We start from the raw sequence: 72,089 nt of genomic DNA, 5'->3' as shown, positions 1-72,089 counted from the left end.
TACCTAGTAAAATCAATAGAAAACCCGTGGACTAGGAGAAGATCTTCACTAGCTATATAACAGACAAGGGCCTCATAGCTAAAATATGCTTGGAACTGAAAAAAATTAAATCCTCCAAAAACACATCCTCAAAGAAAAACCATCCCATTAATAATTGGGCTAAAGACTTAAAGAGAGACTTCTCTGAAGAAGAAGAAATAGGAATGGCCAATAGCCACATGAAGAAATGCTCAGCTTCTCTGGCCATAAAAGAAATGCAAATCAAAACAACATTGAGATTCTACCTCAACCCAATTAGAATGGCTATAATCAAAAAATCTAATAACAACAGATGATGGAGGGGATGTGACCAAAGGGGAATTCTACTGCACTGTTAGTGGGAGTGTAAACTTGTTCAACCACTCTGGAACACAGTATGGAGGTTCCTCAAAAGACTCCACATAGAGCTACCCTATGACACAGCAATCCCACTTTTGGGCATTTACCCAAATGATCACAAACAAGGCCATACTAAAGCTGCCAGCACAACTATGTTTATCGCAGCATTATTCACCAAAGCTAAGATATGGAACCAACCCAGATACCCCTCAGTAGATGAATGGATCAAGAAAATGTGATATATATATATATATATATATATATATAATATATATAATATATATAATGGAATTCTATGCCTCCATCAGAAATAATGACACTACCCCATTTGTTAGGAAATGGAAAGACTTAGAAAAATAATAATATTAAATGAAGTAAGCAAGAGCCAAAGAAATATAGGTCCCATGGTTTCCCTTATTTGCAATAATTAGTATATGTCTAGGATAATCTTAGCAGATGAGCAGAAAAGCTCAAAAGCTATGTATATATGACCATATAAGATGATGCTAAGTGAAATGAACCCCAATCTATGGACACAAGATTCTTTGTTATTGATGTTTTTATGTAATATGTGAATTTTTTCTTAGTTTCTTTTGTATGTTCTTCTTCCTATGGTAGCCACTGTATTTGGTTTTGGTATCTTGCATCTGATATATACATCTATCTAATTTGGGGAGGGGAAGGGGAATAACAAAATGCTGAAACAAGGACACAGGATGATATTCACAATACACTTTGTTGAAAATGAACCTTACAACTTTGAGGTGGGGGAAGTGGGGGAGGTAGGAGAGGGAAGGGATAATAGGAGAAAAACAAAGGAGCAGATAACAATGTCTTACTAATACAAGTGTAATCTCTCTGTACAGCATCTTTACAAGAAAATAAATTTTTAAAAAATCTCATTGGCTTAAGATAATAATGGTTGATGATTGCTCATGTGTCTTCAGATTAGTCAGTGAGGAGGAAGTCCAATTGGCTGCAGCAATTGAACTCAGATAAAAATGGCCAAGTCTTGTCTCTGTGGTTGGGGCCTGGATCTCTCCAACCTGAGCTCCTTCTGGGTCCCAGCCTCAGAAGACAGTGGCCACTCAGGAGAAATTCTTTTCATGGTGATTGCAACAGTACCAGAATACTGGTGAAACCCTACATGGCTTCAAAAGATCTTGGGTCAGACATTGTTCTTCTGCCCTCATATAATTCTGTCCAAAGTCAAACAACTGGTTAAGCCCAAAGTCAAAAGGCAGAGGCATTCATCCCTCCCATGTCAGGGTCATTGAGACCTTAGGGATGGATGAGGGATGAGAAGTTAGTTGGACCATCGAAGCAATCCATGGCTAGGTTCAGAGAGGAAATCGTGCCAGGTTCCATTCAGAAGCTTGCAAGTGTAAGAACCAGAGAGCCATTTAAAGAGGCAAGCTCACATCAGGTTAGGCAGAGAATAGAGCTAAACGAAATGAGGTGAGGGCAGTGGCTGGGAGACAAAGGAAAGAGCTTAAAACCAATGGAAATAGAATAAAGGGGTGAAAGCAAGTAGAAAATCCAATCTAGCTACAGGGGAAAAGTAGGATGGAGAAATCAAGGTAAGTCTGAGGCATTGAGGCATGGTGCAAAGAAGAGGGAAATAGCCCATCTTCTGATCTGTTTTGGACCAATCTGGCTCCAAAAGCAAACGGAATGAACTATTAATTCCAAAACAAGGAATGAATCCATTAACATATTTCACCATACGTACAATCAATGAATCATTAGATTAGCTTCCAATTACAGACGTGGAAACAAATTAAATGGGACTCTTTGAGAAGTTGCCTTAGACCCAAATTGTATAAAGCTTTCACTCTAAATGTTTTTTTCCTTGAAACATTTGTTTTCCTATCCTCTCTGGAAAATATTGTAAGTGGTCTTTCTAGTCCCAGAAAATTCGTTATATTAAATAATTCCCCACAGAAGACTGAATCACTGCCTCCAAATAACCCCACCCCAGTGTGCACAAGAGTGAACATGAGGAGGACCCAAGCAAGCCCAAAGCCAGGGTAAACAACCCAGTCAGCCAGAGATTAGAAGTTAGACTTTCTTATTGGAGCAGCTGGGTGGGAATTTTATTGGAAACTGTCATCCCCTGCAGAGCTCCCTGAAACCTAGGGAGATGCACATTTAGAAAAGAACGCACTTAGGAAATTCACATTTTGAATTTTTCAATTTATATTTTTAGTATAGAAGAAAATGAAAGTTAATGCCTTAAGGTGAGAATTTACTTGTGACTATGGACATGTTTGTGAGCTGAGACTGAAAGAGAAAAGGTGGTCATTACCTGTGACCCTGGCAATGGGCTTGACCCTAAGTTAGCTGTGTGACCTGGAATGTCAGTAACTTCTCTGAGCCTAGCTTGTTCTCTGGGTGGTTCATGAAGTTTCCTAAGCCCTTATATTCCCAAGGATACATCTTAAACAACACAGTCCTTTTAGAAATTGACTCATTACATTTTTGACCAAATGAGCCTTAGAAGGACAGATTACTGAGAATTTAAGAGGGAAACAACTTATGATAACTGAAACTGAGATTCTGATCATTTTCCTTCCACCTCTTTCCTCAAGGTACAAAGACACACCAACACACACATGACATGCACATGCTGTACATATATATATATATATATTACACACCTATATATATGTGTTCCACAAATAAACTAAATAGGCATGCAACATACCACACCTATCATGAATACACATATCACACTTATATAACACATTCTTCTACACACTTCATATATACAACATGTAAACCCACTGCATATACACTGAATACGCATACAATATCATACATGTCATACATATACACCTCTACACATACATACCGAACAAGGCACATCTACTTACACGCCTGACACACACATGGCATAAACACCACATAAATGCTACATCTTCACAGTCACCAAATATACATTGCATATGCATACACATATTCAGAGAACATGTATCATATGCTCTTTACATATATATGCACTGTATTACTACAGTGACATACACATGTACCTTACATATTCCATGCATATCACATGCATATGCACATACCATATGCACACTGCATAGTCATCCATATACATTTATGGTATCACACACATTGCAGGCACACCACATGCATACTATTCCTATATCCACACATGCCATACACATATATATCACACATCACACATCCACCCCGACCCTACGCACATATACACATACAGATGCACCTGCTGCAGGTACACAATTGTGCAATATTCATTACTTTCCTAACATTATTTTGGGTCTGACATTTTTTTAATTTCAATCCTCTTCCAATCAAGTCCAGAGAACTTCTTTCCATCTAGGTCTCATCCTAATTAATTCCCATTCCAATCATGTAATCCCAACTCTGAAAATAAACTAAACTATCTCATAAACAGACTCAACAAACCTATCCCTAAGTGGGTCAAAGCTTTTCTCCCTTCTATGACTGGGACTTCCTCCTTAGGAAGGTGATGGGGCCAGTCAGTGTGGAGAGAGGATGAGCAGAGGATTGAAGGAAAGAGGTTCAATGGAGCCCTTCTCCTCTTCCCTAATCCTACAAAAAGGGATCAGTTCCTATCTTTTAAGCCTAGGTTGTCTAGTTTCAAGGTCATCTCCTGTTTTCTTTTCTCTTGGTATGCCCTGAATCAAGCATCCCTCATGAAGTGCATCAGCCACCACCAGCGTTGCTTCAGCCTTCTAACAAAACGGCTGGATATTTGTAGTTGATCCGTGTATTAAAGTAAAAAACATTTTCTTCCCTTTACAAATCACACAAAATTAGGCAGCTAATTTTAGCTCCCTTTCTCCACAGAATTATCCATCAAAACTTGGCAGAGCTAGACTCTACATTAGTGAAGACAGAACTCTCTCACATTAACATGCAGTAATAAAACCTCCAGGTGGCTGACCCTTTGGCTTCCCCAGGGTTTCCCAGAGGCTGCAGTTCAGGGCTCAGCACTGAAGAAAGCTTTGGTAAGTTGCAAACAAGTATCTATGTCTCCTGCATCTTGCTCTAGTATTAGATAGGTATTGCTCAGCCACAGATAGTCCACACTGAGCCTCCAATGGACCCTGGCATTGAATCACACACATTCTAGTGCTTGTTTTCTGTGTCCTCTTCTGTTTTACTGCACAGTGGTTAAGGATGTGGTGAGGCTTAAAGGGTTTGGGGCATGTCTGAATTACTATTCAGTACAATGATATGCAATAAGTCCATGTAAGATACTCAGATTTAAGATTAAAACACTACTTTTATTGCTAAAAATAATATTCTTTTACCACTTGAGCCACATGTATAAGCTGATTGTAATACAAATGCAACAGTTCTGGAGTTCTATCCAGCAAAGAATGTCAAGCTTGCCAAAGAACTTGTTGATAGACAGTGAAGCTAGCTCAGACAGAAATGTAAATGAAAGTCTTATCTCCAAGTAACCCCCAAAAATCCAAAAGTAGAGGTGTGACTCAAGCAGTAGAGCCTTGAGTGCAAAAGTGAAGGGTCACCACTAAGGCCCCAGCTAAAGCCCCAGCACTGGAATACAACGAGAAGAGAATGAAAAAAGAGAGGTGAAGAGGAAGGAAGGAAGGAAGGAAAGAAGGAAGGAAGGAAGGAAGGAAGGAAGGAAGGAAGGAAGGAAGGAAGGAAGGAAGGAAGGAAGGAAGGAAGGAAGGAAGGGAAGGAGGGAGGGAGGGAGGGAAGGAAGGAAGGAGGGAAGGAAGGAAGGAAGGAAGGAAGGAAGGAAGGAAGGAAGGAAGGAAGGAAGGAAGGAAGGAAGGAGGGAGTGAGGGAGGGAGTGAGGGAGGGAGGAAGGGAGAAATAGAAAGGGAGGGAGAAATAGGGAGGGAGGGAGAAAGAGAAGGAAGGAGAGAGAGAGGGGTGAAGGCAGAAAGTGTACATAAGTATATCAGCCTCAGTAGAAAATTTCTCCAGATAACCAAGCTCATCTGTGCACTTTAATCCTTGATTAATCCTTGATTTCATCATTATTGCTGTGCTAGTTACAGGGGCCTTCAGTTGATCAGACTGGTTAAGAAATCACTTCAGGGTGACATTGTCCCAAAAGAAATATACTCTACTTGATTTATGTAATGGTAACTTCTTGGTACATCACCTTTATAATAACAATTCAAAACTTTAAAAAAAAATCACTTCAGTTTGTCATCTTCACATTCCTTGGAGAAGTAAAAACCGAAGAAACCCAGAAAAGCAGCAAAATCCTGTATTAAGCCTCTAGAGATCTCCCAGAAATCAGATTTGTAAGTGAACTCTACTTCTGTGGGAAATCTTCATTTAGAAATCATCATAAGTTATCCAATGAGCAGCTTCCTAGGGTTTCTCTCTTATTATGAGAATCATGAATGGACATATGAAGCTTCTCCCCAAGCCCTTTCTATGCATTGTTATCTGGGGATCTTACTCCAAATTGAAAGGACCCACTGTGAAGACCCCGAAAATGCTGGGTTCAAGTGTTCACCATTCTCAGCTGCCCCAAGCCAGTGTATTAGGAATAGCAGAGACTAAGACCAAAGGGTGTACAATTTACTGAAGACTCAAGTCATGTTGATTTTGCTGTTTTATTAAGCCTCCTAGAGAATATTTTCCCTGACAAACTATGTCAAGTTATAAAATAAACAAGAGTCTTAAGGATGGATTGGGGGTGGCATGGAATCCTATAAGAAACTTTGAAGGCAAAGAAGAACTTCTTGGAATTCCTGACTTCAGAGCACTTCCTAATGTGGAACAATCCCTTCAAGGAATTTCTCCCTTCTTATAGGAGTTCACAGTGGGATATTTACATCCTAAGCATCTTGTCTTGTGCTAAACTCGCTGGCTGAGAAGGGTAAATATGATATTTGTCCTCAGTGTATCTTTAAAAATAATAACCTTCAACCTTGAGAAATAGATTAGAAAGACAACTGCTTGGGTATCATTCTTCAGTCAGCCCTGCAACAGGAGCTAAACTGTAACATCTTTTCAAGTGTCCTCCTGGGATCCATATGTGCAGGCTGCTAAAACTGTTAACAGACCCAATTAGGTTTTAATTTATCTTAGTTTCCTCAGGCCTGCCATTAAAAGTCACAGCACAGAGCCATCAAACCTTGCATTACCAGCTTCACAGTTCACAGTTTGGTCAGGTGTTTCACCCAGTGAGTTGAACTATACACAAGCTGCAGAGACCAGGTCCTTCATTGGTGCTAAGAAATGTTTAAATGGGTCAGGACCGTTTACCCTGGACATCTGTTGGATGCATAACTTAAGGATATTTTAAAAATCTCTTAACAAAACAAATAAAGATGTCCACATTTCCAGAGACAGAAACCATTTAGTCGATGTATACAGATCTTTCAAGAAATGTATTATTTTGGTGGGACATGCAAGCCAGTAAAATAACAAGCTAGGAGATTTATAGAGGCTAATTTTATGTTTGAGTCTGTTAGGACAAATTCTGGGTAGATGGGAAATGGGCAACATTTTCCCTCCTAACCCCTTGTATTCTTTTAGTCTATTGCAGCAGCAGTCCTTGTGAGGTTGTTGATTGCTTAGCAAAGCACAGGCTTGATCCATTTATTACAAGTGGGAATCAACACCTTGACTGAGGTCACTTGCTTCTCTCTGGGCGCTTGTCCTGCAGGTGATGAAATCATGTATATATTACAAGGTATTAGATTCATTTGGTTGACTGGGGATCAATTTTTGCTTAACCAACTATGAAGGTTTCAGGATAGTAAGTTTCCTGGTCCGATGCTGCGGTGTTTCAAAACAACAATTAAAATAATTATCTTAACATGAGACTGTTGGATCGTTCTCTAACATATGTTGGAGAAGCGCTGAAGACAGTGCTTAGAACTAAAAATACCCAAACACATGGAAAAGTCATTGTGCTCCAAAGGCACTGTGACTTCTTTATGAATTAGGAATGGTACAGTAAATGTGTGGGATCGCTCAGGCCACCAGTGGGCCTTTTCCTGCCATCGGTGAACTTGCGACCTCATTTCCTTGGAGGGCAGTTAAAGTAAAGTCAGAGGGCACAGGAGCGATTTGCTAGTATCCTTTTGCACTTGTGTGGTCTGAACAGATTTCTGCAAGAGATAGACATAGGAGGAGGGTTGAAGAAGAAGCAGCTGGTTAATTCAACATACACTCAAACATAAAACACGAAAAGGCAAGGACCAGGGTTGCCCTCTGCTTTGTAGGAGGAAATCTTGTTCTGAGTTGCAATTGCGTCCCTGATGTGTACAATGTCTTCCTGTGGAGCCCCTCGACATCTTCATACTAAATGTGCCACTAAGATAAAGAATGGAGCCCTTCTACTGTTGGCTGGAGGTCTGGAGGAGTCCATATTTGCTACTGTGTAGAAGGGAAGGGCAGAGAGGCACTTGGGGTTATTATCACTGACCATATACAGTTAGCTCTGACCACACAGGGTGGGCAGGACTAATGGGTTGGAAAGACTGACCCTGATTTCTTTACGCAAGAGAAAAAGTGACCAGTTGGAGGTCATGGAGTACAGGTAGAGAGGAAAGATGACAAAGATGAAATGGAAGGTGGGGAATCATGAGGAAGAGCATTTGCTCTGTGTAGGTTCGATTTGCCGAGTTCTGACTGGATTCCACATAGCTGATGTAGACATTATGATCAAGGAGATATTACCTTCCCAATAGGGAAAATTAGAACAGAGTTATTGACCCATGCACACCTTTAGAAATGATTCTCAAGATACGGAACTGAAACACAGCTTGTAAAAAATAGCAGAGGAGTGATTAGTAGAATCATCCTCTGAGCTCAGACTCTGCAGAGTCTCTGATTTCAGGATGATTTAACCCCATAAGAGTTAAAAAGGACCATTGTTTTGTAGCCTTTTTCAAATAGCAGATTACAAACCAGTAATATAGTAAGTTCCAGGATCAAGTTATAAGTCACAATGTGGAAGAAACAAGTGATCCAACTTATCAGATAACATTGCCCATCATAAGGGAGAATATTATTTATTGTACTTTTGTTTAGTTAGTCATCTGTGTCCTAGATTTCAGTGAGCCAAGTATTTCTTCATGTGAGTCATAGACAAAAAGAAAGGAAAGGAAGGGAAGGGAAGGGAAGGGAAAGGAAGGGAAGGGAAGGGTCGACAACTACTAATTTGGATTAAAATTTTCCAAGCCCTTGAGGAGAATGTAGAAAACATTGAGAATCTCTTTAAGGGATTTATAAAATGTATCTTCTCCAAGCCTGACTCAAACATCTGTCCAGAGGTGGCACCCTGAATCTTCACTGGTACAGTCTATTCCTGGTCCAAGAAATAAAGCAGGTATAGTCATCTTACCAAGGAATCTGGAACCCAATGAGATTGTGTGAATTCCCCAGAGCTATTTAGCAAGACAATGGAAGAGAACTGTGGCCCTGGCCTACTTATACCTCATTGGGCAGGAAAACACTGACAACATTGATTTATGTCTCCACCTAAACAGACATAGTACCAATAGGAAACATAGAGGTTATCTTATTTAAAAATATTTTCTTCATTGGTTTTGGTTTGTCCAGTATCGTTCTTGTAAAATGGTGAACATAACTGTTAAGGTGCAGATTGGGAGGATCAAGGTTTGAGACAAGCCCAGGCAAAAACAAAAAAGAGAAACCTCATGTCAATAAATGAGTCAAGCATCATGATGTACTCTTTTGACCTTCAATTCTACAGTAGGCACAGTTAGATGGATTGCAGTCTAAGGCTAGTGGAGGGGACCTTCCACAAAACCCTACCTGAAAGATAACTAAAATACTCTGAGTTCAAACCCCAATACCACTAATCAAAGAGAGAAAGAAAAGGAGGAGGAAGGGAAAAAGGAAGGAAGAAAAGAAGGAAGGAAAAAGGAAGAAAGGGAAAGAGAGAGGGCCAGAGAGTTGATGTTAGAGGCTCAAATTCACCCAAGAGGACCAAGCAGTTCCGGGGGTGGTTATGACATTCAGGACATAAGCAGTGGATGGACATCTTGATACACACTCTCAATAGGATTTTCAGAATCTAAATGCCAAACAGCTATACAATTATACTCTGTGTATTAGTAACATGGGAAGCTCTGTGTTGTTTTGATTTGCATTTTATGGCCAGAGATGTTGAATATTTCTTCATGTGCCTATTGGCCACTCTAACTTCTTCAAAGATGTCTCTCTTTAAGTCTTTACCTCACTTACGGAAGGGGTTGTTGTTTCTTTAAGGATTTGTTTAGGGGGGTTAATTTTTTGAGCTCTCAATATATTTTAACTATGAGGCCTTTGTCTGTCAAGATCATCTCCTAATCTGTGAGCTTTCTACTTATCTTGCTAGCTGTGTCCATGCCATACACAGACTACAGTTTAATGCAATCCCATTTATCCAGCCTTTTTTTTAACTTGTTGTGTGTTTTGGATCATTATTTAGAAAGTTTCTACCTGTGCTAAGGAGCCCTAGTGTTTCTCCTATCCCTTCCTGTCACCACATTTAAAATGACCACTATGAAGAAAAATAATAACAGATACTGGTAGAGATATGGTCAAAAGGGAATGCTACTACACTGCTGGTGGAAATGTAAACTTGTTCAACCACTCTGAAAAACAGTATGGAGGTTCCTCAAAAGACTAAACATAGAGATACGCTATGACCCAGCAATCCCACTCCTAGGCATTTCCCCAAATGTCCACAAAGAAGACAGCACTAGAGCTACCAGCACAATCATATTCATTGCAGTATTATTTACTGTATGGAACCAACCCAGATGCCCTCAGTAGATGAATGGATCAAAAAAATGTGGTATATATACACAATGGAATGCTATGCTTCTACCTTAAAGAATGACCTTGACCCATTCATAAAGAAATGGAAAGACTTGGAAAAAATGTTAAGCGAAGTAAGCCAGACCCAAAGAAACATAGGCTTGCACGATTTCCTTCATTTGTAATAACTAGAACATGTCTATGAAATTCTTAGCAGAGGATCACAATAGCTCAATAGGTAGGTGCATATAGCCATATAAAATGAAGCTTATCAAAATGAACTACAAAAATGGAAACAACAGGGTTTTTATAATTTACTATTTGTAGTTCTTTCTTTCTTTCTTTCTTTCTTTCTTCCTTTCTTTTCCTTTGGTTTATTCCCTGTTGTCACTTTTTTTTATTTCTGTCTTGTATATAAGTTTTTATTTCTTTGTCTTGTATATAAGTTGATCTGATTTGCAGAAGGGAGGGGAAACACAGAACAGGCGGGACAAAGTGTGAATCAATCCAACAATGATACACACTAGACACCATGTTGGAAACAAAGTTTGCAACTTGGGAGGAAGAAAATGAGGGAAGGGATAACACAGTTCAGAAAGAAATGTAGCTGGGTGCTGTTGGCTCACACCTATAATCCTAGCTACTCAGGAGACTGAGATCTGAGGATTGCGATTCAAAGCCAGGCTGGGCAGCAAAGTCAGTGGGACTCCTATCTCCAATTAAACACCAGAAAACCAGAAGTTGAGCTGTGCCTCAAGTGGTAGAGCACTTGCCTTGAGCTGAATAGCTCAGGAACAGGGCCCTATGAAAAAAAAAAGAAAAGAAAAGAAAAGAAAGAAATGTACTCATTACCTTATTTATGTAAATGTAACCCCTCTGTACATCACCTTTAAAACAAAAGAAAAAGAACATAGGACCCACATCTTCTTTATGGGTCAACTAGTCCTGATGCCTGATTCATAAGACCTATCACTACAGCCCTAGTACATAAGAAAACAGAGACCTTCAGAACCTTGCTGGGTGAAATATACTTCCCAAGTACATAAATTTATCTAAAACAGGTAAAAATGTATTACTTTGTATGAGTCACACTGGCAAAGAAACTTGCAGTATTTATCAATAGACTGAGTTTGGGAAATTAATATCTATTTAACTCCTATTTTTCTCTTGAGCATTTTAAACAGCTTTGCTCACTAGGCTGCTTAAATTTTCCAAACTTTGTGAAGAAAATACAACTCACTGACTTTCATTCTACTTGAAGTTCTACAACATTTCTGTTCAATAAAAAAATTCAAAACTACATATGCAAATTAAAAATACTATATACATTCAAATAGTTTTAAAAGCAAGAAAAATTAGCATTAATAATGTTTTATTGAATCCAAGATATCTAAGTTATTATCATTTACATAAAATTACTAATGAGACATGTCTCCAAAAAATGTAGTACCTATACACAATGGAAATTTATACAGCCATTAGAAAGAATATATGTCATTTGCAGGTAAATGGATGGATCTAGAATAAATCATGTTAATGAGGTAGGCCAAGCGTGGAGAGACAAACAGTGCATGTTTTCTCTCATATGTAGAAGTTAGATCTAAAATACACTGAGACATGATAAAGTATACAGAACTCTAGGCATTTATACGGAGAGAAACCAAAGGAGGGTATTCTTAGGATAGGAACATAATGATGCAATGCCCCTATACCATAAAAAGAATATTTATTAAAATGAACTCCAGGAAATGGAAACAAGAGGGTTTTTTCTTTAAAAATCATTTAAATAAGGATGTACAATGAGATGTACAAGTCGTAATGTCGAAAAACGAACTTTACAACTTTGGCGGGGGGTGAGGGGAGAATGGAGGGGAATGGGGGGGAGATGGGAAGGGATGGGAAGGGGAAACAAAGGAGTAGGCAACAATGCTTGATAAGAAATGTACTCATTATCTTGCCCATGTAATTGTAACCCCTCTGTATGGTATTTTCACAATAAAAAAAAATCTTTGAAATTCTGAATTCTGAATGTATGTATTAGTAAAACTAACATATGAGTATTATTTTGTTATCATTAGGTAGTTGTATGTGAAGGGATTTCAATTTATGAGTGATCTATGTCATTCCTTCCATCATTCTCCCTGCACCATCTGTTCCAGTAGTGAATATATTTTATAACACATCGCAATTTAGGCTTGTCATATTTCAAAGGCTTACTCATCAAATGTGGCTCATGCTGCTGTATCAGATAGTATAAGTCTAGGATTTAAGGCTAAAGACAGATAAAACACAAAGGGATTTAACTTATCTATAGGACAAACAGAGTAAAAACAATTCTCATCTCACTTTATAGAGAAAACTCTGAAACTTTCTGACAAAGCTGGATCCAACGTTATAGCTGACTCTCTCACCCCCTTAAATACTCATCCATTTGAGTTCCTTGTCATTGCACATTTTTCGGCAAGAAGCTACTGCCTAGGTGCCCACATTATGAATGAGTAGTGCAAGCATCAGACCCTTAAGTTCAAGTTCTGAGTCCTGCTGTTCAATCTTCAGCAAGTAATTATCGTTGCTGTGGTTCATTTTCTCATCTGTAAGACAGACATTGTCCCAGCCTCATGAGGTGTTTTAGGGGATTCACTGAGGTTATGCTACAAAGCAAAGAGAATAATAGTGGCAATCACACACATTATGCATTGAAATAAAAGGTTTAAAGGTTCAGAATTAAAATAAAGGATTAATGTTTCTCACCAAGTATCGTCATTCTCTCTCCTATGAAGAGGGTAAAGTGGTTTCCACGCAGTGAAAGTTAAATGTGGCCCTTGACTTATTTTATCAACAAATGGTGAGTGAAAGTGATAGGTTTCAGCTCCCAAGTGGAAAATGATTCATCGCTAGTTCTGTCACAGCCACCATTCATGTAATAGTTGCTTGATCAGGCTAGGTCCCAGGACACAATCCCCAGCAGATTCACAATGGTCAAAGAACATGAGAAAAACAAAAGTCCTATTGCAAACCATAAAGTATTTCTTACTGAAGCATTATTTAGCTCACTCTATAGGATGTACCATCTTTATTGTCTTTGCTTAAGAGATCAGCCGTATTTACGAATTATTCCCATTCTCTCTGAGGCAGAGATTAATTCTCAGGTGCAGAACAATGACAGCTAGACAACTACTCTCTAAACCTCTGTACTCACCTGATAAGTATCAGTCATGTTTGGTCTCAAATAGTCTATGCCAATAATAGTATTAAGTTTGACACAATATTTCCCACATTGTGATGCAACTTGGGAGGGAAAAAAAAGAGTGCATTGTATCTACAAATACTCAATATTTTCAGTAGACTCAATAAAGATGAACTATTAAAATGTCTTGAACTAGCCGAGTGCCGGTGGCTCATGACTGTAATCCTAGCTACTCAGGAGGCTGAGATCTGAGGATCACAGTTCAAAGCTGGCCCAGGCAGAAAAGTCCATGAGACTCTTTTTTTTTTAATTAAAGTGTATTTTATTGTTAATGTGATGTACAGAGGGGTTATAGTTACATAAGTCAGTTAATGTATACACTTCTTTTTGAACCATGTAACCCCTTCTCTGCTCTCTCCCAGTTTTTCTCTCCCATTCCCACCGGTAATCTCCAATAAACCACTAGAAAACCGGAAGTGGCACTGTGGCTCAAGTGGTAGAGTGCTCGTCTTGAGCTGAAGAGTGGAGGGACAGTGTCCAAGCCCAGAGTTCAAGCCCCATGACTGACAAAAAAAAAAAAATCTTGAACTAAGTATGCTCAAGATAATTAAAGTTGGGAATGTATGAGCCAAATTGGTATGTATTGTACAAACTATGAAATAATCCTGTGCACAGAACTCTGTGTGTATCTTTTACTCTTTCTTCTGCTTTAGAAAAACTGTAACTAGAAATTGCAGAAGTGATCTTATTGGCATGATTTTTCAAAGAAAAGCCAAGTGGAACTCTAAACCATGATCACACATTTACAATAAGTATTTGGCTGTGCATCAAAAGATTAAGAAATGAATGCATGCTTATATGCTTTAAGTTAAATCAAAATGTTAGAGGAATGTATGGACTGTTTTCATGACTGCCCCACAAATAATCGAATATTTGGGTTAATCAACTAAATATTAGTCCTAAATATATGGAATAAGATATGATCTTTCACCTAGATACAGTATATTTCTCATTTTGAAGTTTTTGCATAAGATTATACTTTTGATAAAACACAATTTGGAATAAAGGGATTTGTTGATATAGGATACCTTGAGATGGGAAGAAAGTTCTGGTAAATATAATGGCCCCATGAAAACTGCATCTTGAATTAATCCATTCCGCCCATCCTTGCTCGTACTCTTTGGAAGTAATTCTACCTGGAGTTTAAAAAACGTAATTTTTTAGGAGAACTGGGGATGATAGTTTTTTGCATGTCACCTCAACTACTCAGAAGGTAGAGACAGGAGGATCAATGGCTCAAGACCAACTCAGACAAAAGTAAGCATAGCCCAGTTTGAAAACAAACTAAAAACACAAAAGCACTGTGAGTATGGTTCAAGTGAATTTGCCTAGTAAGCTAAAGGTCTTGAGTTCAATCCTCAGTACTACAAACAAAAAGAGAGGTGAGAGGAGATACATACATTTCTCATCATAGTCCCAAAGTCCCTTTTCCTGCCTATCATGGATCACACAGAATACCACCAACTACTTTCAGCTGTTTTCCAGTGATGAAAAGTTCCAGACATACGGTCACAGAGATTAATATCTGTGCAGACCACTTTTGAAACAGCCCAGAAGGAGTTTGAGAACATGTGGCATTAGACAAATATAAATTCTGAACCTGGCTGCTTCTTCCCTTAGGCCTCTCTCTTCCACACCTGGGCTCTCCAAATGACTCCCGCAGAAAACCCCAGGGATTGAGGACAAAGATGTGGATATTAGCACATTTAGATTTTCGGCCACTGGACAGAGTCTTCAGGAGGGACTGTTAAACTTAATGAATCACAGAAGACGTGGGCTCCAGGGCAGAGCTGATCTTTAAGGGATCTTTGAGTAAAGGTCCTGCCTGCACAGTTTGGAAGCCTGTGTTCTTAGGCTTGTCTCAAGGAATGAGAATAATTGTCTGGTGTCTCCTTTAACTGTTTTAATGTTTATCAAACAGTAAATTGTCCCACTTTATTGTGACATTAACCTGAAGATGATCTTTGAGATAAGGGAAGAAGGAAAGAAAAGCTCAGTGCATAGAATGTTGAAGATTTTCATGGCTTTCTCTCTCTCTCTCTACAAATGACTTACAGAAGTTTCACAGATTTATTCCTCTAAAAACACTGTTTTAAAATGGTTTCAATTGTGGTTAGAAAATATGTGCTTTGTGTTTTGTAGAAGCACAAGCCAGAAACAACTGATAAGTCAGAGGTGGCAGTGCCAGTTCAGATCTTGAAAATTTGATATTTATTACCTAGAGTGAAGAATTCTTTCTATCCAAGGAAAAGACACATGGTTTTCAGGCAGCCCATAAAGATAAACAGACACACACACACACACACACACACACACACACACACACACACACACACACACACCAATCAGCTTGAATTGAGATTGAAAGGGAAATTATTTTATAATAAAAAAAAAATACCTAGTTGTTGTGATTTTTTTAAAACTGTAACAGGCTGGTGTTGCTTTTGAAACATTACAATTGTACTAATGAAAATAGAAAATTTAATAAAGTAAACTCTAAGCTCCCTTAATACAAATATTAGATGGAATTTTTTGCCACAGAAAAGAGCTTTAAAGAAAATATTCCCCTACCATACATGAGCACACACGTGCAGACAGTAATGCACGTGCCGTTTCCCAACCTTTGTCAGGATAACTTAACCATACTCTGCTGTAAAAAGTTGTAGGGTGACCCACTTGTAATTATAGCTGCTTTGTTGAATGGCAACTCCTTCATACAACTACTTAAAGGCAATACAAATATAGTTAAAATTTAAAGGGGAAAACAAGAGTACATTTGAGTTGTTATAGTCTTCAGAGCAGAGAGTTGAGAATTTTCTTCAGCTGGGTTTTTGATTCTCCAGGCTTTTTCTTTTTTGAAAATAAATGAGGTAGAAGTTAAATTCTTTTTAAAAAATGTTTCTATTGTTATTGTAAAGGTGATGTACAGAGGGCTTATATAAGTTATATAAGTTATCTAAGTCCAGTAATGAGTGTATCTCTTTTTGAACAGTGTCACCCTTTCCTTCACTCTCCCAGTTTTTACCTCCTGTCTCTACCCATAAGTTGTATTGTTCATTTTCAACAGTGTCTAGTATCACTACTGCATTTGTTCACCCTTTGTCCCACCTTTTCTGTTCCCCTTACCCTACCCAAAACAGATTAACTTGCCAACAAGACAAAAGGTATGTAAAACAGAAACAAAAACAAATAAAACAAAAAAATCTTGTTTCCATTTCTTGGGATTTACTTTGATAACTATTATTTTGTATGATCATATGCACATAGCTATTGAGCCTTTGTGATCCTCTCCTAAGAATACCCTCATTTTCCCCATGATTGACAAAAAAGTAAAAGAATGCCCTCATTTGGTCTCACTGGCAAATGTCTAGAGACCATTATAATTTATCATGTCCCAGTTTATTCTTTGTCTTTTAACACCCAGTGTGTTTACTTGTAGATTTATAGGCACAGTCTACTTACCACAAATAGGGAAACCATACGACCTATATTTCTTTGGGTCTGGTTCACTTTGCTTAATATAATTGTTTCCAATCTTTCCATTTCCTTATGAATGGTAGAATATCATTCTTTCGGATAGAGGAGTAGAATTCCATTGTGTGTATATACCAAATTTTCTTTATCCATTTGTCCACTGTAGGGTACTTCCCTATGACCCAGGAATTCCACTCCTGAGCATTTATCCAGTAAACCACAAACAAGGCCACACTAAAGCTACCAGCACACCCATGTTCATTGCAGTATTGTTTAACCATAGCCAAGATGTGAAATTCTTTTCTTTTTCTTGTAATTCTTCCCCCAAATGATGAACTTTTTCAGGACAGATTTTTCTACCCACCTTACAATGGCACAAAGACTGCCAGTGACTCAACCAATGACCTTATGCAAGATTGTTCTATTTTCATACAAAAAGGAAACTGTTCATCAATATCAATAATATTAAGCTAATTGGCCAAATTCTCCATTTTGCCAAATTCCTATATTGAGGCAGAGAAAACACTGTCTTGTTTTCAGGCAGCTAACCCTTCTTTTTTTAACTTAGAAAGTCACTTCTAGGTTATATATTTTAAAGAAATCGTTTGGGCCTCCACATGGTTATGTCAGGAGAAATACTAAGAGATTCACAAGTGCTTAAATGCAACTCTACTTGAGAAGCCAGGAATTGTCATGAACCAATAGACAAGGCATCATGATACTTGTAATAGATGCTGAGTAGGATTTCTGATTAAGTCACATCAGGACTCTGGCACATAGCCTAAATATCTCTTGAGTACCATATTTCTGTCTTATGTTTCTTTCTTTCTTTCTTTCTTTGTCAGTCTTGGTGCTTGAACTCTGGGCTTGGGCACTGTCCCTGAGCTCTTCAGCTCAAGGTAAGTGCTCTACCACTTGAGCCATGGAGCCACTTCTTTGAATGCCATGTTTCTTAATGCAGTTTCTGTTGTTTTTTTTTTTATTGTGAAAATACTGTATAGAGGGGTTACAATTACATAGGCAAGATAATGAATACATTTCTTATCAAGCATTGTAGCCTCCTCCTTTGTTTCCCCTTCCCATCCCATTCTCTTCCCACCTCCCCACTGAACCCTCCTCCCCCCCACTACCAAAGTTGTAAAGTCATTTTCGACATAATATCTTGTACGTCTCATTGTCACAATGGTTCCACCTGTATCCCTATTTAAACGATTTGTTTTTCCCCTTCCCCTCCACAAATTATAACAACAGCAAATACAGTGAAAGCAGGGGTTATACCGTGGGGGAGGGACATACAAAGCAACAAAGAAATAATCTTATAAATGTGTTAGAAATAATCACATGAAAGAAAAAAAAACATTTGAATACATATCTTAGGGTTCATTTCCCTAACATCAACTTATCTGACTTTTTCTGCTTGACTCAGACATATACTAGATATTGCAAATAAGGGAAACCATGGGCCATATGTTTCTTTGGGCCTGGCTTACTTCACTTAATATAATTTTTTCAAGCCTTTCCATTTCCTAACAAATGGGGCAATGTCATTCTTTCTGATGGAGGCATAGAATTCCATTGTGTATATATACCACATTTTCTTGATCCATTCATCTACTGAGGGGCATCTGGGTTGGTTCCATATCTTAGCTATGGTAAATAAGGCTGCAATAAACATAGTCGTACTGGTAGCTTTAGTGTGGTCTTGTTTGTGAACATTTGGGTAAATGCCCAAAAGTGGGATTGCTGGGTAACTGGTAATTTAAAATATCAGTGTTGGAGGTACACACCCATTTAACATTTAAACTGCAACATACACATACATATTCTGTTTCTTACCAAATCAACAAGCAGAAAAGACATGTTAATGTGTTTTCCTGAATTTCTACTTTTTCCTTCTTTCTGCATTGTCCCCTTCATGTTTCTTTTCTCTTTTTTTCTTTCTTTTTTTTCTTTTGTCAATCGTGAATCTTTTACTCTGGGCCTGGGAGCTGTCCCTGAGCTCTTCAGCTCAAGGCGAGTGCTCTACCACTTGAACCACAACACCACTTCTGCTTTTCTGGTGCTTAATTGGAGATAAGAGTCTCATGGATTTGCCTGCCCCGGCTGGCTTTGAACTGTGATTCTCAGATCTCAGCCTCCTGAGTAGCAAGGATTACAAGCATTAGCAACTGGCACCTGACTCCTTCATGTTTCTCCTTGTTGTTGTTTCTGTGGTTGCTGAAGAAAATTTCACACATAAAAGGCAATGTTCTTAATTTTTATCTTGGGTCCATTATCCCAGAGGTAATTAAGAGATGCATCATAGTGTGAGGGAAGGAGTGAGGTGACTCTTCTTCCTACAGACTATGCGTTTCTGCTGTACCTACCAGTAATAGCTGTGTGGTGCATTCCTGCAGCATCCATGGTTTCTCAGATCTGCCTATTAGATAAATAAAAGAAAAAAATTAAAATAAGAGAGTATTGCTAAGATCTGTTAAAAAAAAAAAAGCTAAAAAAACTACTACTACAGCATTATTAGACCACACAGTTTGCAGTATGAGTCCTATAGAGAAGATATGGGAATCCTAATATAATTTTTACTCAGGTGAGTCTGTGTAGTATAGATCACTAGTCATAGGCATATGAAATAATGAACATAGTCAACTGGTAAGTATGTCTGGTATTTTATGTCATCTCAAGAAGACCAAAGAACACCTTCCAAGAAAAATACCTGTATTATTATTACCATTTGCAAACTTAGAAAACTGCCAAGTGAATAAAACTAATGTTTAGAAAGATAAATTAACAAGTAGATCCAAAAGCACAATACTACATATATGGAAATACCTCCATACACTTAATGCATACTCATTAACATAGTCATTAATATACTTTAATAATTATAATATTTTTAAAAATAAGCTGCTTCCTCTCCCTTAGGTCCTTAGGTCAATGATGTGAAACAGAGAGGAGACAAAGTATCAAAAGTATCAGTATCAACATTTATAAGCAAATCATTGAAGTACAAAACAGAATAAGCAATAAAGGTTTTGAGATCCACAAGATAATCCCATCTGCAAACAATGAAGTATTTATCCCTAAGAACCATTCCTCCTCTTTTGAGTTTGATTCTAAAATAAGAAGACATACAAATCCTACAAGCCTAACACCCCTAAATATGTAAAGTCAGAAAGATAGGCAAAGTGTTACAAAGAGATCAGGACTATTCATCTTTCTTCCTCTTTACTAAATCAATCATTGGGCTATTATGAAGGGATGGAAAAAAAATCCTTCATGTTTCTCAGGTGTGCTATGAATCTGATGAACTGAAAGATTTCTAAGAAATGTTCTATTATGTCTGACATTGCTCCATGGTAGGTTTTCCAAGGGAAGCCACTGTCTGAACATGAAAATGGCCCTTTTACACTCTATATTAGAGGAAAAGGAAAGCAATTGTACATCTTAGCAGTGTACAAACAAGACTTTCCTGAATTATTAGAGTTTGAGATATCTCTTTCTTCTCAAAATTCTCATGTTATAATTGAGTAGAAACTTAGCAAACAGTTTTTGCCTCAATACTGTTAGATTTTGGGGGGAGGGGAGAGCTAGCTGAGATATTTTCAATTAAGTTGCATGTCTTCTGAAATTAAGGAATATGTTCTTTAGTGCTGTAAAATGTTCACAGTCCCTAAATGCCAGCTAGCATATGATGTCTTTTCCACTACTTGTTAATCTATTAAATATGCAGGGCAGATAAGTTGGATGTGTTAATATCTTCAAATGTTTTATAGTATGAGACTCTTCCTGGCAAAGTTATCTTCACTATATGTTTGGCGATGGTTGCATTTTAGTGTAAATCTACTTTTTAAAAGTTTCTGAATGTCGCTATCACCAAACTATCTCTGTAATTAGCCAAACAATAAATATTTGAGGCATTGGAAGCTAGTTAATTAATGCCCAAACCTTTCATGTTTGCTGTTGCAATATTAGCAACACATAAGCAAATAAACTGCTTCCTTGTTTAACTTTGAGTCAAAAGTTGAGCCAGGCACTGACAGCTCATGCCTTTGAGCTCAGCTACTCAGGAGTCTGAGATCTGAGGATTGTAATCCATGAGACTTCTATCTCTAATTAGCCATCAAAAAGTCAGAGGTGGAAGTGTGGCTCAAGTGGTAGAATATCAGGCAGTCATGGAAAAGCTAAGGGACAGTTCCCAGGCCCTGGTTTCAAAATAAAAATAAAATAACAAGTTTTGCTTGATTTTGTAAATTTAAAAGTCTTGCATGATACGATACATGAATCATAAATAGGAAGACTCAATCACAGAATAGGAGAAACTGTTTTCAACTCTATCTCTGACAATTAAAAAAAATAACAAAATAGGTGAAGTGTATCTCTAGGGACAGTTCTCCAAGGAAAATATATGAATGGCCACAAACACATTAAAAGATGTTTAATATCAATATTCAGTACAGAAAATTACAAATTAAAATGAGATATCACTTCACACCCACTGAAATGATGATAACTTTTTAAACAGAAAATAACAAGTGTTGGAAGAATATAGAGGAAATGGAAATGCTCTACATTGCTAGTGGGGAGGGAAAATGGTTTTAGCTTCTTCAGAAAGCAAGCCAGCACTTTCTTAAATGATAAAACATAAAGTTGCTATATGACCCAGCAGGAATCTCATTCCTAGACATAAACTTGGGAGAAGTAAAAACATATGTTCATACAAAAAGTAGTACCCAAATGAGCATAGGAAGTAACAGTCAAAGAGTAGAAACAGCCAGATATCCATTAACTGATAAATTGACAAACAAAATGTCATATATCCTCACGGTAGAATATTATCAAGCTATTCTGAGTATTATTCAGAGTAAAGAGTACTGACACATGCTATAATGTGGTAAGTACTAAAAAGTTATGCTAAGTGAAGGAAGTCAGACACTAAAGGCCCCATTTTGTGGGAATCTGTGTATATGGAATGTTCAGAACAGGCAAATCACACAGGCAGAAAGCATATTAGTGATTGCCAGGGTTGGGAAAAGGAGAAATTGAGAGTGAAAGTTAAGGGGTATAGAATTTCCTTTGGGATCTAGAATTAGTACTGGATAATAGTGATGGTTGCATAAAATTACAAGTATACATTAAACATGTACATATAACTACTGAACACTTTAAAATTATGCTGTGTGTATATGTGTGTTCGTATGAAGAAAGAAAGTAGGAAGAGAAGTTTTCTGCTTCTCAACCAATAATTACACTAACACAAAATCAAAATGGTACATTGGGGGGGGGGAACACAAACAACAATGTCACAACACAAGCAACAAGTCAGTCATGTGTGAACACTCACTTGTAAACTAAATTTTAAGTAGAAATAATTTATGTAAAAGAGAAAATTCTAGAACTCACTATGCTCTGAACTTTGTTGAGTGGTAGGGCAATAATAGGAGAACATTATCTAAGTCTGTGAGATAAAATGTCCCTGAATGCTCTCAGTCCCAGCATTTGTTAATGGACCATGATGCTTCCATGTATCTGTTAGAAGCCTGGCAAACAAAACAGCTTTCAAGAACAAAAAGGAAGCCTGCCCTTTAGTATAGTGATTTTCCTTAATTTTGAGGGAAGAGGCTTGGAAATAACTACTTATAGAGAAGATAAAGTTTCTTAAGTCAATATTTTCCTAGAATCTTAGACTTAATATTATACAAGTTTAACAACAATAATTACAAATTCTACAACAACAGAATAATTAAGCCAGAAACCAAAGGAGGAGGAAGAGGAAAGAAAGCATAATAATCACACCATCTCTGTGATGAGAAAGTTGGGAAGAATTCAAGAACATTTGATCAGCCCAGGCTCTGTGGGAGATGCTTCTACCCCCTTGGCGTCATCTTTGAAGTCCCTTCAATGGTTGGCCAACGCTTACACCTTTCCTTATTTATCTCACTGCCTCTCTTCTCTCGGATCTCACTCCTGTAACCACAGGCCAAACAGCTTTCTGCATTTGGGCCTTTGTACTTTCTCCCATTTCTGAAGCATTCTCCACGTATCTTTTGGACCAATTCATCACCTTCTCCTTTTCTTTGTTCAAATGTCATTTAAGAAAGCCTGTCTCCTGACCACTCAATTTACAACTGCAACTATCCATCCTCCCCTCTACTCTCTGCATCCCATCTTCTGGCCTGTTGAATGATTTTACTGATTGCATAATTCTTTTATATTATATATTTGATTTGGTATTGTTGTCTTAGAGTATCCCTTCAAAGCAAACCTAAGACAAAACATTGGTGCCAGATAGTCATCTAGGAAGTGATTTCCATGGTCAACAGTGAGACAGAAGAGGAAACACCAGTATCTTATGGGTGTGATCAAGGCCACTGCTGATGACAACAGGCATTGGTGATGGGAGGATTTCTCTTATCAGAGGACCGAATGCCTCTGGGATGTGTGACTCTCAAGAAGAGAGCCTACAGTATTCACTTCTGTCTCCCCATACCTGAAAGTTGTTTCATCCATTGGAATCATTGTCATCCTTTCTTCTTGGTTCAGCCTCCCACCAGTAGTTCATTCTTCAAGAAGAGACTGGGGAGAAATTCCAGAAGCCCTCTTGGGGAGCAGTTCCTGATAGAGGCAAGTCTGCATCTGCTCGGACTGCCCTTCACAGTTGCAGCTGCAATCCAAGAAGGGTCAGAGAGGAGAACTGAGAAATTTATTTGTGGTTTAAGTCTCACTGCTCTAGGGTAGTAATGTAAGATCCTAGAACAGTGTCCAGCATATAGAAGTTCAATAGATAGTTCTGAATGCTGACTCAAGGACTTTCATAGTGCACGTAACTAGAATACTGCTGTGGTTTGATTGTGTCCCCCAAAGTTCATCCCCAAATGCACTTTAATATTATTTGGAGTTTGGAGCTTCTGAAAGGTAACTAATATTAGAAAGCTCATGAAAGTAGAGTCCTCAGATGGCATTAGTATTAGTGAGTGTGATTGTGTGTGTGTGTGTGTGTGTGTGTGTGTGTGTGTGTGTGTGCCAGTCCTGGGGCTTGAGCTCAGGCCATGGATACTGTCCTTGAGGGTTTTTTTTTTTCTTCTCAAGGTTAGCATTCTTGAGCCAAAGCCCCACTCCTGGGTTTTTTGTAGTTTATTAGAGATAAGAATCTCATGAATTTTCTTTCCTGGAATGGCTTCAAATCGTGGTCCTCAGATCTCAACCTCCTGGGTAGTTGAGATTACAGGCATGAGCCACTGGCACCAGTCTTGGCCTTAGTAGTTTTTATGATGAAAAAACCAGAGATGGAAGCTTTTACTGTCTTGCTATGCAATGCCCTGTGTCATCCTAACGGAACACGAGGCCCTCACCTCCCCACATGTTAATGCCAGGTCTTGGATTCCTGACCTCCAGAAATGACAACTAAATAGATTTATACTCTTTGCAAATGACCAGATCACAGGTATTTTGTTAGAACAGCAAAAAAAATAGACTAAGACAAGTACTAACATTTTTGAAAATGTGGAGAGTCTCCAGAATCAGGTGCCTTTCCATTGGCATAAACCCAGAATTTAAAAGGCCCAGTCACCAGACAGTGAATGCTGTGCAAAATGAAACCTTCAAAGGTTGACATTTGTCTGACTGATGCCTCTGGGCTGACTGTGGGATTTCAGATTTCAGATTTCATACTTCTGGGTACAGGGTAAGGGATCTATCAGCTATAGCTTGAAAAAACTGGGGTACTGTTGGCTTTTTAAGATTTTTATCTATGGATCTGTTACCTTTTAATCCATCATACTGGCTTTAGCCTTTAACAAGGCATTTTTTTTAGGGGGGAATCTGGTCGTGGGGCCTGAACTCTGGGTCTGGGCACTGTCCCTCAGCTCTTCAGCTCAAGGTTAGCACTCTACCACTTGAGCCACAGCACCACTTCCAGCTTTTTTCTTTTTGCTTATGTGGTGCTGAGGAATCAAACACAGGGCCTCGAGCATGCAAGGCAAGCGCTCTACCACTGAGCCACCTTCCCAGCCCTAACAAGGCATTTTAGAAGCCGTCTTTGAATCATTCTGTTTTATTTGTTGCAGACAGTAAGTTTGCAGAAAGGCACAATCAGCCGCAAGGAAGAAATGTCACACATTGAACCACCCTTTTCTTTGATCATGGGTATTTTAATCTTCCTCTCGATGATATTAACATATGCATTCACTATTTTGCTATTTGGTTTGTCTCCTTATACAATTCTAAATCTTACTTTTACTCAAACACAAGAATGTTCTTTTCAGTGTTTCCAACATTAGAAAAAAAAGTCGAGCATCCTTACAGCCAATACATTAGGAAAAAAGGATTTGATTCATTTTTTATTTGAAGAAGCTTTAGAGTAAGGAAATGTGACCATTTCCTTTGGCAAATGTTTTCACTGAACATACAATTCTTCAAAGAAAGAGAACTTTCCCCAAAACTATTTAAAATCTTCATAAAGGACCTCCCACAAATGATAACTTCTTTAAAGTAGAAATTCCCCTAAAGATGTACAAATCTTCAAAAAAGAATACCCCTCAACTGATTAGAACCTTACCAAACTCCATCTGGATTTGAGTTCCAATAATAAGGGTCAAAACCTTGTCCATACCTAGTTAAAAAAAAAATACTGTAAGAAAGCACATTTTTTAGTATTTCCAGATGTAGACGGAATATCTTTCGTTTTGAAATACAATGAGAAAACTTTTTCATGCTATTTTGGAAAAGAACTATAGGCCAAAGCAGGCAGAGAAAGTTTTTCAAAAGTGGCCAGGCCAAGAAGACTAGATCAGGTGAGTTCTAATTTAGGTTGGAAATCAGTTAAGCTTCCTCTACCTGCTGTCCAAATCATTTTCCTAAGCTCTTTTTCATTGATCAGAACATTGATATCAAATGTTCCTAAGTTAAGTTTAACCAGAGCATGACATGTAAAAAGTAGCTGAAAGACAGTGGAAATGGGAAAGTTATAGCTAAATGCAGACAAAAGAAAAGAAAAAGTTTAAAAGTCCTTATTGCCCTTATTTACACCAAAACACACATGCAAACCCATAAGACCAGTGCTTTCACACCTCTTCATCTTTTGGTAAATTGTTCATCTGTTTACCTTTGAACACATTAAGACATTAAGACAGAATGGCAGCTGCCTCTCAACACATGCAATTTGATGTCTTCACCAAACAGCCTTTTATCATCAATGAGAAAGTGTGCACAGGTCACACTTACCCTGAATGCCCACTCCCACAGAAACCCACCAGTCCCCAGTACACATTGTTATGTATCTACTTCTACCAGCCTCTTCTTGCCCAAAGGATCCTCAAACAAAAATATGTGGAAATCCATGGGAGAAAAACACACTTGTGTATAAACATTTATATGCACTTAACTCCAAGAGTAACAGCTTAGTATTTATATCACTTTCATGCTTTTGTTTGTCTTAGTGTGATTTCTTGATTAAAGTTTTGGATTTTGTTTTTCTTTTAGAGTTGTCTGGATTTGTGTGTGTGTGTGTGTGTGTGTGTGTGTGTGTGTGTAAATACCGTACAGAGGAGTTACAATTACATGGGCAAGGTAATGAATACATTTCTTATCAAGCATTGTTGCCTCCTCCTTTGTTTGTTTCCCCTTACCATCCCTTACCATCTCCCACTCCCCTTCCCTGTTCCCATTCCCCTCCCCCCCCCCACTCCCAGCCAAAGTTGTAAAGTTGGTTTTTCGACATAATGTCTTGTACATCTCATTGTTACAATGGGTCCACCTGTATCCCTATTTGAACAATTTGTTTTTTCCCTTCCCCTCCACAAATTATACCAACATCAAGTACAATGAAAACAGGGGTTATACCGTCAAGGAGGGACATACAAGGCAACAAAGCAATCGTCTTATAAATACGTTAGAAACAATCGCAAGAAAGAAAAAATATTTGAATCCTTATCTTGGGGTTCATTTCACCTAACATCAACTTATCTGACCTTTTCTGCTTGACTCAGACATATACTAGTTATTACAAATAAGGGAAACCGTGGGGCCTATGTTTCTTTGGGCCTGGCTTACTTCACTTACTATAATTTTTTCCAAGTCTTTCCATTTCCTAACAAATGGGGCAATGTCATTCTTTCTGATGGAGGCAGAGAATTCCATTGTGTATATATACCACATTTTCTTTGTTTGCACTACATTCTTACATCTACTTTCCTCAAGATCATTATAGTCTGAATCACTCGAATAGCACCATCATGCTTACAACTTTTGCAAAATTGATGGTCAGCCACAATGTGCTAACACCTAAAATCCAACATTCAGCAAGTGTCTTGAGCTCGAAACTTACATTAAGATGCCCCAAAGCAGCCGGACTCTTATTGGTACAAACCCATAAAACAGGAGTGAAAGTATTTTTCACAGGGCGAACTCTTTAAATGTCACTAGCCAGTTCTCTAGTCCTTGTCTTATTCCTTGATGAGCTCTAGTCACTCAGACTAGACTACTGAAGGCTAAAGGAGGCAAAAAGACTCCCTTAAAGAAACAAAACCTGAGTCCTGAAACTTGAGCAGAATTTTCTCCAGATCACTTTCAGGAGCTGGTGGACAAGAAAGAGAAAGTGCCTTTGTGGTACCCAAGATTATTTTTCTCATTCTTCCATGTAAACCCTTGATTCCTGATTCTGAAGATAATAAGGTCCATTCACGTTATTGTGTTGGGACCAAACAAATGAATAAGAATATAACATTTACACCATATAGGACACACAGTAAATGCTTGAAGCACTCCAGGTATCACATCCTCCCTTGTAGTAGTTCTCTTGACATCACGTCCCATCTAGCTGGCTTTAACAGGTGTCCACCTCACAAGATTGTGCCCATCTTCTCAGGAGGAGATCACCGTCTTCTCTATACCATGTCACTTAGGAATGAGTTGTGATTGTATCTTTTTTTTTCGTCCAATTCTGAGAGTACTGGTCCAGACTGGAACACAGTGAGTACCTGGCTAGTGAGCCCATAAAGATAGTTCCTATTTGCTCAGAAAAGCTAATTGGTCAATAGTTAAGAATATTGTGAGCGAACTTTAAGCTACCACTAGTACTAAGATAGGAATATTTATACCATAGAACTTGGCTGTCCATTAGGACATGGTTTCATTGCTGTGTGGACCTTTGAGAGGGAGTCACTGGTTCTGACCCCACCCCTTCACATTCATTGTTCCTCTAGTGATATTCTTTATGTCGGCCATGGACCCCAGCTCCTCTGTTTGGAAAGGTCTTTTTGACATTGACTTCTCAATTCTTTCTGGGTCTCCTGGAAAATCTGAGGTGAGGATTCCTCACTCCTAGAGGCAAAACTATTCATCTCTAGCCAAGGCCAACTTGTATAGAAACTTCAAAGACTAGGTGAGATGCGCAGGTTGGGCAAGTAAGAAGTAGTAAGAGGCTGAAGGAACAGGTTGTATGAATTCCACAATGGAGGATTGCGAAAGCAAGTTTGGGGGAGATTTAACAATATGGCTGCCCAGACTGTCCTGACACCCTAAGTTCAGTGTAAAAAGAGTTTCCTACTCACAACTGAGGAACTAGCTTTCTTATGTCTGCCATTTCCTCAGTAGGTACTCTGTTTCCTGGGCTTCCACTCCTGATCAGGGACTTGCATTTTGAAGAGAATTTATTTTTTAAAAGTCAGAAAAGAGCTGCTGAGCACTAGCCTGTGCATGTCTGAAATCCAAACTACTCAAGAGGCTGAGATCTGAGGATCATACTTGAAAGCCAGCACAGGCAGGAATGTCTTCAGAATTTTTTCTTTCATTTTGTTTAATTTCTTTTTTGAAAAAAATGATTTTATTGTAAAGATGAGGTACAGAGGGGTTACAGTTACATGTGTAACATGTGTAAGGCACGGAGTACATTTCTTGTTAAGCATTGTTACTCCTCCTTTGTTGTTCTCCCACTATCCCTTTCCCCTTCCACCTCCCTCATCTCCAATGAACCACCAGAAAACCAGAAGTGATGCTGTGGCTCAAAGTGATAAGAATGCTAGCTTTGAGGGGAAAAAAAGCTCAGGCACAGTGCCCAGGCCCTAAGTTCAAGCCACATGACTGACAGAAAAAGAAAGAAAGAAAGAAAAGAACTGAGAAATAGAATTAAAGTTTCCTTTATTGTTCCCATAGATAATCAAAAGCCTTATTTCTGATTTTTTTTCTTCACAACACCTGTGATGCTTTGGAATAACCCAATACTGGGAAAATCAAGGCTTTTATCATTTCTTTCCTTCAGGAAATTCAGAGGTATTTACACATCTGAGTGTCTATATGACACTGGCTTGGGCACTCAGAGCATCATGTAAGGCCCATCAAGATACATCCATTGTTGCATGAAGCTGCAGAGCTTCTGCACAGCAAAGGACATAGCTAGCAAGATCAATAGAAAGCCCATGGATTGGGAGAAGATCTTCACTAGCCATACAACAGATAAGGGTCTCATATCTAAAATATACCTGGAACTCAAAAAATTAAATCCCCCAACAACAAATCCTCAAAGAAACAACTGCCCAATAAATAAGTGGGCTAAAGACTTAAAGAGAAACTTGTCTGAAGAGGAAATAAGAATGGCCAATAGACATATGAAGAAATGCTCAACCTCTCTAGCCATAAAAGAAATGCAAATCAAAACAACATTGAGATTCCACCTCACTCCAGTTAGAATGGCTATATTCAAGAACTCTAATAGCAACAGATGCTGGAGGGGATGTGGACAGAAGGGAACCCTACTGCATTCATTGTTGGTGGGGGTGTAAACTTGTTCAACCACCTTGGAAAATAGTATGGAGGTTCCTCAAAAGACTCCACATACAGTTCCCTTATGACCTAGTAATCCCACTTTTGGGCATTTACCCAAATGATCACAAACAAAACCATACTAAAGCTACCAGCACAGCTATGTTTATTGCAGCATTACTTACCATAACTAAGATATGGAACCAACCCAGAAATGTTAATATATACATACTATATATATATATATATATATATATATATATATATATATATATTGGAATTCTATGCCTCCATCAGAAAAAATGATATTGCCCTATTTATTAGGAAATGGAAAGACTTGGAAAAAATTATATTAAGTGAAGTAAGTCAGGCCCAAAGAAATATAGGTCCATAGTTTCCCTATTCGCAATAACTAGTATATGTCTGGGACAAGCAAAAAAGATCAAAAGCTACATACATATGACCAGATAAGATGATGTTAAGCGAAATGAACCCCAAGATAGGGACATAAGTGGTTTTTTCTTTCTTGCTATTGTTTCTATGTATTTATAGTGTACATGTGATTTTTTTTTTGTTTCTTTGTATGTTCTCCCCCATGGTATAACCCCTGTTTTCACTGTATCTGTTGTCAGTGCCCTGTATCTTGTATATACACTTCTCTAATTTGGGGAGGGGAAGAGAAAAAACAAAATGCTTAAATAGTGATACAGGTTGACCCATTGTAACAATGAGATGTACAAGACACTATGTTGAAGAATGAACTTTATAATTTAGGCAGTGGGTGGGGGGGAAGTGTAGTTACGGAGGTGGGGGGGAAGGATGGTAGGGGATAAACAAAAGAGGAAGCAACAATGGTTGATAGGAAATGGACTCATTACTTTGCTCATGTAACTGTAACCCCTCTGTACAGTATTTTTACAATAAAAACATATATAAAAAGATACATCCATTGTCCCTATTCACTTTTATTTACCTCCAAATTATGATCAATTATTTCTTCAGATGATAATAATTTTAAAAATCTTATAAATTTTCCCTGGCTCAAAGTAGTTGCTAATGAAATTTTTATAATACAAACTTGAAAAAGAATACAGCCAACTCATCAAGTAACAAATGTCCCAAATTTCCTTTGTGAGAAAACAATAGAAAATGAGTTTTAGAAGGAGTAGAACCATCTGTCAAATTTCACTGTGGCATTTTATTTTTACCTAGCTATTCTACTTCTCTTGAATCTGATGGCTTAGCCACCAGATTCAAACTACTTGCCATTCTCTAACTCTCCTGTTAGTTGTAAGCTTCAACAATCCATTGAGTGAGCACAGTGCCTTAGCTGACTGGTTCATGACAGATGATACACAGCTTGAGTTTGAGATTTGTGCTAAGCATTGTGCTGTTTGTCCATGTCCATCCCCACTGGCTACCACAGAGCCTCCATGGAGCTCTGCCAATCGGGTCCTGTTAGTACTGAGGTCCTTCAATATTTTCCCTGGCAAGGCCACCATGAAAGCAGAAGTCCTAGTTCTGCATCAGATATGGGATTTTTGAGAAACTATGCCAGCAGGTATGCGTTTGGTTCCAGTGGTCTGTGCAGCTTGTAAGTCTCTGTCTATTTTTATGCCCTCTGCCCAGAGGACCAGAAGAAAAACACAAAATGACAGCCCCAGTCATCCTCTCACAGGAAGTTGGACCAATTCTGAAGTCTGGGTGGATCTCAACCACTGAGGGAATCTCTCCAGAAAGGACTCTCGGGCTCCTTTTAGGTATGCTTAGCTCTGTTAGCTATGTGACAAGGATGTATGTACCCTTATTCCTTCAGAGTCCTCTTCTACATGACACACCTGTCCCTCTAGCTGTAGTTTAAGCTCAGTCTTCCCGTGTTCTCACATCTGTACGAGCCAAATGAGCAAGGAATTTTTTGAATGTCTTTGATTCTAGGTTTTTACTCCAAAACAAAGGGACACCACAAAAAACAATTAGTCTTAGATTTCCTTCTGAAAACCTGAACTGTTTCCCCAAAGTAGGAGATTCTTGGAAGGTATTCAAATGAAATTAGCCTTGGACACACTGTTATTACTACAGTTCCTGTAGAAGAGCAGGAAGTTCTCAAACCTTGACTGATTTTGAAGTTTCTGTTACTTAGCAAATCAGTGATAAAGTATACACACACACACACACACACACACACACACACACATACACTAGAGTTCTTTGGTTGCAAGAAACTGAAAGCCCCCATATCAAACACATTCAAGAGGGGTATCAGGTAGTTCACAGCCTGGATAGAAGATGAGACACTTAAATGGAAATGAAACAGGACCCAGAACAGGAGGCAGGGAAATGCCAGACATCTACACAGCAGGAACTGATCATCTCCTCTGAATACTTTTAGAATAAATAAATCTAACATTTTCATCTGCTAGAAATTCAGCAATCCAGAAGTAAAAAGTCTGGCTCGGGCAGGTTCTTGGCTGGTTCCCCGATGTTTTCTGAAGTTGTGAGTAGAAATCGCTGGAGAAAGGGATCCAGGGACCCCATCTGCTTCTGTGGTAGAGGAGGGAACTGCCTGATTTTCCCTAATTCTAAGAGTACATACCATGTAATAAGGCCAATTCCCCAAAAAGAACTCAGTCCAAGTGCTGCTAGGAAGGGGAAACAGATGGTGGGCAATAATAATAATAAAAAGTGACATATGTCTACCAAAACTAGGCATAGGATTTATAGACACCATGAAACATAAGGTTATGTGGAGGACTTACTCTTTTTCTTTTTCATTTTTTTTCAGATCCTGGGACTTGAACTAAAGGCTTGGTCACTGCCCCTAAGCTTCTTTGTTCAAGGATTGTGCTCTACCATGTAAATCACAATGCCATTTCTGGCCTTTTCTGAGTAGTTTATTGGAGACAAAAGTCTTATGCACTTTCCTGCACAGGCTGGCTTAAACCCTCACTCCTTAGATCTCAGCTCCCTGAGTAGCAAGGATTATAGGCATGAGCCACAGGTGCCTGGCAGGTTTAGCTCTTTGTATGAAGCATTATTGTCCAATTGCTAAGACCTTCACAAAAGAGAAGCTTTTTTCTTCTTGGTTGTCACCAAGAGGAACTTTGGATCTGCTGGCACTGTACCCTGGGCAGACCACTTAAATAGTATTGACTAGATTTGGGATTTTTCTTATACCTCAAATGGAAGAGACCAGCAGTCAATCGAGTATGCAAGTCAAATGGGAAGTCAGTATAAGCTGGGTACTGGTGTTAAATGCCTGTAATCCTAGCTACTTAAGGGGCTCAGGTCTGGAGGATCATAGTTCGAGACCAACAAGGGCAGAAAAGTTCACTAGACTCTATCTCCAAAATTTCCCACAAAAAAGGAAGGCTGGAGGCTCTAAGATCAAACTCCAATACTTCCAAAAAGTAAAGGATTCTGTGTAGAGCAAGCATTAGACTTCCCATGAGAACGGCTGGAGTGATCCAAAGGGACTTCTTAGAGACTATTAAATTGGTGATAGAATATGCAAAAAGAGATTTAAAGTACATGCCTGCCATAGTAAAGTGCAGCTGGTTTGAAGCAAAGTTTCAAAAGTAAGAATATAAAGCTGTGTAAGACCTATATCTCTCTTTTCTTAGAGATGGGTGACAGAAAGGTAGGATTGTTAGAGTTGACCAGACTAAAAAGTAAACAAATTGTGGGCATGATATTGGCTGAGACAGGGCTTGTTGAATCAGACAGAAGGCTCAAAGTCATTGCATCTCATCAACTCAGCCAAATTAGTGGATCCCTTTTTCTTTACAACTGCATAAGATGCTGAGACATAGGAATGCAACACCCATTCCTTGCCCAAAAACCAAACATTTGGGGGTAGTTACAATAAATTCACAGTGTTCATAATCTTTGTATCCCCAGATCGCTGCCAAAAAAAGAAAAGGAAGAAAGAGAGAAAAGAAAAAGTATAGTCGCTGATATTACTATTTTGTGCATAGTTTCCAAAAACAATAACAATTAATTTTCTTTGGTGGTGTAAGCCAAAAAACCAGTGAGGTGCCAGGTTTCCATGATCTTCTGAGATCATCTGGCATCTGGGAACAATGACTGTATGGAACAAGCCCTTGGAGGCTAGTAAAGTTCTGTTATAACCCCAACTTGAGAGGTTTCAATACTTGGCCATTCTGCATCACAGCAGGTAGAAAACCCGGGATGGAAAATGTCAGTGTGGATACAAGTTTCCTCCACAGAAATATTGCCTCAGCATAGCTGAAATCCTAAGAGATCTTTTCTGAGTCAAGCTTCAAAAACACACTAGCCTTGGCTTCAGATGCCTTTTTGACGCTGCTCCAGACATATTTAAGAAATGGGTCTAATTTTGAAGGACATATTTGGGCGATCATCCAAGACCTAAAAGTGGAATGGACCATCCTGATTTTATGCAAAAAGAATTTTTTTTAAATTAAACACAGCCAAAACTCTGAAACTTTTGAAAGCTGAAATTTACATTGATCTCCTGTCAGATCTTAAAGGGGAGATGTAAGGCACAATGGAAGAGGTGACATCTTTATAATTTGGGGCATGAAAATGCCCTTTCAGATATTTTTCCAACATTAAATACCCTCAGTTTCATGGGCACACTTACCTTTACTTTCAAGACTTCTAAAATCCCATAACAATTTTCCCTTAAGAAGTAGCATTGAGGTCTGGTGCTGGTGGCTCACATCTGTAATCCTATTTAGGAGGCTGAGATCTAAAGATCACTTTCAGACAAAGCTTGGGCAGAAAGTTTTTTTTGGGGGGGTCCGGTCGTGGGGCCTGTACTGTGGGCCTGAGCGCTGTCCTTCAGCTCTTCAGCTCAAGGTTAACGCTCTACCACTTGAGCCACAGTGCCACTTCCGGCTTTTTTCTTTTTGCTTATGTGGTGCTGAGGAATGGAACCCAGGGCCTCAGGCATGCAAGGCAAGCGCTCTACCACTGAGCCACCTTCCTAGCCCTGGGCAGAAACTTTATAAGACTCATCTCTCCAACTAACCACCAATAAGCCAGAAATGGAGATGTGACTCAAGTAGTAGAGCACTAACCTTAAGCCAAAAAAAAAAAATGCAGGGACAATGCCCAGACCCTGAGTTCAAGCCTCAGCACTGGCATCAATAAAAAAGAATATTGGAGCTGGATGCCGGTAGTTCACGCCTGTAATCCTAGCTACTCAGGAGGCTGAGATCTGAGGATTGAGATTCAAAGCCAGCCCGGGAAGGAAAGTCTGTGAGACTCTTATCTCCAATAATAAAAACCACTAGAAAACCGGAAGTGGCGCTGCAGCTTAAGTGGTAGAGCACTCACCTTGAGCTGAAGAGCGCAGGGACAGCGCCCAAGTCCAGAGTTCAAGCCCCACGACTGACCAAAACAAAACAAACAAACAAAAAAGGAACATGGGAACTAATGTTTGCTCATTCATAGACAGCCTTGCTCTTCATCCTGAAATGCTAAATTGAAACTATTACTTGTGTGTGTGTGTGTGTGTGTGTGTGTGTGTGTGTGTGCGCGCGCGCGCGCACGCGCTAGTCCTGGAACTTGCACTCAGGGTCTAGATGCTGTCCCTATGCTTCTTTTGCTCAAGGCTAGTACTCTACCACTTGAGCCACAGTACTACTTCCAGCTTTTTCCAAGGAGTTTATTAGAGATAAGAATCTCTTGGGATTTTCTGCCCGGGCTGGCTTTGAATCACGATCCTCAGATCTTACCATCCTGAGTAGCTAGGATTACAGCCACAAGCCCCTGGTGATACTATTTTTTTTTATCTAGACTTTCTTTTCCTCAGTTATCTGTCTTGATGGAATGTTGTCAAGATAAAGTAGCTAACTCATTGGATGGTAGCCAAACAACAAAAATATGGACACATGTCTCAAAAAGATTGACGTTAAAAACAAAAAGAGTGAAAAGCAGGGAATGACTTACACACACATACACTCACATACTTGCACAAACAACAGGAAGGAATGACATTAGGTATTGAAAAGATGCACAGGATGGACCTCAAATATGTGTTAGAAAAGCGAGTATGTGTGTCTGTGTATCTGTGTGTCTGTATGTATGTGTGTGTAGACATGATAGATCAGTACCAAAGCTATGACTGCTACCATTTACTGAACACGTGCTAAAAGACAGGCTGTACTTCGCAAGATTCCACTGCTAGCAGCATTTGCTCACTGTCAGTGCTGCCTCCCTGCTCCCTAGGGCCACATTGTTCCCATGCGTGCCAACACATCTTCCTGATGACAGCTGCAGTTCTCCACCCATGGCTTTCTCTCACTACAAGATCCCATTCATCCCTTGCACTAGGTAGTTTGAATGGGCAGGGAGTTAAAGCCCACTAGGAGCAATCCTCAGCCAATGACAGCTGAGAGATAAATCAGCTCCTCTTATCTCACTTCTCACTGCCTACTGGTGTTTCCTAAGATCATCTCCCAAGCTCACTACTCAAGCAGGAAATCTTGCCTGCTTTGAGGGGAGTCTCCATTAAGGGAGCCATTTAACCTTTTAACAACTTATGAGTCAGAGTTTTGCAATTGAAGTATGAGACTGAAACAAAGACCAAACAAACAAAAAACATGTGTTTGGCTTTTCTTTCTCTAATAGGAATACACATCAAAGAGGTGAAAGTTATCAAAGTAGATACCTTCTGGTTATTTTCTTTTTTTAACATTGCAATTATTGATATTTATTTACTTAAATTTAATTTTATTGTCAAGACGATGTACAGAGGGATTACAGTTATATACATAAGGTAGTGAGTGCATTTCTTGTCTAACTTTTTACCCCCTCCCTCATTTTTCTCCCACCTTCCATCTCCCTTATTCTCTCCCCAACTTGTACAGTTCATTTCCAACATATTGTCTTGTGAGTATTGCGTTGCATTGGTTCTTACTTTGTCCTTAGTCTCACCATTTTGTTGTTCCCCTTCCCTTCCCTTCCCTAATTCAGATAAACATATATACAATACCAAGGGTACCAAAATGAAATACAGTTACAACAAGGGATAAGCTATAGGGGAAAAAAACACAAAAGGAAAAGAAATTCCCTAAAACAAATCCTCAAAGAAACAACCATTCCATCAATAAGTGGGATAAAGACTTAAAGAGAGACTTTTCTGAAGAGGAAATAAGAATGGCCAATAGACACATAAAGAAATGCTCAACTCTGGCCATAAAAGAAGTGCAAATCAAAACAACATTGAGATTCCACCTCATCTAGTTAGGATGGCCATTGTTAAGAAATCTAATAACAACAGATGCTGGAGGGGATGTGGCCAAAAGGGAACACTACTACACTGTTGGTAGGAATGTAAATTTGTTCAACCACTCTGGAAAGCAGTGTGGAGGTTCCTCAAAAGACTAAATATAGAGCTCCCCTATGACCCAGCAATCCTACTTCTGGGCATTTACCCAAATGATCACAAACAAGACCATACTACAACTACCAGTACAACCATGTTTATTGTAGCATTATTTACCATAGTTAAGATATGGAACCAACCCAGATGCCCCTCAGTAGATGAATGGATCAAGAAAATGTGGTATATATACACAAAGGAATTCTATGCTTCCATCAGAAAGAATGGCATCGCCCCATTCATAAGGAAATGGAAAGACTTGGAAAAAAATCATATTAAGTGAAGTAAGTCAGCCCCAAAGAAACATAGATCCCATAGTTCTCTTATTTGTAATAATTAGTATATATCTAGGATAGTTCTAGCTGATGAGCAGAATAGCTCAAAAGCTATGTACATATGACCATATAAGATGATATTAAGCAAAATGAACTGCAAGACATAGAAACAAGCATTTTTCCTTTGTTTTTGTTTTTAATGTACTTTTTTCTTTTGTGTTTTTTCCTTCTGGTTATTTTCACAGATCCTTTTCTTCCTAATACCAAGCCACTCTGGTTGCATGCTTATATATCAATTGTTCATTTATTTATTATCTTTTTACACACTAGGCTAGAAACTTCTTGAGAACAGGGACTTTCTGGTAAATAGTAACTCGACAAATACTAACTCATTGATTAATGAGTGAATAAATTTCCCCTTTAAAAAGGTTGTTAAATAGGTTGAACAGGTTATAATAGATGAGGTCCTAAACTTAAAGATGATTGAGGTTAGAAAATGTCACACATTGGGCTGGGAAGGTGGCTCAGTGGTAGAGTGCTTGCCTTGCATGCATGAGGCCCTGGGTTCAATTCCTCAGCACCACATAAGCAAAAAGAAAAAAGCCGAAGTGGTGCTGTGGCTCAAGTGGTAGAGCGCTAGCCTTGAGCTGAAGAGCTGAGGGACAGTGCCCATGCCCAGAGTTCAGGCCCCACGGCCGGACCCAAAAAAAGAAAAGAAAAGAAAAGAAAATGTCACACATACATGTGCTTTATTGTCTTTTAAGACTTAGCTCAAAAAGAAATAGAATCACCAGCTTATATGGGAAGAATTTCAAAAATTAGGAATCAAATTCAGGTTTGCTGTTATGAAGAAAAAACAATCAAATCAGGATGAAAGGGTAAAGCTGGCATACCCATGTTTGAGATGGACATATAGTTAGGCGTACATACATACAAGAGTGAACCCAACTTGAGGCACTCAGCAGATGTCCTGGAAGAACTTTTCCATCCCTAGGATCAAATGGCCCAGGGGAGGAAAATCAAGGATCACAAAGTTTCTGGCATGGAACAATGGTTCTTCTGGCTGCACATGCTCATGTGTGGGGAGGTGGAGATGAGGGTATATAAATCAAAAAGATCACTGCAATAAATACACGGAAATCACAAGCGAAAGCTCACCCCTTCAGTTCCAAATGAAGGGGTCTGTCCTTTCACATTGCAAAAGTTACTGCACTGGGAATGCTTGGCCCAGATGTAGAGACTTCTGTGATGAGACGGAGCCCACATCTGCTCACTCTTCCCTTGCAGCCAGCCTCAGCTCTGATGCATGTGGACTGCTGACATCTCAGACCTCAGCTAAGTCTTATTGACACTGACATTGTAAGTCAGTTTCTTCCTACCCATTGCAGCCTTCCCTCTTCTCTAACAGGTGCACCTTTGAGAAGATTCCCCTCCACAAATAGTCCTTCACACTTTTTTTTTTCCATCACAGAGCCCATCTGAGTTCAGATCAAAGAGAGTCCATGTCCTCAGGAGAAGCAGTAGATGAGAGTGAGTAGAAGAGTACCAGATGTAACAGAACCTGGTTGCAGAGAAGAAGCTAGGGCTGAGGTAGCATAGAGGCCTCAGGAAGGAATAAGGGATTTGTTATTTTTACACAGATACGCTGTGCCTCTGTGATTCTCCTGGTGCCTGTGTGGCCAGCAGGGCTATGACCTCCCCTTCCAGTAGACCCATTATATGATCTTACACAAGTTGGACTCCTGGTAGAGGATGCAAAACATGGGGTGGGCTTCCTGCATAAACCAGGCTGTCAGAGAAAGGGCTTCCTATTAAATCAGGACTGTGAGTCACAGCACAGAGCAAAGACTCACCACTAGAAAATTAAAGGATAATTCTAGTGACTTTAAAACCACTGAGAAACATATCTAAAATATACTTGGAACTCAAAAAATTAAACCACCCAACAACAAATCCTCAAAGAAACAACTGCCCAATAAGTAAGTGGGCGAAAGACTTAAAGAGAAGCTTCTCTGAAGAAGAAAGAAGGATGGCCAATAGACACATGAAGAAATGTTCAACATCCCTAGCCATAAAAGAAATGCAAATCAAAACAACATTGAGATATCACCTCACTCCAGTTAGAACAGCAAAAATCAAGAACTCTAACAACAACAGATGCTGGAGGGGATGTGGACAGAAAGGAACCTTACTTCATTGTTGGTGGGAATGTAAACTTGTTCAACCACTTTGGAAAGCAGTATGGAGGTTCCTCAAAAGACTCCACATAGAGCTCCCCTATGACCCAGCAATCCCACTTTTGGGCATTTACCCTAATGTTTACAAAAAAGACCACACTAAAGCTACCAGCACAACTGTTTATTGCAGCATTATTTACCATAGCTAAGATATGGAACCAACCCAGATGCCCCTCAATAGATGAATGGATTCAGGTGGACCTGTTGCAACAATGAGAAGTACAAAATGTCATGTCAAAACCAGCATTACAATGTCGGTGGGGGGGGGGGGGTTGGGGGGGTATGATTGGGTGGGAGGGAAGGGGGAGGCTGGGAAGGGAGGTGAAGGGTAAACAAAGGAGGAGGCTGCAATGCTTGGTAAGAAATGTATGCATTATCCTGCCCATGTAATTGTAACCCCTCTGTACAGTATGTTTTCAAATAAAATAAAATTAAATTAAAAAAAAATAGATGAATGGATCAAGAAAATGTGGTATATATACACAATGGAATTCTATGCCTCCATCAGAAAGAATGACATTGCCCTATTTGTTAGGAAATGGAAAGGCTTGGAAAAAATTATATTAAGTGAAGTAAGCCAGGCCCAAAGAAACATAGGTCCCATGGTTTCCCTTATTTGCAATATCTAGTATAGGTATGAGTCAAGCGGAAAAAGTCAGAGAAGGTGATGTTAGGAAAATGAACCCTCAAATATGTATTTTAATGTTTTTGTTTCTTTCATGCATGTGTTTCTAACGCATTTATAAGATTATTTCTTGGTTGCTTTGTATGTCCCTCCCCCACAGTGTAACCCCTGCTTTCACTATATTTGATGTCAGTATAACATGTGGAGGAGATGGGGACAAACAAGTCGTTTAAGGATTCAGGTGGACCTGTTGCAACAATGAGAAGTACAAAATGTCATGTCAAAACCAGCTTTACAATGTCGGAGGAGGGGGAGGGGGGGTATGATTGGGTGGGGGGGAGGGGGGAGCCTGGGAAGGGAGGTGAAGGGTAAACAAAGGAGGAGGCTGCAATGCTTGGTAAGAAATGTATGCATTATCCTGACCATGTAATTGTAACCCCTCTGTACAGTATGTTCTCAAATAAAATAAAATAAAATTTAAAAAAAATAATAATAAAATAAAACCACTGAGAAAGTAAAAGAAAACTACATTATTTCTTGTTTTTACCTTGAAAACAAAGATTGAGTGAGAAAAAGGTATTTGTTGTTCCTTTCAAATATCCTTCCATTCCCTCACCCCATGATAATTTGGAAGTTTTTGAAAAATCACTACAAATATTATTTTGTAGGGTAGTATGTGGTTTTCTCCCTTTCCTCTGATGTCTTGAAAAAAATACAATCTTTGGTCTTTTTTTTAAATTTTCCCTGTACTGGAACTTGAACTCAGGGCTTTATACACTTATTTGGATTTTTCACTCAAGGCTGGGCACTCTACCACTTGAGCCACAGATATCTGTCTTTTTTTTTTTTTGCTGGTTCATTGAACATAAGAGTCTTATGGACTTTACTGTCCAAGTTGGCTTTGAAAAGCAATCCTCAAATCTCAGCCTCTTGATTAGCCACAAATACTCCAGGATTACAGGTGTGAGCTGACCATGCTCAGTTCTAAGTCTTTTTCTTAATTACGGCCATTTACTCATTGAATGGATGCTTTACCTGTTTTGTCCATGGCATGTTCATTTCTGTTAAGCATCTGCTAGATGATCTGCTATATGGGGAGACTCTAAGGATTTGACAGTGAACAGAGCAGCAAAGCCCTGCTGGTTCTAGTAAAGAAAAATCTAAATTGGGAGAGCATGCTATATGACTACTTATAGAGTATGGGTTATTTCTGATGTTTTTCATGACAACAGCCACATGACGTAGGGGAAAAGAAAAGCACTGTCACAAAGCAGCTGTCAAACCAACAGATTACTTCCTTATTCAGAATTACTGAAACTGTCACTAGTATTCACATGGTCCTGAAACTGAAGAATCTGACAGATATACCTTAGAGTTTTTCCATTCAAAATCTACTGTTAATTTTTATTATGAGATAATGGATTTTGTACACCTAAAACCCACACTTTTTTATATTTTAAGTGGCAGTAAGAGAGATAGCCCATATCATGATAGTGTTATTTGTTCCCATCAATGGAGGATAGAGTGATAGTAGCAAAAAGAAGAGATGTAAGAAGAGGAGGGATGTTGGATCAGTTTGTCTTCAACATAAGCTTATGTTCTCAATCTTGTTAATTTTTATTTTAAGGAAAAATCACAGATAAGCATAAAATACTCTTCACCATTCCTTGAGTTGAATCACATGACCATAGAAAAGATATGATTAGTGCTTGGCTTTCCCATCCCAACTGCAACTGAACAATGGGAAGTTTGTTAAATATTGATTACTAGGAAGTACTTAGTTCATCTGAAACTGAACGTTCATTATTGACATAGAAAGTAGGTAAAACTAAAAGTAATCATGGATTCAAGGATTAGAGCATCACTTAAGTTTTTGCTTTTATTTCAGCCAAAATCATGTGTGGGATGCAGATCTCAACTTTTCTTGCCTTTGGAGACAGCTTGTTCTCTTTTGTGGATCATCTGTAAGCAGTTCTACCAAGAAAGCTAATGGAAGATGCACTTCCTTGTGGAAACCTATCTTTCAGGGACTTCACCATTAGCACTTACATGCATGTATTTAGAATCAAGGTTCTATAAAAATTGGAATTATTCCTCCTCCAGTCTAGAAGGACATGAAAGGGAAGATGGGTTTCTGAAAATAAGCCCTAAAACAGTTTCGCTGTAGGGAACAAAACTGATGAAATAGCTGGGCATTGGTAGTGGCTCAAGCCTGTAATCCTAGCTATTCAGGAAGACTGAGATCTGAGGATCAAGATTCAAAGCCAACTGAGGTAAGAAAGTCTGTGAGACATGGAGCTGTGGCTTAAGAGATAGAATACCAGCCTTGAGCATAAAAGGGAAAGGACAATGCTCAGGCCCTGAGTTCAAGCCCAGTACCAGCACATACACACAAAAAATAATCATGAAAAGAAAATGGAGAAAACAGAATTGGACAGAGAAACTAGTTGAAGAGTGAAGTGAAGAAACTAGTGGAAGAGTGCTATGATGGCAAAGACTTTGAGAGCAAGTCATGCATGGGTCCTCATGCATCAGGAAGGAAGTGGCACATTTTGTTCTGTGTTTTACTTCCATGTCTTGGGAAGGACATGGCCTGGCTGGGTGGCTTTTTTCAGCTAATGTCAACCCTTAAGGAACTAATACCAGGGAGCTGCCTGCTGGCTACACCTCTACACCCAGCAGCAAGTCTTTTCTGGAACATGGATTTTTAGCAGAACATTTCCATGCCTATACTACATGGCCAGAATAACTGCTTTTAGGTGTCTTAGTGAAAATCATAGCATAAAACAGCAATTTTTCTGAAAACCTCCCTGACACAGTCTTTGCAAGTAGAATTCAGTGCATTTGCCCAAACTATCCATTCTTCCAAGTAAGTATTGCTGTTACTGTATATTAACACTCCACAGAGCTGTCACATGACTAGCTGAGTAGTGATGTGGGGATTTTTTTAATATGCTTCTTTGTTTTTTATCTTCTTTGTTTTTTGGTTTTATGCATGCTCCAAGTGGGAAATTTGCATCCTTGCATGGACAAAATAGCAGAATGAGTTAACTGCTTTTTTTTCAGTCTACTTGCAGGATTCCTTTCAAGAAAACTGACCCCATTTTTTACTGTCATTTTATTTGAATTGTTCTTTTCCTTAGTTGTTTTTATATGCACATACAAAATACTCTCAGCTGAGTACAACTGTCTATTTTGGAAGATCTGTCAGTTATAATACGCATGCAATGACTTGGCAAACATGAAGTAAAAAATAAAATAAAATAAAACAATTCTCTTGAGGTTTTTGCGGTAAGAAAATCTCACCAGCATCTCTGTTCTCCCTAAGAAGAATTCAGTCCTTCTTATTAGATCCTGGAGGATGAGAAAGAGGAGAAAGAGACACAGAACCCTAATTCTGCATGTTGATTCTGATGTGAAAAGCACTCCTGATGAGTCTACAATGCACCTCCAACTCACAGCACACCATCATTCTGCAGAGTGAACGCCTGTGACTAGTTGAATGATTCACCTAGTGCCACTCTACTGGGAAATTAGAATGCAATCTTTCAACCCAAAAAATGAAAATGTTTACATGCAGAGTACACTTACCTTTATGAAAAGGAGTGCCAGAGTCTCTACCCCATGGATATGCTTTCTGCGAGCTATTGTCAGGATTCAAATGTTTTTTATTTTCTCATGATTTTTCCAACATATTTATAAGATGATTTCTTTGTTGCTTTGTATGTCCTTCCCCCACAGCATAATCCCTGTTTTCAGTGTATTTGATGTTGGTATAATTTGTGGAGGAGAAGGGAAAAAACAAATTGTTTAACTAAGGATACAGGTGGACCCATTGCAACAATAAGATGTACAAGTTGTTGCAACAATGAGATGTACAAGTTGTTATGTTGAAAAATGAACTTTACAACTTTGGTGGAGGGCGGGGTTGGGGGGGAGACGGGACATGGTGGGGAGTGAGGGAGAGATGGGAAGGGATGGGCAGGGGAAACAAAGGAGGAGGCAACAATGCTTGATAAGAAATGAACTCATTACCTTGCTCATGTAATTGTAACCCCTCTGTACAGCATTTTCACAATAAAAAAGAGAAGTTATCATGTAAATAATGTACATTTAAAAAAAAAAAAGGAAGAGGAAAGGAGACAGGAACAGTAGGAAAGCTCTGAGTCATACATGATTGAATCTTCACCAGCACCAAATGAACTAGCAGTATTCACTTGGTGAATAGAACCATCTGAGCACAGAAATGGGAGAAGCTCTCTAAGACCATTAAACTCTCCAAAGCGATAGAATCAGAAATTCAACTCATGGAAGTCTCTGACTTTAAATGCCTAGAATTCTCTCTGTTGTGTTTTTTTCTTCTTCCTCTCCTCCATTCCTTCCTCCTTTTTCTTCCTTTCCCTCCTTCCTTGACATCGGAAGAATTATTGCTATTATCTCAATGAGTTCTTAATATATTGTAACAATCCTCCTTTTTCCATTTTTCTTTTTGTTTAGTAAAAAATAGCTGTAAGAGGGAGAAAAGGTTTAATTGACTTAGATGCACATGAAGTAGGTTTTAGGAGGAGGCTACAATGCTTGATAAGAAATGAACTCATTATCTTGCCCATGTAATTGTAACCCCTCTGTACAGTATTTTCACAATAAAAAAAAATAAAAAAGAAAAAGAAAACAAGAAAAGCCTCTTCCCAATTGTCTCCACTGTGACTAAAAGCTATCTGGAATTTTTTCCTTGAACTTTGGAACTACTTGAGACCTCTTACTCTTTCAAACTCCCAGGCACATCATCCAATCATCAGTTTCTGATGATGCCCTCGGATCATCTGCTGAAGCTTTAAGACCAGAGGGGAGATGGCAAGAGTCTGCTTGCCAGAAATTCAAGTTTTGGCATGCCTTATGTGTTCAGATTTGCTTCAACCACTCAGAGGAAGCTCACTAATGTTTTTTGCACTAATATTGCTATGGGTCACCAAGCCTTTACTGCAATCATTGTAGTTGTCACGGATTGCTTTTCTGATAATGGAATGATCTCTCTGAGGTTTCTCAAAGAGTCCAATCAGTACAGAAACTCAACTATATTTTGTTCTAAATACAAAGAAAACATATATAATACATCTGCTTTTGACTTCTTGCAGCTTTCCTTTTACAAAGGGATTATTTTCAGATACAGAAATGGAAAAATAAAATTTGAGTATCCACTAGGAAATATGCTAGACACTTCGAATGACCTCCTCAGTCCTCATAATACACTCATGTGGTGAAAGTGATTGTTCTCCTTTTACCAATGAAGAACCAAAGCACAAACAGGCTTTGGGAGGCCATGACTCAAATGGAAGCCAGACGCAGGATCTCAGCAGCCAGACTGGAATTGTTGCTGCCTCCCACCTATTAGCCTGGACACATTACATAACCTCTCCTTACCTCAGTTTTCTCAGCTATAAAGTGGGGACGTATTTTCCTCATAGAAGCCTTATAAGGATCTGGACTATAAACCTATGTCAACCTTAGGTTATGTAAAAATTTTACTGTATGTGTGTAAAAGAGAGACAGAGAGAGACAGGCACAAAAAACAAAGATGTAAGAAATTACATGACTTTTAGGTAGATAAAGAATTTTTGTTTTTGTTGTTTTGTGGGGGTTTTTTGACCAGTCATGGGGCCTGAACTCTGGGCCGGGGCGCTGTCCCTTAGCTCTTTAGCTCAAGCCTAGTGCTCTACCACTTGAGCCACAGCGCCATTTCAGCTTTTTCTGCTTATGTGGTGCTGAGGAATCGAACCCAGGGCCTCATGCATGCAAGGCAAGCACTCTACCACTGAGCCACCTTCCGAGACCCTAGATAAAGAATTTTTCAGCATATGATAAAGATTAAGCATAAAGGGAAAATTGTATAAATCAACTGTATAAAAACCTCTATTTATTTTAATGTATCATTAAAGAATAAAAAGGCAAGCCACACGTGGGTAAAGTTATCACAGTGCAATGAACTAACAAGGAATTTGCCAAGATATATAAAGAATGCCTACAAATCAATAAAGAAATTCTAGCTACTCAATTGGACAAAGTAGTAGGATATGAGTTTGAGGCCAGCCTCAGCAAAGTTGGAGATATTAAAAAAAAAACTAAAGTGGGGTGGGGGGAATGGGAAGGGGAAACAAAGGAGGAGGCAACAATGCTTGGTAAGAAATGTACTCGTTATCTTGCCCATGTAATTGTAACTCCTCTGTATGGTATTCTCACAATTAAAAAAAAAAAAGAAATGTACTCATTACCTTGCTCATGTAATTGTAACTCCTCTGTATGGTATTTTCACAATAAGAAAAAAGAGGCTTTGTGTTCAATCTCCAATACCACAACAACACAGAAAATGATCAAGAGATTCAAACTCTGACAAATGAAGACCCAAATATGAAAAATCTTTAATATCATTAGATACCAAGTGCTTTTAAAAAAAACATGTGATAACACCAGACACCAACCAGAATGAGTAAAATGAGTAAATGATATGAGTTGCTAAAATGAAAACCACAGACCATGGTTTGAGAGAAAACCAATGTTCTTTCGAGAGCTGCAGAGAGTCACTGTTTGGTTTACAGTTAGTAGTTTAATGCCTCCCCAAAAGAGTTTAAAGGGCCCTTGTTGACTGTAGAAATAAGTTCAGATTGTAAATATGGACACAAGATTTACCAAGGCCCAGAATATCAGAATTTATGCAATCATCTCTAACTCCTATACAAATGTGTGTCCTATACAATTCATGTGTCCTTTGAGGAGCCAGAAGCTGAGTTGGCAGCTACTCAGCCCTGCTCCATCTTCAACCCTCTCAGCAGTGAATAGAAATGACTAGGTTGTGGGTGAGGATAGGAGGGATAAACTGGGAGGGAGGGAGGAGAGATGTGATATTGTCCAAAAAAAAATCTTTGCCTGACTTATGTAATTTGTAACCCCTCTATATACCACCTTTATAATAATAATAATAAAATAAAAATAAGTAGGTGCATTGAGTTATTTTTTTAAATGACTATGTTGGGGGCTGAGAAGGTGGCTCAGTGGTAGAGCGCTTGCCTCACATGCATGAGGCCCTGGGTTCAATTCCTCAGCACCACATAAGCAGAAAAAGCCAGAAGTGGCTCTGTGGCTCAAGTGGTAGAGCACTAGGCATGAGCTGAAGAGCTAAGGGACCGTGCCTAGGTCCAGAGTTCAAGCCTCCCGACCAAAGGAAAAAAATGACTAGGTCGGCATTTCTTCAGTGTATAAAGACTATAAGATGCCATGTAGTAACTGTAAAGTTAATTTTTTTTGTTTGATCATCAGTAAACTGGCAACTATCTAAGAGAAGTGATCTCAGGATTCTAATAAGAAGGGTACTCTAGTGATTCTCCAGTGGGGTCTGGCTATTAGTAGGCTATTCCATTTGTGTCCCCAGAGCCACACAGGAGATGAGACCTTGTGTAATAAGGTGATTTTGAGATCTTGAAAAACAAAGGTGCTCCTGGCAGCTACCAAGATGGACTTGTTGTAATGGATTCTGTCTTCTGTCCTGGAGGTCCGGGCCTTCTGAAAAATAGAATACTAGATTAAACATGCAAGAGATGAATGGGAGAATTGCCTGTGAATTTAAAAAGGGAGGCTAGTAAGAGAAGTTGGGAAGAGATTTAAACAATTCAGCAAGAGGGAAAGAGGGGCTTAGGCAGGAAGAACTTCAGATCACAGTTCTGAGAAAGTCTCATCTACTGCAACAAGGAATTCCTGAGCAAAGGCCAGGAGTTGCACATTGTTCAAAAAGAAGCAGCCATGCTAGCTCAGCCATTGGCTGGGATCAACCTGGGGAAGGCATGACCTTGGCAATTGGCTTGCCAGTCAACTACTGATATTGTACCAGGTTCCCTGGAAACAAGAGTCCTGTGTTTCCCCTCCATGTTCTCACTGTTTATGGTACCCAAACAGCCTACAGCCCCTTATGGTAGTCACTAGTGATCTGAGTGTTAGCATCTGCTAGGTGCTCTCCCCAATAGCCTAATAAATGCTCTCCTTATTGGAAGCTCATAAACTAGGAATGGAGGGAAAGGAATTAACCATTTTGATGGCTTATCTGTGCCCTCTTGTTGTGAAGATTAAGAAATAGGATTTAAGCATGCATCCTCCCATTAATTTACTGTTTCATCTTGAATAAGCAAAAGGCATCTCTAACTCTCCAGAAAATTTAAAAAAATGCTATAGGTATTTTCATTGTACCCTTTTTGATTCCTTTGCAAATTGTACTCATTTTTATTTGTTTGTGATGCCTAGCTCCCTCATTATAAACCTAATGAGGTGAAGAATGTTGTCGGCTTGATTCAGTATAATCTCTGAGGCCTGCATTATGCCTACCCATAGGATAAATAAACATGAGTTAAATTGATAAATAAATCATTCATAGCTTCACCTTTCCAATTACACAGGAACTCTGATTCTCACACCTTAGAAATAAAATATCTAGGTTTTGTGAGTGCATGCTATAAATGTATATGATGTCAACACTTATCTGTTTATAGGCACCTAATTGCCACTTTGTGGCAAAAGTAAAGTTTAAATAAGTATAACTCACTGCTGTAAGTTTTGGTGTAAAAATCTCAATGATTCCAAATATTTCTGATTTCTATCTTTTATCTTTCCTGCATCCCCAACCCCATGATAATGTATATGACCTCTTGAGAAAGCATTAAATCAGTTTACCTGCTGACCACAAATCTCAAGATTTTTGGAGTAGGATCAATTCCCAATATTCTCTCTAATGCCTTCACAAATCAGAAACAAAACTTCTTGGGAAGACTAGTTCCCAATTTTTGATCCTGAAAATATGGTCACCAGATCCTCTCAACTTCTGGAAGCTTTGCTTAGGAATTGTTTAGGAGAACTTTGGGCTCATGGTGCATGGTTTGCCTGAAAATAAATCTAAGTGTCATAGTACCCATTTCCATGTGTCGACCACCCTTTCTCTTAAAGCTCTGAGGATCTCTGTGCCTCCTGATTGACCCTTGCCCTCCTCCCCACCTGCTCACCTGGTTGTGAGTTACTCCTGGGGGTTTTCATCACTCCTGAATGCCAGCCTGCACCTCACCATGCAGACCTGCTTTGTTCTGCTCAGAGCATTTGTCTTCTCCACCTCTCGTGTCACTGGTAACCAGAGAAGTGTTGAATGACTTCACTGGCTTGTGACCCTTACCACAAAGCTTGGGCAGAAATGGTGATGCTGGGTTTAAAGACTGGCCTTGGGTTACATTCCTCCACAGAAGACAGAAGCTAAGGCAAGAGAATCTGGAGAGAGATGATCCCAAGTCCTGGGTGGACCAGGACTAAAGATGTGAGACAGGAAAGGGACAGAGGCAGATGGGAGATGAAACAGGTTACCATCTGTGAACGTCTAGGGGTCATTCCCATTACGACCCTCTGGGAGAAGGCATAGAAGTTGTTTCCAGTTGACCCAGTGAGAGGCCAGAAAGTTGGATCTTTCATCTGGCACTTTCCATGTGATATTGGTTGAGTTACTCCTGCAGGTTTTCAGCACCCTCTGATTCCTGCCTGTAGCCCTAACTTGTGCAAATGAAGTATGCTTCAGTGACTAAAGGAAATATCAGGTAATCAGCTCCAGGTGTTGAACACTGACCACAAGGACTAAAATCAGCTAAGAAATGGGCCCAATCAATTTGTGCACAAGCTAATTCCCTGCCTGAAAAGTCAGTCCTTACAGGTGGATTCCCTTCCATCTGAACAAAGTGAGCATCTTCATCCACAATAGCTGATCTGCATAGCCTCTTCTGTCTTCTCAAGAAAGCTGCCCTTGTCCCAGGCTCCCTAGCTCTGCTTCATGCTAATGGAAATGTACTTAGGAAACAGTACAAAAGCACAGTGGATTTCTGTTGTGGCTGAGCCCTATTTTGCTTCTTCAATAGAGCCAGCTTGGGGTATCACCACAACTGTGTGTCATGTGCTAGACAGTTGCTTCTCAACATTTATTGGATGTGACAATGTACTAGGTGTGGTCCTACCCCAGGGGGCTTAAAATAGAAATCAACCTCTAACTGTCTTTGATGTATGGTATTTTCCTTTCCTTTCATTCGATGGTTCCTTGCTGCAGGTGCTGACATTTTTATTACTCACACATACGTTTCTAGGATACCATCTCACTATAACAACTTTAAATTTATGCAGGAACTTTCTTCCAAGGAGGCCAAAGCGCCTCAAAATAAACCTTCTCTATCATCACAGGATCTTAAATGGAAGGAAGTCCCCATGTGAGAAAACATGTTTTCCTCAGCTCATTTCATGCAAGCCTCAGTGCTGCATCTGTACAATAGGCTCGAATGTAGCAGTTAGGCCAACTGAGAGAGGATTAAAGGAGACAACTCATGAGCTGACATAAGGCCAGGACATAGTAACCAAGAATTATAACCATTATGTTATAGAGATATCAAAGCTTTTACATGTAGTTTCTCTACAACATACAATTTGCCCTAACATCTGGAAAGTAAGAAAATTTGATTTCAAGGGCTGGCCCAGTGCCTAAGAATTGCCCAGAACTTAGTATTTCCCATTGGAATAGTCACCCCTAACTAGGTGACTAATAAGATATAATCAGCTCGCTCGCTTGCTCATGCGCTCTCTCTCTCTCTCTCTGTCTGTCTGTCTCTGTGTCTCTGTCTGTCTGTCTCTGTCTCTCTTTGTCTGTCTCTGTCTCGTCTCTCTCTCTCTCTCAGCCATGTGATTTGGTGAGGAAGCATGCTCTTCTCTCCTTGAAAGTTGATTGGTCACATGACTTTGATTTGGCCAATGGGATACTGGCAGAAGGGATTGAAGCTGGGACTTTAATTGTGCTGTGTGTTTTAGATTGGTTTCCAGGTATGCGACCTATTGTATTGAGTTAGAACAGTTTAGCCAAGTCCAGAGAAATTTCAATTATCATGGCCTACTGTCCGATCTGGAGCAGTTCAATGTTAACAATAAAGTTATAGAATTAGTAACTTCCCATTTACTAGACTTATACTAAATGCCTGAGCATTGCCTTTAGCTTATTATATGATTGAACTTACATCACAAACTTCCAACAACCCTGTGAACCGCTACTAGTGAGTCCCCAATTTTATATATATAGCAACAAAGGACAAAGAAAGTCAAATAATTTGCCAGAAAAAAATAATAATAATTTGCTGGTTTTCAAAAGGGCTGAATTGACAGTCTAAAATTGTGTCATCTAGCTAGTCATGGTGGTACATACATGTAATCCTAGCTATTCAAGATACAGAGTAAGAAGACCACAAGTTCAAAACCAATTGGTAAAGGTGGCCACAAAATAAAATAAAGCAAAACAAAATAAAAATCAAAGATTTGGGAGTGGAGCTCAAGTGGTAAAGCACTTCCTAGAATACATATGGCCCTGGATTCAATCCCCAGAACGGCAAAAAATAAAATTAACTTGTGCTTTCTTAGTCCATGGTCCAAGCTGTTCACCAAAACACAGTAACTAGAATGTAGAAGCTATGAAAAGTGGAGAGAAGCTAGGCACCAGTGGCTCACGCCTATAATCCTATCTACTCAAGAGGCTGAGATCTGAGGATAATGGTTTGAAGCCAGCCTGATCAAGAAAATCCATGAAATTCTTATCTCCAATTAATCACCCAAAGGCTGGAAATGGCTCAAGTTGTAGAGTGCTAGGCCTGTGCAAAAAGTCTCAGGGACGGTACCCAGGTCCTGAATTCACACACACAGTGAAAAAGAGAGAACTCTAGAACACAAACAAATCTACACATTGCATATCCTAAGAGAAGCTCTGACTGGTTGTAAAAAAAATCCACCAGTCCTCAGTTCTCATCAGTGGCTCACTGGCTATGTGGTCTTGGCAGATGGACATCTTTACTTTTCTAAGCCTCAATTTCCTCAACTGTAAATTTGGCTAATGTCAGTCATTTCCTGGTAGCACTATATTATCAAGGCTGAGTGAAGCAGCACTCACACAGACTAGTACCAAGTCTTGAATGATGCTACATCTCTCAGTCAACAGCCAGGCTGGAGGCAGGCTCCTAGCAGGTAGCCATCCTCCTGATGATCTCTCCCCCTCCCTCTCTCCCTCTCTCCCTCTCCCTCTCTTCTTCTCTCCCCCTGTCTCCTTTTCTCCTTCTTCCCCTCCCTGCCTCCTCCTTTCTCTCCGTACTGGTCTTGGGGCTTGAACTCAGGGCCTGAGCACTCTCCCTAAGTTTTTTTTTTTTTTGCTTAGGGCTAGCACTCTACTGCTTAGAGCCACAGCACTACTTCTAGCTTTTTCTGAGGAGTCTTATCAGAGATAAGAGTCTCATGATCTTTCCTGCCCAGGCTGGCTTCAAACCACGATCCTCAGATCTTAGCCTCCTGAGTAGCTAGGGTTACAGGTGTGAGCCACTGGTTCCTGGCTTGATGATCTCTTTCTGAAGAACCAAAAGGGAAGGACAAGCAGCAGAGGACCTGAGTGACAAACTTTTTCCTCCATCGTGCTTTAGTCCTGGAGTAGCTCTGAGAGGGACAAAACTACCCTTTGTCCCATTGTGTTAAAGTTGACTCTGGTGCAAAGCTTGATGTGGAAGTTGAGTTTGTACTTCAAGAGGCCAAATGTCTAATCTCCTGACATTCCCCTCTTGTTTAGAAAAATGGAGGCTGCTAGGTATAGGGGTAAAGCAATAAGCACACTGAGCTCAAGGTACTTTAGTGTGGCTACCAGCAGCTAGATAGGTGACCTCTGCTCAGGCCAGCTGCTGCATTGGGACATATGTGGCTCTCCAAAATGTTCAAGTATCATTCATTTGAGTGCCAACTTTCTAAGTGGCACAACCATTCTTTCTCAGCCTTCTAATCATCTCCCTGTCCTTGCTGGAGAGTATGTCACCATGTATCTACCTCAGTGCAGTTGATTATGAGAATTTGTTTGCTCCAGAACTCAAATACATCTTTAAACATGGACTCTGTTGGCTTCTTCTGACCAAAGCCACTTTCTCTCAGAACGTCTCTCTGGTGACTTGGGCGGTGAAGGAGGCTCTTTATACCACAGGAAGGGAATATGCAGTGTTGTGTTCCAATTTTAAGCAGCTTGTAAATTAGACCCGAACTTGAGGGCTAACCTTGAAATAATATTGCATCTCACCCCAGTGCCCTTTCTGAGGTCACAAACTAGGGCTAACATATGAAAACAGGGCAGGGCCTATAAATTATTATTAACTCTTTGATATTCCTTTGAGTGGCTAAGACGATGAAGTGGAATGGTTCAGCTCAGAATCTTGCAGCAGCAACTTGGCTTGCTTGCTAAGTCTTTAACCCTTCAGCCCCAGTTCATCAAGAAGCCCATAAAAAAAACCCATGAACACCCTTCAACGGCTGCCTTTGACTCCCTTAATGAACCCAGATATGTCCATGGCGAAGTATGATTTACCGAGAAAGGAATTCTAGTATCTGTCATTTCGTCTTTGCTACAATCAGGGCTCAGAGTTGACAACTTTATAAAACACTCTTGGAATACCAGCAAGGCAAACCACTTCTAAAGGAGGGTCGTCTCAAGGTTGTCCAGTCCTTCTGTGGAACTTTTATTTGTTAAAAAAAAATACTCATAGAAAACCAGGAGATATGTATAACAATGTCACTCCAGCTCTTAATATGTCATTTTCTAGAATCAATGAAGCAAATTTTATTGAGTGGGTTCTGATGACCCACACATTTTTTAAATGAGGATATCTTTTTTTGAAAACTAAAAAATGAGAGAGAGAGAAAAAAACACGCAAACTAAGTTCAGATGGTGAATTCTGACCTCTACTGATCTGAGATTGATAGGGGAAGAAAAGCCTTTTTCCATCTAAAGTTTAATAACATTCGTGTTCCCATTACTTCTGTGACTGTTTCCAAGTAAATTCTCAATCCTCATTTCTCAGTATTTGAAAGTCGTTCCTATGGCTACAAAGCAACAGTCATTATTACTATGAATAAAGTATTACACATGCTGAACTTTCTAACTATTGTGATGAAAATTGTAGCATGCTTTGGAATTTCATAATGGAATCATTTAACAAACAGAAGCCACACATTAAGGATCAATAAATCTTTCACTCTCCACCCCTAGATTTTACAGTTCAGATTTCATTTTTTTTTAGCATGAAAAGGACAAAAGTTGAGAGGGAAATCTTTTCTCCAACAGCACTGATAAAGAGAAATGTTATAAAATCTGCTCCCCTAGGATATAAGACCAGATCAGCCTGATTGTCAAAAACAATAAATCTCACTATATCACTGAAATGACCTCAATAGTCCTTGTGTGAATAAGCTAGCAACTTGTCCTCCATCCCAGATGCCTCATTTACTTCTGTTTCCCCCAAAATGTGGTCTCCATCTCCATTTAGCTGCTAACCAACTTTTCCACGTTTCGGTAGAACAAAGCACACAAGTTAGGGTAATTAGTGATCAATAGTAGGAAATACATGCACTTCTACTTACATTTGTTTTCTTTACATAAATAAGAAACAAAGGGAGGATCCAGGGGACAGAAATGGAATGTACCATCTTTCCTCCTTCATTGGTTTTCTGTGTTGTCTGATGTATTACAGTTCATGTGTCCCCAGTTTAGTAAATTTATGGAATACACTTTCTGGTTGTAGGAAGGTTACCTCTAAAAAATGACTAAGCTTCAAAATTGTTCAAAGTTAACACTAGCAATCAAGGCAAAGAACAAGTAGAAATCAGGGTTGATAGCCTCCCTCCTAAGCAAAGTAAAATTGAGGACCTGTTTGAAAAGTCAAAAATGTCTATGTTAAAAATCTCTTGGTCAGGAAAGTGTCTCTTGAGATGCTGCTAGCTTGTGTCCATATTGAGCCATAAAATATGCAAGTCTCTTAAAAAGAAATTTACTTTCCTCAGCTAGGCATGGTGGCTTACATCTATAATCCTAGCTATCCAAGAAGCTAAAATTGAGAAGACGCATGTTCAAGTCCAGCCCAAGCACAAAGTTCACTAATTCCATCTTAATCAATAAAAGCTAAAATGGTAGACCATGTCTATGCCACCTATTTATATGAGCAGTGTAAATAGGAGACTTATAATTCAGGTTATCCTGGCAAAAAAACTGTATGGCTTGTGTGATAGAGCCAGTACAATCCCAGAAGAAAGGGAACATAATGTAGCCTGAGTGATTGGATTGTCTTGGATAAATCCATTCCTTTTTCTGGGTCTTTCTCCATCCATAAAGCCAGGGGTTGGATTATGTAATTGGAGACTTAAAGATGAACCCAAGTTGAGATATTTTCAATGAGTAAACTTTATATGACTTTTATTTGAAGATCTTATTTTTAATCTCTTCTGTTGGTAGGGAAAGTCTATTTATAAAAGTGTACTTTTCTCCAGCCAGGCTAAGGAGACATAGAATAGGTCCTCTCTCCATGACTCATGTAACCACCATCGCAAATGACAGTACTGTCCCCAGAACCGCCTTCCTCTGCCCTTTGCCCAGCTTACTAAATGGATCCTTGTGAGTAGGATGAATTGCAAGAAAAAGGCATGTTGTATACTTGCATCATAAATTTTACAGAACTGCTTCACAAAAAATAACTTTGAGCCCAAGAACTCCACTAGAAAAATGTCTAACCTGTCTTCAAATCTGGGAACTTTGAGAAGTCTGCATTCCAACAGGTTGAGATTCAGGTCGTACATCTTAGTGTTTCAATGTACTGTATTTGGCTAGAAACTCGAATGCCCGCTTTCTGGCAAGCTGCACTGAATTCATAGGTGTGAGCTCTTAACTGAGCTTTGTCAGATTGCCATCAAACATACGGGGCCAGTTCCTCCTGTTCTCTAATAAATAACAAGTAGTTCAGTTTATTAGATGAGTGTTAATATTCCACATCCGGAAAACCAAGAATTTAAAAAGCAATAAGTGCTTCTGAAGAAACTAACTCAGTCTGAAGGGTCTGATGGGTTAAGAAGGACTTACAACCTTGCAACTTTTTGTCTCTTTATGTTGTATGGTGTCTATGAACATTTAAAGACGCTTTGTGTTTCTTCTAGTAGTGTTTTGAGTATATAATAAGTCCATTGTCTTGGGTTTCTCTCCAAAGCATACCTTGGGACAAAGTTTTGGATTGAGGGACTTATTTGAGGAAGTGACCCCATGAAGAACTGTGGGTAGGAGAGAAGGGAGACAGGGATGAAAACAAAATCAATAATTAGCAGGTTAGCATTATGACTACCTGGGCTTCAGTCCCATTGTGTGTAGACTGTCAGAAACTCTAATGAGGACCCTGCCAAACAATCTGCTGGACAGGGAGTAAGCTAGGTGTGTCCCCATTAATGGCCACCTTACTGATTGAGATGTGGCTTAAGCAGGGTGCTTACACTGCCCAGAAACTTCTGGCTTGCTCAATTAGAGAGTTAACAGTGCTCCCTTATTTGGTCAGAGGATGCCTCCAGGAAGAAGATAGGGGAATATATTCTGTGCACAGGACACTGAAAACATTGGTGTCATTCTAAAAAATATAGGTGTTTGGGGTTATGATCCTCGCTTGACTTAAGCTATACATGTTTATGCATGTACATATATGTACATAGATTTGTATATGTGTATACATACATGTATCTGTGTATAGATGCATAAATGCATATACATATGTATATATGTACATGCATACACATACATATAGGGGGTTACTGGTACAAGGTTTTGAAATCAAGATCTTGCTCTTGCTCAGCTGGCACTTTACCACTTGAGGGCACATCTCCAGTCTGACTTTTTGCTTCATTTGGAGATGAAGTCTCAAAATCTTTTCTGCCCTGGCCTGAAAATCAGAGAGGATTGTAACTGTGGGCCACTGATGCCTGGCTCAAGCCACATTTTTCAGACTTAAAGTTCTACCAAAGAAACTACTTTTCCTCTTCCTATCATAGACTGCATTGGCATTTGATAGCATCTGTCTGAGGATAACAAATATGGTCACACAAATTTCCTTCAGGACTTCTACAGAGCCACACAGTCCCCTACTGTTGAACCCAGAGAAAGACCCTCTGAGACAGAGGCAAACCACAGATACAGTGAAAGAGGTTAGGAAGTGAGAAAAACACACCCATCCTATTCCAAAAGGCTTGGCTTCACTGGAAGCAGACATCTGAGTGGAGCTAAGATAGAGGCTTAAGGATATGTCTCTCCAGTGGAGCTCACTGTGATAAATCCAGCATCCTTCTCGTGGTTTGTAAAGTGTTGAATTAGACCTCAGCCGGTTTGACATAGCCTTTATTGAATGAACAGGCACTCAGACATACTTGTGACATATCATCCTACATACATACATGATCAGAAAACCCACGGAAACCTTGGTCCCAGCCCATAGGAGATGCAACCATTCTGCTTACAGAAACAACAAACCCTTTTAAGTAGGGAGTGAGCCCTATATAAACTTTGAGGGATCTGGAATATCCATGCATTCAGTGTCCTGTGCATCTTACAGCTGAATACAGAAGATATTCTCCCATCTTCTTCCTGGAGGCATCCTCTGACCACATAAGGGAGCTCTGTTAGCTCTAGAACTGAGCTGGCCGAAAGTCCTTAGCAGTATAAGGGCCCTGTGCACATCCCAAGCCAGCCATCCAAGTATACAGGGAAAGAAGAAATTTGGCAGGCTCTGCTTTTGAGGCCTCACCATCTGGACATAAAGCAGATCATGAACCATCTCAGTGCAGGGCCAGTGGAAATCTCTAGAAGGGAAGAATGTTCAAGACAGCAATGTTCAAGCAAGCAAACAGTGGCCTCCCCTGACCAGTGAGGGTTGGGGACATTAATGAACTGTGTCTAATAGGAATTTTCTAGATGGAGGAGGAGAAAGAGGAGAAGGGCCATCCTGGCAGTGGCGAGCAGAGATATAGGGACCTGAAAGTATGGAAGTTTTAGCAAACAGACCTAGTGGCTGCTGAAAAAGTGACCAATGGGTTTGTAAGAGTGCGAAGTAGACACATCTCTATTTTCTGAATTTTGAAAATTGCCAGTTCAGTTCATTATTTATAGAATAGCATATAATGCATCTCTTTATAGCATTCCCTTTACTGTACTAGTATAGGTTGAAAATTACTTTGTTTTATATTTTATTATTATAAAATTCAAGGATGAAGTTCTACTTGCCTAGAAACTCTTAATCATCTCTCAAATTTATTGTCTTCTAGCATAGGCTCCCAATGTTTAGCAAGACTGAATGGATACTTAGAATTATCCTCACTCCCAGCTAGGGGTCAGTGGGCCGATGAGAGAGTTCATTCAGATCCTTGAGATGGGTGACAAGTTTTCCTGTAATATATATCAGGAACCTTCCTAGACACTTCCCTAGAAGGCATGCTTTCTTCTTCATCCTATTAGACAACTCAGGTACCAGGACTTCTATTCCCAAGTAGAGGCTTTTCTTCACCTACCAAGTCTCAGGCTTTCCTAATAAGGCTCTTGGGTTTTATTGGAAGCACACACACCCCTCCCCAACCCCAGGCTTTATTTTGGCTCAGTTCTCTCCGTGGCATCTGGGCCTTGTGTGGTGAGGCAAACCAGCATTATAAGAACCATGTGAAGGAGAAAAGTGGCTACATCATAGTAGACAGGAGGTGAAGTGAGAAGGCCCAAGATAAGATATACTCATCAAAAACTAGCAGTGCTCAACGCCAGCGACTCATGCCTATAGTAGCTAAGATTTAGCTACCCAGCCTGGCAGAAAAGTCCATGAGATTCTTATCTACAATGACCTAGAAAAAAAGGCAGAAATAGAACTGTGGCTCGTGGGGTAGTGCACAAGCTTGGGGAAAAATTCAGAATTCAGCCCTGAGTTCAAGCTTCAGTACCAGCACCCCCATAACAACAACAACAACATACAAGCATACACACAGGCACAGACACAGACATGGACATACATACACACACACACACACACACCAGAGCCTGCTACATCCTCTTTTAATATTCACCTTTTTGCTAAAACTAAGACTATGAGAACAAACAAACAAAATCTCACGTGTCTAGTGAAGAGCCTTACATGATGAATTAATGGATGACCGAGTGCAGGAGGGAGGTTTACCACAGCAAGCCAGAGGTGAAACTTCACCAGCTATAGTTAGCTAATCTTTAGCTGATGAGAAGTCAGAGGTTCACAGAAGCACTCCCACCTTGTCCAAAGTCATACAAGCAATAAACAACAACCCTCGGATTCAAATCCAAGCTGTCTAGTTCTAAAGCCCATGTTCCCTCCCTGGCAGCCAACTGCCTGCTTTTGTGACAGTTAAACATGATTTTGCACCAGTTAAACATGATTACATGGCTTCACTTATAAATGACTGCATTTGTGTAGTTTGTTTTACAGTAGAAAAGGGCTGAATTCCAATGTCCTCTCAACACCAAAACCCTTTTCATGTCCTGAAGCATTTGGAAAATTAGGTTTCGTGGTTGCTTGTTTCTGACCTCAATTGCTAGGGTCCACTCTATTCCCTTTACTGGCAGCTGAGTCTAGAAGGCCAGCACCCAGCCCCGACATCTGGCGATCCAGAGTCAACATAGAAATGCTCATCATGCAGGAGGATGCTAACCCTTTTTGGAAGCATCGTCTACAGGCAAAAGCTGGACACTGGGCTCCCGGTTAGTGTGGTGAGCTCTTCCACGTTCTCTGCGTACAGATATAGTATACTGGTGGCAATGAAACAGAATTAGCTGGTTATGTAATTTCTAGTTAACTATTTGGAGACCAGTAATAATTAGTAATGCTCTGTTACACGTTTATGAGATAAAATGAAAAACTCCTAAAATATTTTACCTGAAATAAAGGCTGAAGAATGTCAGAAGAAAGGAATACAAAGAAAGATTGCTAAAACTAAGATTTTACTACTGGTAAATCTTCCTGTTTCCATCTCACCTGAAGTGGATGCATGGAATTTTTTAAACTGTGGGTAATCCTGTACTATCATACTGATACCAGAAATACCTTTTACACCTGAAAGGGATCCTTTGTCTCTAATGATCTCAAATCATGAGTCCATGGACACAGAGGCAGAAGTTAAAATGGCAAAGATTTATTGACAAAGAAGATAAGCAGAGTTCCTGCTTATCTTTTGATATCACCAAAGGCGATGTCAGCTGGGGTACACTGTGTGAGGGTTAATAGGTGTCTCTAGGAGAAAACTAGTGACCATAAGGATCACCAGCCAGCCCATGGGCCACTGCAGTCCCCAGACCCAATCTGAAGCTCCCAGTAACCTGAACAAGCTCTTTATGTCTTGTTTAGCCCCTCTGACTGGGTGCCATTCCAGTATACACATCTGTGGTTCAATCCATCCACTATATATGTGCAAGTCTTCTGGGACAATGGGCCAGGCCCTAATGCCCAGGAGGCCACATGCACAATTGCTCAACGCCATAGTGATGTGATGCACAGGGACCCACGTGTGCAACTAACTGCTCAAGGCCATGGTGAGAGTGTAGATCCTCTATGGGAGGGGCCTCTGCCCTATTGCCTAGCAAGGCCTTTTCTGCTCTCAGTCCTTAGAAGTAAACTTTAGGTGAAAAGGCTTTGAAATTTTTCTTCAACCTGCTAGCCCTATCATTCCCTTCATCGCCTTTTACACTCAGCTTGGATCTAAGTGCCAAATGCTCTAGATTTTACTCTCTCACTTATTGTCCATGGCCTGCCTAACTGACACCCTGACTCTAGAATTGCTGGTTCTCTCCTTCTGACTCTCTCACTCTTTCAATGACATCATCACTGCATTTCTTTGAGTGGAGGCCTCATTATATCAGGCTACCGGGCCTGAATTCCACCATCTTATCATGGCATTTAAGTCTCCATAATTTGCCATATTTCTTTCCAGTCCTTGTGTCTCACCACAGCTTTCATTCTGTCTTGTCTATATCTACACTGAGTTTCCACACTCTCCCACTTTAACTTGTGTGTGCTGTTCTATTCTTGAAAATGTCCATTTCTTCTGTAAATCATCATCTTTACAAAACAATTTAAAAAATTAAAGATAATAAAATAACAGATATTTTAAAGGAAAAAAAAACTGCCCATTTCTGGAGCTAGAATAGGACTCAGTAGTACAGCACTTGCCTAACATGCACAAAATCCGGAATTCAACCCCAAAAACACACAAAAAAAAGAAAATGTCCATTTCCTGGCCCACCCACTCATACCTATTAGAAGTCCTCTCTCTTTCAGAAGCTCAACTCAAATGCCACCTTTTATTCAAGCCTCCCTCTTACAAGATGCTTTCTTTTGACTCTTTTGGCTCAACCAGTCTCCTCTTACACCTTGCTTTATTACCTGTTTCCTCAGCTGTCTATGCTTAGAGATCAGAGGATCCAGCATACCCATCTTTGGGTATAGCACAAGAAAATACTCAAAAATATTTATCTGGACAAATGCATTTAATTGGCTGGGGACTGAATTCTCACTAGCATATAAATGACGGATAGCTTTCTCTCAGAAATAGTATTAGTTTCAGGCACAAAAAGACAAAAAAAAATCACTTAGATTTTTTTTTTTTTTGGTCCAGATCAAGTTCAGGAAGTTGAATGAAGACTAAAACAAGTTTTCCAAGTTCAGAAAACAGCTGGCTTATGGTCAATGATAGCATGCGCCTTTACCCGCAAAATGATTTGGATTTTCCCAACTCTGTGAACTGAGATGAGAGATCATTCATTTTTCCTATTGGAGTTGCTCACCAGCATTGGGGTTTTAAGGACTTCCTAAGCCATTTATTTGCAATTCAGTGTAACAGTTTTCTAGCCTCTGAGGTTTACCTGCTGGGCTTTTCAGTCCCCAGAGAATTTTGAAACACCAAATCGGTAACAAAATTTTAGGAATCAAGTCTTTAGAGGGAAGAGAGAAAGTCAATCAGTATTAAAAACAGCCTCCATATGCTAGCAAAGTCATTAGTGGAGCTAGTCTGTGATTAATGAGCAGGTTTCAGCTGCTGGAAAAGATACACCCAGGCCTCTGATTCAGTTTTGTTTTTGCAAATGCCTTGCTCATGAAAACAAGCCTGGAGTGTTGTTGAGTGCCAGGCATTGGAAAGAGAAGTGTCCTTGCCCTGTTCTGCCTGTGCCATCTAAAATGTTGGCTAGGAGCCTCTCTTGGGTTTCTCTTTCTCTTGTCAGTGTCTGCCAATGTTTTCTAATTGTACGGTGGTTTCATGTTGTGGATAAATACCCAGTATTGACTTGGATGGAGACACTTGATTCATTTTGCTCTGAATTCTAGTTCAGTTTACATCTTACTTCTTCTGAGGCTGAAGGGGTATTAACTCACTTTTCCCAGAACCTTGTCTCCACGACATCTTTTCAGGTTGTGGTTGGAAAACCCAGTGCCCTCCAAAGTCTGCACAGAGACACTTGTTATGACTAACTGCATGATAGAAGCTGGAGTTGCTAGTGTCCAGCTGGAGTTGTCCAGCTGAAAATGGACTCTGAGAACCAGAGTTGAGATGACTTATGACAAACCAAGCCCCACCCACCCCAAAAGCCAGATTCTAGAAATGGACACCAATTAAGAAGCAAAAGCAAGAACAGCAAAAGTTCTCTTCCAAATGATAATGTTTCTCCAAAGGAATTTAAATGATTTTTTTTAAAATTTCAAGCTGGGAAAATTTGTAAAGTACCAAGATAAAAGGAAAGCATCTTGATGGTTTGTTGAGTTTTCTCCTTTTCTGTAGTTGTGCAACATAGCCTTCATTAGCCAACTTCATATCACAATATAGGAACACCTGAGATGATCAATTTATATCAGCATAAGGTATATTTTGGCTCACAGTTTTGGAGGTCTCAATCCTTGGTTGGTTGCCCTTGCTGCTTTGAGGCCTGTGTTAAGATGGGAGAATATGGCAAGATTACACAGCAGACACCCTCACTTCATAGCTGGATGTGGCAGAGGAGGAAGAGACAGGGATTTTCTTCTGTCTATCCATATATTTAGGTTAGTTACTCAAACTATCCTCATATTTTCTAAAATGGATTTAAAAAACAAGGACGGGAAGAGTTTATTATGTTTCCAACACTATAATAGGTGCCATACCAAATAGAAGATGCCATACCAAATAGAAAATGCCATAACTTCACATTGGGTCTCTTTTTATAGTCAAAAAATGTATTTTAAATGATAACAGTATGCTTTTTGTAAACTATTGCTTATATATCTAATTTATCTCATGGCGTGGTGCATTTTTAATTTATCTTATTTTCAAAGAATTTTAAAGAATTGTGTATGAAGATGCGTTTATCAATGTTGATTTCTAGTTTAAATTGTATTGCCCACTGCCTCTTGTTTAATATTTAACTCATATTAGTCTATTTATTGATTAGTAAATTTGTTGATTGATTCAAGGGTAACTGCATAGGCTGACAAATCCTATGAACTGATTTAAAGGTTCAGTCCAATGTTGTTAATAGCAATCACTAGCAAACTCATGTCCCATAGAATCTATGAGCATTAAAAAATGATGATGATTTATTCCCAAACATTCTTAGTTCTCTGCTAGATAAAAATAATAATTATGCCCACGTAATTGTAACCCCTCTATACGGTATTTCACAATAAATAAAAAAATAATAACGTAAATATTTGCCCTTGTTAATTCCATAGTATTTTCTAGTCTTTGTATTCTCATTTGATTGGCTGAAGTAATTGTTATAAACCCCATTGGATGCAATATCCATCCTCAGAGCATACAGGATATTTTCAGAACTGTGTGTTTTCATCATGGACGCTTTTAAGTTAATTTGTATAGAACAAAGATGGTTGCCACTGCAAAACTTTTTAATAACATGTTAAAGTTGCATGGATTAGTACTAAAAACTCAGAGAAAAACATTGTGATCACATTGAAACCAATTTGGTTCCAGCACAAGGCTTCTCACTAGCACACAATAGATGAATGGAGAAAAATAGAAAAGTGAGTGGTATATTATTCAGGCATAAAAAATGAAAAGAATTCTGCCATTTGCTTTTTCTTGCTTGCTATTTTTTCTAACGTATTTATAAGATGATTTCTTTGTTGCTTTGTATGTCCCTTCCCCACGATAAAACCCTTGTTTTCACTGTATTTGATGTTGGTATAATTTGTAGAGGGGAAGGGAAAAACCAGATTGTTTAAATAAGGATACTGGTGGACCCATTGCAACAATGAGATGTACAAGACGTTATGTTGAAAAATGAACTTTATAACTTTAGGGGGGAATGGGAGAGCAGGGATGGTAAGGGGAAACAAAGGAGGAGACAACAATGCTTGATAAGAAATGTACTCATTACCTTGCTCATGTAATTGTAACCCCTCTGTATGGTATTTTCATAATAAAAAACCTTATTAACAATTAAAAAAAGAATTCTGCCATTTGCAACAACATGGATAAATGAGAAAATGTTTTGCTTAGTAAAATAATCCAGATATCGAAAGGTACTTACCAGTATGTAGAATCTAAAAATCAGACTCATAGGGTGTTGGAAGAAAAACTGGAAAGTAAAGGCCAAAGGACATAAAGTTTAACTTACAAAAGATAAATTCTAGAGAACTCATACACATTGTGCCTATAGCTAATGATACTGTGTTGCATACGCTGAGTCTATTAAGAAGATAAATTTTAAGTGTTCTCATAAAAAAAGAAGAAAACAAAACAGAGAGAGAAGAAGTCAGTGAGGGAAGGAGAGCTGAAAGGAAAGAGAGAAAGAAAGAAAGAAAAGGAGGGAAAAGAAAGGAAGAAGGAAAGAAGAAGGAAGGAAGGAAGGAAGGAAGGAGAGAATGAGGTAATAGAATATTTAATGGTTTCACAGATGTATATACACCTCACTATTCATCCAGTTGAATATATTGAAAATGTATAGCTTTTCACATGTCAATCGTACTCCAACAACCATCTTTCAGTGAAATTAATAAGTAAATTTCCGTGCAAATGGCATGGCAGAACAAACAGAAATGTGTAGCCATGTTCCTGGTTCAACCAATGGAACATAAGCAGACATAATGCAACAAGAGGTTGAGATGACCTTGTGTGTTTGGGCTTTCCTCTGGCATTTTGCCATCACCATGAGAAGAACTAGATGGTCAGCTCTTTGGTTCTATTTGAAGCATAAACATCTCAGCCTAGAGCTGACTCTAGCTGATGCCATGGATGTATGAGCATGCTCAGCAGAGTCATGAAGTCTAGCTTAGTCCACAACACTCAACCCTGCATCAACCCATGTTGACAACAGCTAAACAAACACTGAGAGTTTATAACTGCTATACATACTTTCCTGGCATCGATGAATGCAATGCCTTAGGTGGAAAGCTAGAGAAGCGAAATGTCTAATGTAGAATTTTTAAGTAATCTGCCATGATGCATATGATATAAAACATTCCTCGATTTCCCTTACAACTTTTTGTAATTTTTTACAACTTTTTGTAATTTTTTACAACTTTTTGTAAAATATTTCTCCTTCTCACAGATACTTATTTTTAAGGGAAATGCTTTGAGTTTCACATCTGAGGATGCACATTTAAGTTCTGAAGCACATGAGCCAGACTGGAGAACCCTTGTGTAATAAGTTCCCCATGATCATAAAGGAGTCTTAAGGAGGTTTATGGGTTTCCTGGACCACAAAACTAGGGGTTTGTAATATCCCTATTTCCAGGCCATATGGATTCTTCATATGACAGCATCTGTTAATGAAACATGTTCAACTGTAAGTCCCACCAGAAACCAACAAGGAAATTAGTGAAGGCATCTAACCTCATGGTTAATATCAAAGGCATATCAATGACCTGCCAGGCTTAAAGTTCAGCTCCATTAGCTAAGACCTTGAGCCAGCTATAATTTGATCAGTTTCATTTGTTAACTATCTATCACAGTGGTATCAGCTTTGTAGAACTTTGTGTCAACTACTCACATAATATATTCATACAAATGTTACATAAATATAAATGCTCAGTGACTTTTACTGTCTTCTTTAATGCAGGCTAAACTTTCACTTGCAAATTTTGGAAGTTGTCCTTATACAACTCCAAATTATGGCCAGTCTTTTTTTTTTTTTTTAATTTTATTTTATTTTATTTATGGCCAGTCTTTATGGACTGCACTAATATTCTTTCTCCTCTTGGGTTCCGTTCCTAAATACTTTCCTCTTCCAGTAATTGCAACCTCTAGTCAGACCTATGGAGATTCTGGCTTATTTGGTTTATAGGTCATCTGAACCTCTAAACTCATTGTTCAGCTTTTTTCTCCTCTGAGATCCAGGATGCTAACCTTTATGGGCCATATCCATAGGCTCCCTGCCTTGCTTCTAATTACAAAGTTAGCATCTACTAGGGCAGGAAAAAGATGAAATCAGAATATTTATTCTGCTCATCTTCCTTCCTAAGAATCCACTTTGGGCTGGTTGTGTCTTTGCCCAAAGTCAATGTTTCCTATGGAGCAGCATTCTCTAGGTTGATCTTATGCACATGCATTGTCCATTAAAATAACCCTTCCCTCCCTTTGTCCGTTCACACCCATGGTTGATCATGAATTCCATTTGCAGATGCTGCATTTGGACTGTTTCTCTCTTGTACCCTCCTGAAGTTACTTAATTTGAACAGAATGCCTATGCCAGGCTCCTGATTGATAGTTATTGGTATAAGCATGCTTCTATGACAGACATTCAAAGTAGTGTTCTGGGATTGTGTTGCTTCTCCAGTTGTAGAAGATGCAAATGTCCACCTGCCAAATAGCATGGGACACAGACCCATAGTGGCCTGAGGATGGAGCACAAGTGAAGATAGAATGATGCTTATAAAGAATTGAAGGCTACTTTCAATGGCAATGGGAGGTGTCTATGAGAAAAAATACAATTAAAAGCTGTGAAAATGTATGTTACTAGGCACTAGTAATATACATATGTTAATACTCTAACACTCAGTACCTTAGAATGTGGTTCTCTTTGAAGACTGGAGCTTTCAAAAAGTAATCAAACTGAATGAGGTCATATGGTTAAGCACTGATCCAATATGACTGGTATGTTCGTATGGAGAAGCGATAAGGGTGCAAAGGGGAAAGAGCATGGGAAGACCAGGAGAAGACAGTCATCTGCAAGCCCTAGAAGCAACCAATCCTGCTGACAGACTTCCAGCTTCCAGAACCAGAAGGAAATGCATTTCCATTGTTCAGGACCCTAAGTCTGTGCTACTCAGGTATGGCAACCCCAGCAATCTAATAAAATCAGCACTTGAATGGTGTGCATTACAAGAATTACAAGATCCTCTTAGCAGCTTTGGAGAGTTTTCTCTACTGAGTAGCAGGGAAGAGAAACTGGAAAACCTCACCAAGTTGTTTGGGTAGATGGGCGGTCTGTATGAATGTGCAGAGATAAGACAAAGGCAATGAAGCCAATGAGGGCTATAAGGTCATATTACCAATTCCCTTAGAAATGTCTGCTATTAACTAACTAGACTTTAATTCTAGTTTGCTTAAAGTATATCCCCTAAACAAGTTAAAGGGCATTATTATAATCTCAAACTTAGAAGTGACATATGTGGCAAAACAGGTTGACACTTGTATGCTCAGTATTCTTTCTTTGTAGACCCCTAGGGTCTAGCTATCCTATAAACCTGGATTATCAGGTTTTACTCCTGATAAAAAAGTCAACACAGATTTCTTTACAGATAGTATTACACTAGTACCTGGTTTCAGAAGCTAAGACTATTAAATATAATTCAGCCTTTATCTTCATGCTGAATTTCTACAACTATTCTTCTTAAATTGAAATGGCTGAATCCAAAGTGTGTAAAGTTAGGCATAATGCAACTTTAGGAAGCAGTTTATAACAATGCATCAAGATATCTAATATAAAAGATAAGATAAATAATTGAAGTTATTCTTGTAAGTAAAAAGTAAAAATGTATCAAGATGCATTATATAAATGGCAAAAAATTCAATACATAGCCCAAAAATTAAGAAAAGTGAGGGAAGACGTGGGTTGGAAGGGGTGGGTAACACTGTTGAGAGGGGTGACATTGATCAGGATGCACGGTATTCATAAACTACTTTGTTGAATAACAACTCCTTTGGGCAACTATTTAAAGATAAAAAATATTCAAAAACCAAAAACAAATAGAAGTAACAATATGACAAGACCATATCCTAGATAGAAATGAAACCAAGCTCAGAATATTATTAGTGATGTATTTACTGAGCATCCTCTGTCAATACAGGACTGGATTTGCCCCCAATTTCATCCAACAGGTATGAACTCCTGATAAATCAAAGCACCTGCCTATCAAATTTCCAATCCAACTTGAAGAAATAGAACCAATATAATCCTCACCAATGTTAACATTAACCATAAGGGAATGGTAGAGTGGTTGCCTAACATGTACAAAGTCCTGTGTTTCATCCCCAGCACTGGGGGAATAAACAGCCATGTTGTCCAAACCATCTAGGATAGCATACTGCCACAAGCAACTTGTGACTGTTATACTGGGGAACCTAGTACAATGTCACCATTGTAAAAAGTTCCAATGGGCAGGGTTGATCTTTTGCCTGCAGCCACTTCCCACCCCAATATCAGTAACATATCACAAAAACTTAGTGAGGAAGGGCTGACTTAGCCCTATTTTATGCAGAAATTGAGATTCATAGGTGTTCAATGCTTTCTCAAGTCTCCCAGCCCTCTGTCTTTAAAACACATCCATGTATCTTTTCTATTCATTTATTTATTTGTTATAAAGATGACGTACGGAGGTATTACAATTACATAATTACAATTACATAATTACATTTCTTTTTGGACAATGTCACCCCTTACCTCACGCTTTCCCAGTTTTTCCCTTCCATCCCCACCCACAAGTTGTACAGTTCATTTTCAACATAGTGTCCAGCGAGTACCATTACTGCATTTGTTCACCCTTTGCGCCTCCATTTCTGTGTCTCCCCTTACACTCCCAAAAACACATAAGTGAGCAAACAGAATGAAAAGGAAAGAAAACAAAAAAAAAAAGAAAAGAACCTTTTGTTTTCATTTTCTGAAGTTCATTTTGATAAATATTATTTTGTATGATCAGATGTATATAGGCATTGTGCCTTTCTGTCCTCTTCTAAGAGTATCCTCCTTTGGTCTCACTGTGTGTGAATGCATAGATATTTGTATGATTTATTATGGCCTAGTTCCACATATAAGAGAAGACATGTACTGTTTGTGTCTCTGAACTTGGCTTACCTCAAGTAACATGATTAGTTCTAGGTCAATCCATTTCTCTGAAAAATGATATAACAGTAACATATATTCTTTCTAATGCCTGTGTAAAATTCCATTGTGTATGGGTACCACATTTTTTTGGATCTACTCATCTATTGTTGGGCATCTAGGCTGTTTCTACAAGTTGGCTATTGTGAATAGTACAGCAATGCACATGTCATCCATGCATCTTTAACAGATCTATGTTAACAGGACATCTCCATACTTACATAACCTTACCCCCTACACATATCCTGGAAACAAAATTAAGGTCTGGCTCCTTCCCTGACTAGGAAAGCCAAAGATGATGACTTAAATCTATTTTCAAGTTCAGTGTTGAAGAAGAATGGGGGACATTGCCACTTTTCCACTTAAGTCATCCATTTGGACATCTATGGCTCATGCCTGTCATCCCAGTTCACAAGGAGATTGAGATTGAAAGGACTGAGGTTGTGGGACAGCCCAGTCCAAAGCAAATGTTCATGAGACTCCAGCTCAACAGAAAAGGCCGGCTGTATTAGTGTGCATCTGTCATCCTACCTATGGCTAGAAGTATAAACAGATTGACTATAGTACAGGCCAGTTCAGGGCAGAAAATGAGACCCTATCTCAAAAATAACAGGAGTCAAAAAAGAGCTGGAAGCATGGCTCAAGTGATAGAGTACCTGCCTAGCAAGGCTAAAGCTCTGGGTTCAAAGTCCAATACCATCAAAATAAAATCAAAACCATCTTTGCCCAACATTCAGTCCAGAACTGTTCTAGTTTGTTTTTGAATATATATATATATATATATATATATATATATATATGTGTGTGTATATATATATATATATACTTATATATATATGGCATCAATCTGCTCAAACTCTAAGTATGCTTTTCCATGTGCTTCTCTTTCCCTTCTTTATATTTCCTTCAAATACAAGTGCTAAATCTATGCCATATTTTTATTAGTTTTACACTTATGTTGTTGACATTTTTGAGAGTTATTTGATGTCTGAGAAACTCATGAACCTTTTACTTGCTCTCTTAAAACTTTATAAAAAAGATCTAACACAGTGGGGAAGGGAGATGTTTATATCTAGACAAACCACTGTGCACCCAGAAGACTGTCAGCTGGATCTGAGGATCTCCCTACTTTATGAGTTATGCATTAAGCTGCTATCAACCTGTGTAGAGAAATATTTTTCTATTACACCCTCCTGGACAGTGTCTCTATTTTTCAATGTTTCCTGGGAAGATAAATTCAATGCAGTAAGATCATCAAACTCATCCCTAATGTCAAACCTGTTTGCTCTCTCCTCTCTTGCCTTCAGCACAAATTCTCATTGACATCTGATGCAGGCAGCAGAGGGGGAATCACATCAGCTACAGCTAAGTTCACCAGAATGATTTGTGAGCCTAGTGTTTGCACATGTGTGGCCATGCGGGACCTCTCTGGCCGGGCCAGCCATTCTCCTCCCACATCTGCTGGTTAATCGGAAATCCAAATGTACAAGACAGCACCAGGGAGTAGAGGGAGGAAGGATCTCTATTCCGCTCTGGAGAAGTTTTCATGCTGGAAACAATGAATGTAAAATCCTGGTCATAGCTGTTTCCAGGCAAATTTACACACATGAAATTTATTATTTATCTAGGTATCATGTGTGTGTGTGTGTGTGTGTGTGTGTGTGTGTGTGTGTGTGTGTGTGTGTGTGTGTGTGTGTGTGTTCCTTTACTGGGGCTTAAATTCTGGGCCTAGGCCTTGCCCCTGAATTTTTTTGCTCACGGTTAGCAGCCTACCATTTGAGCCACACCTCGACTTCCAGCCTTTTGCTGGGTAACTGAAGATAGGAGTCTCATGGACTTTTCTGCCTAGGTTGGCTTTGAACCTTGATCCTCAGTCAGATCTTTGCCTCCTGAGTATCTAGGATTACAGGCATGAACCACAAAAGCCTAGCCATCATTTATCTTTGAAGTAAAGCCTATATCACTCAACAGAGGAGAGAATGTAGCTGTTCCTCAAGCAGAGGGCTGCTCAGTATCATTTGATTAGTAGCCAATAGCAATCCCTTGCCCTCTCCATCTTCTCCTCATCACCACTTTGTGCTTCTCTCTGTCTATTCCTTGTTTCATCTCCTTCTTCTCTCATCCTTTCTTTAGCTTTCTTTAGCTTACATCCAACTTTAGCTTTCACTTGTCTTTAATTTCTAGAAGAGGTCCAAGAGTCAAGTTCTGGGTAAGCAGGGCCCAGGTGGGATGTCTATCATCAAAAAGACTATCAAGCTGGGCGCCGGTGGCTGTAATTCTAGCTACTCAGGAGGCTGCGATCTGAGGATCTCAGTTCAAAGCCAGCCCAGGCAGGAAAGTCTGTGAGACTTTTATCTCCAATAAACCACCCGAAAACCAGAAGTAGCGCTGTGGCTCAAGTGGTAGAGCACTAGCCTGGAGCTGAAGAGCTGAGGGACAGTGCCCAGACCCAGAGTTCAAGCCCCATGACCAACCAAAAAAAAAAAAAAAAGACAATCAATCAATCAATAAATAAATATGGAGAAAGGGGAATTCTCACACACTGTTGAGTGGGAATGTAAATTAGCACAGCTATTATTATGGGAGATAGTATGGCAGTTCCCCAAAATATTAAAAATAGAACTACCATAATCTCATTCATCTATATATATGTATATATCAGAAAATAAGATCGATATATTGAAGAAGTATCTGTCCTCTCATGTTTACTTCATCTTTATCTACAAGAAC

The sequence above is a fragment of the Dipodomys spectabilis genome, unplaced genomic scaffold, assembly GCF_019054845.1.
Source record: "Dipodomys spectabilis isolate Male_0828 unplaced genomic scaffold, ASM1905484v1 ptg000365l, whole genome shotgun sequence".
NCBI lineage: Eukaryota > Metazoa > Chordata > Mammalia > Rodentia > Heteromyidae > Dipodomys > Dipodomys spectabilis.
Note: the sequence above shows the minus strand (reverse complement) of the source record.